The 72089-nt window shown below is 34.6% G+C and overlaps 1 long non-coding RNA gene and 1 pseudogene across 1 annotated transcript; both read left to right on the top strand.

Moving 5' to 3' along the window:
• The first annotated feature begins 36978 nt into the window (after positions 1 to 36978).
• LOC147823423 (uncharacterized) lies at positions 36979 to 44364 on the top strand. The gene is made up of 2 exons (XR_015443918.1): positions 36979 to 37393; positions 42654 to 44364. It is a non-coding gene; the product is annotated as an uncharacterized LOC147823423 (long non-coding RNA).
• Positions 44365 to 52024: 7660 nt separating this feature from the next.
• On the top strand, positions 52025 to 54678 carry LOC101699490 (MIT domain-containing protein 1-like; annotated as a pseudogene).
• Positions 54679 to 72089: the final 17411 nt, after the last annotated feature.

The following is a 72089-nucleotide window of genomic DNA, read 5'->3' as shown; positions in this document are numbered from 1 at the left end:
AAAAAAAGGAAAGATGTCTATGTAAATAGGGAAGGGTGGAGGGGGTGAAGGGAGCAAAGGTAATGGGTAAAAAATAAGAACCAAGATATATCATATACAGGTACAAACACTGAAGGATAAATGTAAATGTATTGTATACCTGAAATGTACCAATAGAAGAACTTAAAAATTAAAAAAAAAACATAGAATGACTATTTGAAAGATCTTGAGAGTTTTTTTTAATTCAGTAGTGTCATTTAATATTTCACTCATATGATTTTTTCCTTGTTTATATTTTAAGTGTATCTTTGTTATTTTTTCCAATGAATAACTTTAATCTTTAGCTTTTGTGTATTCTGCCAGTCAATTTTTTTATTTCAAAATAAGCTTTATATAACTAAAGTACTAACACATATAATACCTTGTTTTATATTTTATTCTAATTAACATATTTTCCTTCTCATAGTAACTATCTTAGATTATGTAATATTAGTAATTTTCAAAGATTAATTTTGCCAATTTAAAGTGTTTTCAAGCTATTGAGTTTTCTCAAATAATCAATGAAGTTTTAAAAATGGAGAAATTTGATAAAATTTGAAAGTTAGTCTCATTTCTTAGTTCAAATAAGAATACCAAATTTGGGGGTAAAGGAAGTGAGCCAATCCCAGTGCCCAGGAGGAGGGTCCCCTGCTGCCATTCCACCACTCTTAGGGCAGAGGAGGTGAGCCAGTCCCAGCACTCAGGAGAAGGCTACCCCCCATGGAAATGAAAAGACACATGAAAAAGACTCAAAAACAGAATTCCAGATCACCTAGAGCAACCGAAATAGGAAATGAGATGGAACAATCTGATACTCAACAACCTGGACTCCCTGAACTGGCAACAAAAGAGGATCTGGAAAAAATGAAATCAGAAATAATTTTTCAGATAACAGCAAAGATTGTGCCCATAGTGTAAGACATGATTAATAACAGGACACAGATAAAAAAAATAGAGGAGCTGAGGAACATGATGGAATCCTACCATAGGAAACAAATGGAATCCATAAAACAGATGCAAACAGATTTCCAGGAGATTAAAAACTCCATTGAAAGTCTACACAGCAGAATGAACCAATGTGAGGACAGAATTTCAAATATAGAAGATAAAATTTCAATTAGTGACCAGGAAAATAAAAATTGCTTTAAAATTGTGAGGGACCATGAGAAAGCAATCCACCAGCTCCTAGACGATGGAAAGAAGAATAACATAAGGGAGATTGGAGTCAATGAAGAAACAGGAGAGCATGCAGATGACATAAAAAAACTATTCACAGAAGTGGTAGCAGAAAACTTCCCAAGCAGGGGAAAAGAATTTGACATACATATAAGTGAGGCATATAGGACTCCAACTAGCCTTGATCAAAAAAAAAATCTACATATAGGCATATAATATTTAGGATTCCAGAAATACAACAGAAGAACAAAATTCTATAGGCAGTGAGAGAAAAGAAACAAATCACATACAAAGGAAAGCCCATCAGAATCACAGCAGACTTCTCAATGCAAACTCTCAAGGAAAGAAGACCTTGGAGTGATGTAGTTCAAGCCCTAAAGGAAAACAGCATCCAACCCAGACTGATGTAGCCTGCAAAACTATCTTTCAAAATTGATGGAGAAACAAGATACTTTCATGATAAAGAGAACCTTAGGAATTTCATGAATACCAAACCAACACTCCAAAAAGTTTTAGACAGTGTCTTGGGAAAAGACAATGAGGATCACAACCCCAGGAAGCCCAACAGAATGAATCCATTGGTTGTGACAAATTAAATGCAAAGGGGGAGAATCCAACAAAAAGAAAAAATCATGACAAGGCTATTAAAACTTTTAACTTCATCTCCCTAAGAAGTGTATAATTCAATCTTGTTATTGTACTGTTAAGTATTTTTCTGATTCTAGTGTTGCACACCTTTCCTTGTGCTGTACTGGTTATTTATCATCATCTTGTGTCTACTTTTTAATTGGGTTGTCTATTAATGACCTGTAAGAGTTCTTTATATATTCTGGTCATAGGTTATATGCATTGTAAATATCATCTGCTTAAGGACTACTTTTTATTTTAACAATGTCATTTAAAGTTATAAATTTTGTTGGAACCTCATTTATCAATTTTTTTTCTTTTATACATCATGTTGTTTTTGTATCCTAGGAAGTTCTTGCCTACTCTAACTTCTTAAACATTTTCCCTTATAATTTCTTCTTCAAATTTTATACTTTTAGACTTTCATATTTAGGTTCATAGATCCTTTCAAGTTTTTTTTATGTATGGAAATAAAGGGTTGAGGTTATTTTTTTAATATACAGATACCAGGTGTTCTAGTGCCATTTGCTGAAAACACTATCTTTTCCTTGGCTCTTGAATTGAGTTGATATTCTATAAAATGTTAATGTTAAATAATCTTTCAAAACCCAGTGGACCATATATATGTGGTTCTATTTGTAGAGTCTCTGTTTTATTCCCATGATCTATATGTCTTTCCTTACACCAACACTGCCTTGATTATTGTACCTTTAGAGGAAGTCTTAAAATTAGGTACTAAATGTCTTCCAACAATGATTTTTTTCTTTTTCTTTTTACTTTTCTAGGTCCTTTGTACTCGTACATAACTTTTAAATTTCAATGTCCAATTCTTCATTTATAGCAAGTCTACATAGACATGAATTTTTATATATTCCTTGTGTTTTCTAATCCTACAAAATTCAAATACAAGTTCTAGGGGCTCCTAGCGATTTCTTAGTATTTTCTATGTAGATGATCATTTCCTCTACATATAAAGATTTTGCTTCTATCTTGCCAATCCCATCCTAAATGTGTCATTTTATTGCCAGACTATTTTGGTTTAGGCCTATGTTTCAAAGTTTAATGGGTAGATGAAGAGTGGGCATATCTGCTCTTGTTCCCTGCCTTAGGGACAAAGCATTGGATCTTCTCCATTCATATAAGACTTTTTTTGCTGAAAGTATGGAGTACATGTCTTTAATTTGTTGAGAAGGTTCTGTTCTACTTCTAGTCTCCTGATAGCTTTTACTATGAAAAGCTACAGAATTTAGTCCAATACTTTTTCTCCAACTAGTGACAAGATCGTATGACTTTTTCCTTTCCTCTGTTAAAATGATGACTTTTGGGGGTGAATCTTCCAGTGCTGAACCAACACTGCCATCCCTATAATGAAACCACTTTCTACATACTGCCAGATCTGACTTCTAATAGTTCCTTCTGTTAACAAATTTCTATCTATATTCATACATTTTATTCTATTATCTTTATCCAGTTTTAGAATTAGCACAATGTTGATTTCCTAAAATGATGGGAGAAGTGTTCCTTTTTCTTTTTGCTTTAACTGTTTGATATAATTTATCAGTTAAAATGTATATGAGCCTGCTGTTGTCTTATAGGTAGGTTTTCAAGCTAGGAATATACTTTCTTTAATAGGTGCTATTCAAATTTTATATTTCCTCCAGAGTTAGTTTCATTAATTTGTCTTCCAAAGTACTTCTTAGAATTTGTTAAATTTATTTAAAAATATTTTTGTAACGTGCTTTCTATATCCTTTTAAATTCTGTAAAATCTGTGGTAATGTCTCCTATATCTTGATATTGTAATTTTAAAAATGTATAATTGATATTGTGTAGTAGGAAGTAAAGGTGTAAAGGAGCAGGGGAAGTGGGAGGGGTAAGGGAAAGGAAAGAAGGGAAAAGAGAAAATATGAGAAAAGGGAAAAACTAGAAACAAAGTCTTTGCAAATAGGGAAGTGTGGAGGAGTTGAAGAGAGGGCAGGGGAAGGGGAAAAAAATAAGAACCAAGATACTCATGTAATGGTACAAGATGCCAATGATATATGTAACTGTATTTTATACCTAAAATGTACCAATAAACTTAATGGGCAGGGGAAGAATACCAGATTTCATGACAGGTGTTGTTAAATGTGATTTAGACAATTTGTTTCTACTCTGTGTATGTGCTAGGGTGACTACGAAGAATTCAAATCTTAGAATAGGACCCAATTTTGATACTTTGGTCCATGTTAGAAATATGTAGTGTCAACATTCACTTCAGCTATGAAATTCCCATACAAGAGAAGTCTATCTAATATTTCATTCCAGTCTGTTTTTCATTTTGAAATCTACTACTCAAAAATGTGAAGAAATGCTCAGTAGTTTTTTATGTCTTATGAATAATTTTCTGCTATAAAATTTCATACTTCCTCTTGCCTTGAATTTCTTACTTTGGGGCAAATTTTCTAAACTTTAGTAGTGCGGCAATTTGGGATCAGACAATTCTTTCTTGTGAATGAATGTCATGGACAGTGCAGAATGTTTAGTAGTATTTCTTTTTTCTCTCTTGATGCTAACAATATCCTACACCCCCACATGAATATTAACTTATTAGAACCAAAAATATTTAGACATTGCAGTTGTCTTTAATGACAAAATCACCTTGGTTGAAAAGCATCGCTTGAGGCTTATAGGGGAATGTTTTTGCTCATGAAATACAGGTTTTGTGTCAAGAACTTGACATTTTATGGTTATAGGTATTTTTCCTGTATTTTTGTGTCACAGTTTATGACTCTAGTAGTATAGAGGATGAAAATGATTACTTAGGGATAGACTTGGGCTGAACACTGCCAGCCCCAGAGGGCTGTCTAAACAGAGCAGCCAGCAATAGGGGACACTCACAGTAGTAGTACCAAAGCCAAGAACTTCCTGGCTTTTATTTATAACATCAATGCCATAGAAAAAAGTAGAAGAAAAGCACTTTGGGCAAGGAATTGTCTCAAGGTGAGGCAGTTTGTTGAAAAGGGAAGGACAAAAGCCAGAACAGACATGCCTCACTAATCGAAACTTTGTGTTGCTTAGCCATTCACTCCTAACAGACCCTGTGTGCTTTTGCCCCACAGTTTGACCATTCACTCCTCAGTCAAGTCTTGTACTTTTTTGTATTGTTATTTTGTTCTCAGGAAATGTAGCCATATCCCACTGTTAAGAAGGACTGTCCTAGAGATTTCCAATTATCTTTTGTCTTATCTTACCTCTTATTTTATAGAATTGCCCACTTATACCTTTTGATATCTTTTTCTTTCTTTGAGTTCTAGACACTAGCAGCACATTCTGTCTTATTTCTTCTGTTTCATTTCTTCTTTGCCCTTCAATGTGTGTTCCAATACTAGAGAGCCTTCCTTTAATCACTAGTATGATTTTGCTTCTTATCTGCCACCCTGTGTCTACATACTGAGTATCCGTTCAGAGTGAAACCACTTGGATGAAAATGGATGTCTTTAAACAATTTGAAAGCTGTTGAAGGCTCATTTTCCATCTATAAGTTGAAAGATAATCATATATATCTTGAGTAGAATTTTCTATATGATGAGAGATAGTCTAGTTTAATTCTTCTACATGTGAATGTGAAGTTTTTCCAGTATGTTTTATTTAATGACTATTCTTTACCCACATTATGTTCTTAGTACATTTGTAAAAAAAAAAAATCGATAGGATATAAATGCTTAGATTAATTCTCATGTTCTTTATTCTGCCATATCTGTACTTAGGTCTATTTTAATACAAGTGCCATCCTGTTTGGTAGATATACCTCTATAATATCTTTTAAATATAGATAGTGTAAATCCCCCAGGATTGTTTAATCTACTTTCTATTTTTTGAAATAAAATTCTTTGAAATGACAGTACTTTTCATACCATACAAATATGAAGATATTTTTTCCAGTATGTCATTGGTTTTTAATAGGACTTGTAGATCATTTTAATATCAATAGTTTTAATATTTCTAATAACAATAAACAATACTAGTTTCTCTAATTCATAAGCACAAGCTGTATTTCCATTTCTTTAGGTACTCTTGTCTTCAGTGTTTTTTCATCAATACTTTTGTTTTGTTCAAAATTATATCTAGGGTTTTTTGGAGGTAGATTTTTATTTGGGATTATGTTTTCTATTTTATATAATTCACTATAATAACACTGATAATTTTGTATTTTGGAACTACATTTTGAAATTTATGGAACTGTTGTATTAGATTTATCAATATTTTTAGCAGATTCTCTAGGATTTCCTACATACAAAATCATACCTCCTTCAAAGAGAAACAACTAGATTGCCTCTTTTCAAATTGGTTTATTCTTTATTTTTTTCTACTGCTTAATTGCTCTGGCAGGCACATCCAGTAGTACTCTATATAAAAGTCATGAAAATGGGCATTCTTGCCTTGCTCCATATCTGAGAAGAAAAGCTTTCAAGTTTCCAAGTTCATTGTGTTATTAACTGTGGGTTTGTCATATATGGCCTTTACCATGTTGAGGTATGTTGCTGCTGCACTGCTGCACCTAATTTGTGAGAGTTTTTATCATGAAGGGCTATTGAATTATATCGTGTTTTTCCATACTTGTTGAGATGATCCCATGATTAGTGTCTATGATTCTGTTAATGTGATGTATCACATTTATTAATTTGCATATATTCAATTGCACTTGCATCCATGAGATCAATCCTGTTTGTAAATTGTGAATGATCTTTTTAATGCACCATTGAGTTTGTTTTTAGTATTTTTCACAGTGAATGAACATATTATTTGAAGTATTCAAAAATTTAATACAATGGAAAACAAAATTGTTAATTATTGAAGTTGAAAAATAAATATTTTGAATATAATTAGAATTAATTTTATTTCTATTTTAGTCACCAATCAAAACCATAAATTAATTATATTAAAAACACAAAACAAACAAAATAAATGAATGTTATATAAACTCTCAAACAGATGCTGTTTACTTAAAAATATTTTCTTCAGGATTTTCATTAAAATAGGTCTGTCAAGATAATTTTTCTTGAAATATAATCATAGTTTTTCAAGAATCAAAGTTAAAAATGATCACTGTTTATCTTTATTCATTTAGCTATTACTGAACTCCATGAAGGTTTTAATGTGGTTTGGCATAATAATTGTAGCAAAATATGTAAAAAGAAATAATGAGGTAGTGTCTAAATATATGAAAATAAAACATGGTGGACAAAAGACTGAAGATTGAGGAGAAAACATGAAATTCACTTCTGAGGCTTGCAAAATGTAAAGCTGAACAATAATTATTCTCATTTTCCAAAATGTTAAAGTAAAATATGAATCACAATTATATGATTAACATTAAACTTAGTGAAAAATCTTACTGAATGTCCATAAAAGCCCCTCAAAGCATCTTTAATCTACACATCATATTTTTCATTTTCTTCTTTCACATGAGCACAAGTCACCAAAATCTTGCATGTGTACTTTGGAAATAGCTTTATAACTGGTTTCCTCCTTCAATATTTAAGTTTTCTTCCACATAACATAAGGTCTTCTACACCAAAGAGTCATATTTTACAAACAAGCATATATTGTGTTACTTATTCCCAGAAAAATCACTAAAGAAAAACCCTTAGAACAAAGGGCCTGGGTTTAATCCCCATCATTGACCAAAACAATAAAGGATATGTAAGCCTCTTATGCTGAATTGTATATCACCATTCTGGGTTACCTGGCCATTGACCATGACCGTGACTCATTTCATGCTTCTGTCTTTTCTTCATCCCAGGCAGCCTGGCCACTCTGCCATTCTCAGAACATCTCACAAAAAAGCTGCATCAGGTAGGATCCGACATATGCTTTGTCAGAAACATGAAGCAGTCTCCACTCTCATATTTGAATATCTTGCTCTCATTTCATGTCTGAAAGGTCAGAAATCTTTTTTGAATATAAAATAGAAACCTCAGTCTCTCTCTAAGTCTATTCCTTTTCTCTAGTTAATTTTTCTACATAGACTCTAATACTAGCATTTTGTATATTTATTGATTTTATGTCACCCGTTTGGAATTAAACTGTAAAATAAGGAACTTAATTTATCTGTTTCAGTGGATTTACTGAATACAATATGGTAACCAACACACATTGGGAACTCAATAATATTTTAGTCAATAAGAGAAATAATTAATAACAGAAACAAAATAAAGTTTTCCTTGCACTTAAGACAGAGAATTTCTTCAAAGGATTCTCATTTAGGGGAATGAAATTTTTTTTTTTTTTTTTTTTTTTTTTGTACTGGGGATCGAACTCGGGTCCTTGTGCTTGCACAGCAGGCAGCGAAACCACTGAGCTAAATCTCCAGCCCAAGGGGAATGAAATGTTAATCAATATCTGCAATAATGTACTTAAACAACTGAATAAAAGATTTTGTACTATTACTCATGTTCAATACAGGTAACCCAAGTGATAATTATAAAGCATAACTCTGGAGAAGTGATGTTTTGGGGATGAGAATGAAGTAAGGGCATGCAAAAGAACATAATCTCAATTGCAGCTTTGTCAAATTCTAGCTTGGTCCTTGCATAATAATTAAAATAGAAAAATAGGCAGTGATGACCTTCCTTCCCCGTCCATAGATTTTTCTTAATAAGGTTTATGATCAAAGTGAGGCAGAAAAAAAATGAAAAAAAAATCTGAGGTTAGACATAGTAGATGGATTCAGGAGTTTTAAATATAGAATTAAATCCACACCAAGAAGTAAATGAATTATAAATCACATAAATATATATTATTTAAACTATTCCCATAGTTTTGAAGTTTGAAATTCAAATTTAAAATGACTGGTACTTTTTAAGTTGTCTACTAAGGTTGAGTTCAGTGTCTGTAGATCTTAGCTGATTTTTTAATTGGAAAGACAACTGTCCTTGAAAGACTAATGTCACAAATCATGTAGAAAACTAGAGCCACTTTAGACATGCTTTTCTTCCAAGTTGGAGATGTTTGTGAATTTTAATTTAGTCTTAAAAGTATCCCAATCCCAAAGTGGAATTTCTATATATATTAGTCTAGATATGTTTTCTAAATTTAAATTTGACAGCAGAAAAATAAATAAAAATTTAAAATATACAGATTGTCTGAAAATAAGATTAGTTTATTTACTTTTGCCCTTAATACTTTTATTCCTAATTCTTTTTCATATTAAAGTCTTTAACGGTCAACATCAACAGTAAGAACAAGCTTATGCATATTGTAGGGAGTAAAGAAAGAATGGTCCTTTAAAAAACATCAAAGTACTGGGCCAGGATTTAGCTCAGTGGTTTCACCACCTGCCTTCCAAGCGCAAGGACCCGAATTCGATCCCCAGTACCAAAAAATAAATAAATAAAAAATATCAAAGTACTGATGGTGGATTGGTTGAAGTTGAGAAGATAAGGCATTTGGAATTTATTTAGACTATTGAAATGATTATACTTTTATATCTACATTTGATAGAAAATGCAAAGTTTTTCCTTAAGTGGGTTACTTCTCTTCTCTGGAAAATAATATCCCATTGATATTCAATGATAGATACTAAAAAATTGATAGAGTAAACTTATGGTAAGAGATGCTGTAATATTATGAACAATTGATTACTCATTTTATTCAGTAGTAACTTGACATTCTGTATTACTTGCTACCTTCAAGTATTTGTTACCTTTAAGTATTACTATTTTTACAATTAACAAAAATATTGAAATGACTATATCGCCAATATTTTATGTTTTGAAGATTTCATTGTTTGTTATAACAGTCAGTTCCATAAGATGTGTCACAAAAAAGCAGCAATTCTCTTTAAAAGTGGTAATTGATATATTTTTTATTTCTGTACTCACGTATACTTTAGAATAATCTCCTCAGAAATTGTACAGATGAAACAACATTCAAAAGAACATAAAGATTTCATCGAAGTCACCTTCACTGGAATGCAAAACAGGACATAAAGAATCTTTCTCTTACATATAAAAATTAATATACACATGGCTATGCATATGTCCATGTAACAAGCTTATTCCCACTCTTGGGAGGATACCTACACAGGGAACAGCTGGTTCAAATGGAAATTCTGTTTTTAGTTTTTTGGGGAATCTACATATTGATTTCCATAGTGCTTATACTAGTTTACATTCTCACCACAATTTATTTTTTTTATTTATGTATTTTTTCTTACCAGGGATCCAAATCAGGACCTTGTGCTTTCAAGGCAGGGAGTGGCACCATTGAGCTAAATCCCCAGCCCCAACCAGCATGATGTACAATAGCTAAATCTTGGAAACAGTGTATTTGTCCATCAGAAGTATGAATCAGAAAAATAAGTATTTATGCTCTACCAGAAAGATAGAATTGAGGGATTTGTGGGTAAATGAATGCAACTTGAGAACGTAATGTTAAATAAATGAGTCAGATATGCACAATTAAATATGGCATGGTTCTCTTATGAGACAAATAGGATGTAGGGAGGAGTTCAAATAATTCCTTAAATTACTTATTCTGTTGCTTCAAAAAAGTTTCAACATACATAATTTGTTTTACTAGATTCTCTTAGTTCCTTGAATAGAAAAGTTTGTACTAGTATCTATTTGTTTCTTCCTTATAAGAGAGAAACACTTTTGCCTATGTCTTGTACTCTGAGTAACTATTTTGAAGATGATATAGTGTATTAACTATTGGTATTCTCTTATTCTTTTGTTATAAAATTTTGTTTTATTTCTTCAAAAAAAAACAAGGATTACACAGACATTTTCTATAGTGCCTACTTTCACAAACAAAATCCAAATAATATTGCATTCTAATAAATCATATGTTGATAATATACAGCTAGGAGTCAGAACAGCTTCATTTTAAAGAAGGTTTTATATCCACTATAATCATTCTTTATGAGGCCATTAGAATACACATATCAATGCTGTCCCTGGTGGCACATGCCTGTAATCCCAGCACTGGAAAGGCTAAGGGAGGAGGATCCCTGAGAGTTTGAGGTCGCCTCAGGCTACATAGCAAGTTAAGGGCAGTCTGAATTGCCTAGTGATACTGTCTCAAAAAACCTCCCAAAAGGGCTGGGGATTTAGCTCAGTGGTTCTGCCTCCTGCCCCCGCAAGTGCAAGGACCTGGGTTCGATCCCCGGTACCAAAAAAAATAAAAAAATAAAAAAAATAACATATTGCTTCAGCTTTCTCACAAGTCTGCCAGGTAGAGGACCTGAGAATTGAGGCTCCTGTTAATTCATTTCTCCAAGAACTCCAAACTCATCATGGAGGAGTTTGTATGGTTGACAGAACACTTTTACTTTTACATATTGCAATATATTTTCTCATATATCTCATGTAAAATACATTTTTCAAACTGAGAAAATAGAAAACTAGGAGCCACTGAATCATTCAGGTTACTCTTTCTCATGGTCTCTCTCACACTTTTCACAAGAATCAAATTTCTAAAGCAAAAAATAAGACAATTTTACTCATTTTTATATGCTAAACTATAAAACATGAAATTAAACATTTTACCTTGTTTTCAATTGCATAGCTCACAGGCAATAAGTTCATCATATTTTTGTGTACACAACACCATTATGGATGTCCAGAACTTTTCCATCATCCCAAACTAAAATTTTTTGCTCATTAAATCATACCCTATTCCTTTTTCCTCCAGCCTCAGGAAATCACTGTTACATTTTTTGACTCTGAAATTACCTCTTGTATGTAATTAATATGAGTGGAATCATACAATATTTGTTCTTTTGAGTCTGGCTTATTTCACTTGGTACATACATGTGACATTCCTCAATTCCTTTTTTAATCTCCTCCTTTCCCATCTGTCATCCTCTCTGTACCTCTTGGACCCCTTCATATGTATGTGTGTATATATATATATATATATATATATATATATATATATACACACACACACACACACACACACTATATATATATACATTATATATATATTATATATAATAAATATATATTTTATACATGATTGTAATACATGATGATCACATTCCTCACAGGGATTTACACAGTACTTGACAATCACCCCCTTTTTTGCTAGTCTCCTTTCCCTCTCTTCCCTCCCTGCTCCCTCCATCTTTCAGTTCCCTTGCCAGATGCCAAAGACCCATCTCACTATTTCTACTCTCCAGGCTTTCTTTTCACTTTAGTTATATATGGGGATTTTAATATAAGAGAAACCATGAAATAGTTAAGCTTGAATGTCTGTTTTACTTCACAACATTATGGTCTCAAGGTGTATCCTATCCATTTTCCTACAGATGACTCAACTTTATCCCTCCGTATGGTAAAATAGTACTCCATTGTGTATAAATATGACATTTCAGTTTGTTTATCCATTTATTTGCTAATGGTCAGGTAGGCAGTTATTAAGATTCAGCTATTATGAATCATGCTGCTATAAACATGCATATGCGTAGATCACTGGTATATGATGTCTTTAATTCTTTTGGGATGATACTTATTGGAGGAATAGCTGGGTCAAATGCAATTTCTATTTTTAGTTTATTGAGTAAATTCCATACTAATTTCTGTGGTGTACAAGTTTACAATCCCACCAACAAAGCAGAAACATTATTTTTTCTCCAAAGCCTCTCCAAAATTTGTTATTATTTGAATTCTTGACTAAAGCAATTTATTCTGGAGTCATATGAAAACTCGGTGTTGTTTTAATTTGCAATTTATCAAATGGCCAACAATGTTGAACATTTTTTCATATACTTGCCGGCCATTTGTACTTCTTCTAAGAAGGGTCTATTCATTTCAGATGCCCATTTTTTGACTGGGTCTCTAAATTTGGGACATCTAAATTTTTTGAGTTCTTCATATATTGTAGATATTCATCCTTTGAAGAGTAGCTGGCAATTTTTTTTCCATTCTGTGGGTTGTCTCTTTGCATTTGTGGTCTCCTTTACTGTGCAGTTTTTGAACTTGATTTGATTTCATTTGTTGATTTGAGATATTATTTCTTGCATGAGCAGGGTTCTGTTCTATTATTTGCCTGCTTCTATGTCTTCAAGAGTTTTACTGATATTGTCCTCCAAAAGATTATTTCTGTTTTAATATTTAGATATGTGATCCACTTGATTTTAATTTAGTGTGTGATAAGATTCAATCTTTGGCATGTGTTTAGCTGGATTTCCCCGAACCATTTGTTAATGAAGAGAACTCCAGCAAAAAATGTTGGCCCCTTTGTCAAAGATAAGATATCTGAGCATACCTTAAATTATTTGTGTGTCCTGTATCCTGTTACATAGATCCATACATCTGTTTTATTGCCAATACCATGCTGTTTTCAGTGTAACTTAAAGTCTTGTAGTTTTGAGGTACATTTAAAGTCTGAAACTGTAATGCCTCTTGTCATTCCCTTGTTGCCCAGAATTACTTTTGCTATTCTAGATCTCTTCTGATTCCATATGAATTTTAGGATTGTTTTATCTAGTTCTATGCAGAATGCTATTAGTATTTTGATTGAGGTTGTGTTAAATCTGTTTAAAAGTTTTGGAAGTATTGTTATTTTTAATACATTGGCTCAACATATCAGGGAACAGGGGATATTTTTCCAGTTTCTGATAGGAATAGCTAAGGGTTGGTGTGTTTTGTTTAATTTCAACAAACCATCCCTTTGATTCATTGATTCTTTGTATCTTTGCTCAATTTCATCTATGTCTGGTCTAATGTTATGATTTCCTTCCTTGTTCTACCTTTGGGTTTGGATTTCTCTTGGTTTTGTAGGACTTTAATGTGCATCAAAATGTTATGTACTTGAGCTTACTCTGTTTTTCTGATGTACATTCACAGTTGTAAAATTCTCTCTTTAGGAATGTTTTAACTTTGTCCTATATGTTCTGGTATGCTGTGTTGGGACAAGGAATAATTCTAGGAATTGTCTAATTTCTCCTTAATTTTTCTGAGACCCATTCAAGAGGGTATTATTTAATTGCCATGTGTTTGCAGAATTTCTGTGGTTTCTTTTGCCTTTGATTGCTAGATTCACTGTACTATAGTTTAGATGCTTTTGTATTTGCTTATCCATGATTTATTGGCTATTATGTCATCCAGTTTGGAGAAAGTCCTAAACCACTATATCTTTGAACCATTTGTTAAAATGTTTGGTTCATTTCTGATATTTATTTGATGACTATTTAACTAGTTGATCTGTCTCTTTGTGACATGGAATATTGATGTCCCATATTGCAATTGTGTTGGTGTTTATATTTTTTTTCTTCATGTCCAGTAGTGTTTGTATAATGAAGTTGTGTGTGCTGGTGTTCAGTGCATAAATTTTTATAATTGTTATCTCGCTTGTTGAATTGTTCCCTTACCCAATATGTGGTGACCTTCTTTTTCTCTTCTGATCAATTTTGGCTTGAAATACATTTTGTCTGAAATTAGGACTGCTACTCATACTTTCTTTTCATTTTCCTGCTGCATGGAATATTGTTTTCTATCCTTTGATTTTTAATATATGAATTTTTCTGTGGGTTAATTTTGTTTCTTTTATGCTGTTAATTATTGGGTTTTGTTTCTTGATCTATTTATCCCATATGTTCTTTAGTTGTGGAGTTGATACCATTCACAATTGAGAGTCATTGGAAAGATATTCACTTATTCTTGCCATTGTATTGTTTTCCTTTTGCTGATTTTAATTTTTATTTCCTGAGGTTGAGTTGCTTATCCTGTCAAGTGTACTAGTTTTTCTTTTTGAGTTATTGGAATTGTTGGCTTCATGTTCTCTTTCTAAGATAGCCTTGAGAATTTTTATAATACTGGTTTGGTGTTCATTAATTTCTTGAGGTGCTCCTTGCCATGGAAATAACTTATTTCTCAACCAATTTTAAAGGAAGCTTTTGCAATGTACATAAGTAGGTTTGGAAGTTGTTACCTTTTAAGACTTGAAACATTTCTCTCTAAGGCCTTCTGGAATTTAAAGTTTGTGGTGAGAGTTCTGCTGTTTACCTTTATATATGATTTGTTGCAATTCTCTAACAGCTTTTAATATTTTGTTCCCATAATGAACTGCTAGTACTTTGAGTATTTTGTGGGCCCAAAGAAGTACTCTTTTGTTTAGGGCTATTTGGAATTCTGTATGCCTCTTTTATCTGTATGTTTATTTCTGTATATTTGAGAAATGTTCTGCCATTATTTTTTTAACAGATTCTCTATGCCATTTCTTGTGTCTTCTGATTTTTCATTTATTCCTATTACTCTTATATTAGCCTTCTTTAGATCAACTAACAACTACTGGATCTATTTTGCATGTTCTCTTGTTGCCTTCAAGGTGTCTGATTAGTTGGTCTTTAAAGGCATCATTGTCTCTAGCTCTGAAATTCAGTCCTCACCTTTGTTATTTCTCCCAACCATATTTTCAATATAATTTGAAACTCCAGTATTTCTTTCACATTGAAAACATTTCATGGATTATAATTCATGCTAAACTGGTCATTCATGCTTTGTATCACTTTGTTAGCTCATCTAGCTTTTAATTAGTGTTTAGCTTTTCAATCATTTTGCTTGTTACTTCCATTAACTATTCTGTTATATCTTTCTTCCATCCCACTCAATAATTCTTTGATCTGTTTTCTCCCCTCTCCCATTAGTCTTTTAAATAATTCAAGAGTGTGGCTTATGCTACCCCCATCTATGTCCCCTGGATTAGTTTTCGGGCAGATAGGTTTGGGAGACATTTTGTTGGTTTATTTGCTCAACTTTCTTTTTTAAATCTGATTACTTTATTTTGTTTTGGCTGAGGTTTGTAGATGCTTATAGTGTAAAAACTGCGTTTCTATTGTAGAGATCTCTTTAGTTAGTTGCTTTTCAGTGATGTACTTTGCATGAGGCTAACTGTGGACCTTTGTCTCTGACCCAAGATCCAATAAGTTTGGGAGGTGACGATGCAGTGTTACTTAGTCCAACACTGAGTTCTCAGGGAATGTACCCTATGGTACATTGCTAATGTCAGACATTCAATCAGGTGTTGGTTTATAGGCAAACAACTTTAATAGCAGCAATTATTACACAAATATCAAGCAAACCAGCTACAGTAGTACTATTGAAGGCAAGTTGGATATTTATCTACCATGAGAACCACATATGTATCACACTTAACTCTAGAGAAGAAATCCACAATTACAGTATAAATATCAAGTCAACCCAGGTTGATCCACAGCTGATATGCACTAAGTGCTACAGTTACATCTCCTCTAATGGTAGAAAAAGAATTAAACACTAATTTTACAGAGTCAGCTATCCAACAACAAATAAAGCTATAGTCTTACTATTAAAAATATAGGGGTTGAGGATAGGGGAATGCAAGAAGAAAAAATTGAAACCTTAGACTGTATGACATGAGAAGGAGAAATATCCTAATGAGGTCAGAGGGACGTTTCTATAATTAGGTTATGGTAACAGGAAAGAAAATGATGAGAAATAGGTAATAAAAATGAAGAAAAGAAGAAATTATATGATAAAAATATAAGACAAAAAATTAAAGGGAAATAAAAGGAGAGGAAAGAAAAAATAAGGACACAATAAAAGAGGAAGCAGAAAGAAAGAAGAAGAGAAAAGGAAAGAAAGAAAAAACTCCACACAATTCTCCCCACAAAAAAAAAAAAAAAGAAAAGGAAGGAAGAAAGAGGCCAAAAGGAAGAAAATTCTTTATTAATTTGTAAGCATGGCTTTCCTTCACATCTAGAAATTTCAGATTGTATCCAAGTCACAATGTGTAGATAACAAAGCCAGTCTGACCCCAGATTCGTGCTGAATGCAGTCATCAGAGGACATTCAGTCAAAGGTGCACAACTGAGTTCAAATCCCTAGCAGAGATTTGGCCAGGGAGCTAGGTCTGTGTCTTTTAGCTCAGACTCCTCTTGGGTTCTCTTGCCAGTGTCCTTTCTTTTTTTTGTTTTTTAATTTTATTGATACATTTTAACTATACAATATAATGGCATTCATCATTGGGAATTTGAACCTTTACATAATCTCTCTTGGTTCTTATTTTTTCCCCCTTCCACTGCCCTCCCTTCAACCCCTTCATCTCTCCCTATTTACAAAGACTTTGCTTCCATTTTTTTCATTTTCTCATATTAATTCCATTCTCTTCTTTCCTTTACAATACCCCTCCCATGTCCCCAACCCTTTGCCCCTTTTATTCCTATTTCATATTGTCTATTATAACTTTTGGTCCTTATTTAAACTTTCAGTTTCTCACTCTAGGGAAACTATTTGGTATTTACACATATGTGTCATATTTATTTCACTTAAGAGTATTGCCTCGATGTGCATCCATTTAGATATAAATGCCTCTAATTTCTCATTTTTGATAGATGAGTAGTATTCCATTTTATAAAAAAAAAAAAGCACATTTTCTTTATCCAGTCTCCAATTGATGGGGATTTGGGCTGTTTCCAAGTTTTAGGTATCACAAACTGTGCTGCTATGAACATGGGCACACATATATCACTGTGGTATGATTCTTTTAATCCTTTGGGGAAGATCCCCAGCAGTGGAAAAGCTGTGTCAAATGAGACTTCCAGTCCTAGATCTTTGAGGTATCTCCATACTGATTTCCACAGTGGTTGCACCAGTCGACACTTCCACCAGCATTGGAGCAGGGATCCTCTTTCCCCACAACCCTGCTAGCATTTTTATTGGTTGACTTCATGATAGCAGCTCTTCTTTCTGGGGTACGGGGGGGATCTCAGTGTTCTTTTCATTTGCATCTCTAATAACCAGGGAGGTTGAACATTTTTTCGTATGTTTATTTGCTGCTTTTACTTCTTTGAATGAGAAATATCTGTTCATTTCAGATGCTCATTTTTGGATTGGGTCTTTAAATTTGGGAAGTCTGATTTTTTTTTAAGTTCTGTATAGATTCTAGATAGTAGACCTTTGTCTGAGGGACAGCCGGTGAAAATTTTTTCCCACATTGTAGGTTGTCTCTTCACCTGGTTGGTGGTTTCTCTTGTTGTGCAGAAACTTTTTAGTAAGAAGAGATACCACTTGTTGATTGTTTGTTTTAGTTCACGAGCAACTGAGGTTTTGTTCATAAAATCTTTTCCTACACCAATATCTTCAATAGTTCTTCCTAAACTCTCTTCCAGTTGGTTTAATCTTTCTGCTTTAATATTTAGATCTTTAATCCATTTCAATTTTAGTTTACTGCACTGTGAGAGATATAGGAGTAGTTTTAATCTTTGGCAAGTTGAAACCAAATTTTTCCAGCACCATTTATTAAAGAGGCTATCTTTCCTCCAGTGAGGGTGTTTGGCTCCTTTGTCAAAGATGAGGTCACTGAGTGTGTCTAGAGTTGTTTCTGTATCTTCCAATCTGTTCCACTGGTACTCAGGTCTGTTTTTTTGCCAGTATCATGCTGTTTCTATTACAGTAGCTTTGTAGTATAGTTTCAAGTTGGGGGTTGTAATAGCCCCTACCATGTCTCTCTGTTCCCTAGAATTGCATTTGGTATTCTCAGTCTCTTCTTGTTTCAAATGAATTTTTGGATTGTTTTCACAAGGTCAATGAAGTATGCTGCTGGGATTTCAATTGAGATTGCATTGAATCTATATGGCAGTTTTGGAAGTATGGCCAATTTTACTATGTTGATCCTTCCTACCCAGGAACAAGGGATGTCTTTCCATTTTCTACTATCATATTCAATCTCTCTTTTCAGGTGCTATAGTTTTCAAAGAAGAGGTCTTTGATTTCTTTTGTTAGGTTGATTCCTAGGTATTTCAGTTTTTTGGATGCTATTGTGAAAGGAATCATTTGCCCTGTTTCTCTCTCAGTGAGTTTGTAGAGCAAAGCTATGGATTTTTGTGTTGACCTTGTATCCAGCTACTTTACTGAATTTGGTTATTAAGTCTAGAAGACATTTGGTGGAGTTCTTGGGATCTTCTATATAGAATATCATGTCATCTGCAAATAATGACAATTTGACTTCTTCTTTTCCTATCTTTATTCCTTTTATTTCTATCTCTTGTTTAATTGCCATGGCTAATGTTTCCAAATCTATATTGAACAAGAGTGGTGACAGTGGACATCCTTGTCTTGTTCCTGATTTTAGTGTGAAGGATTTCAGTTTTTGACCATTTAATATGATATTGGCTCTTGGTTTCTCATATATGGCTTTTATCAGATTGAGGTAGACACAGTCTATTCCATTTTTTGTAGTATTTTTATCATAAATGAATGTTGGATTTTGTCAAATACTTTTTCTGCTTCTATTGAGATCTTCTGGTTTTTGTCCTTGGCTCTATTGATATAGTGTATTACATTGATTGTTTTGGGTATGTTGAACCATCCCTGCATACCTGGGATGAATCCCACTTGATCAGGTTGTATGTTCTTCTTGATGATCTTCTGCATTCTATTTGCCAGTATCTTATTAAGGAGTTTTCCATCTATGTTCATTAGTGAGTTTCGCCTATAGTTCTTGGTTTTATTTGGGTCTTACTCTGCTTTGGGGATCAAGGTGATGCTTGCTTCCAGGAATGAACTTGGGAGTATTGTTTCCCTTTCTATTTCATTGAAGAGATTAAACAATAGTGGCAGTAGTTCCTCTCTAAATATCTTGTAGAATTCAGCAGTGAAGCCATCAGGACCTGGGATTTTCTTAATTGATAAGTTTTTAATTACATTTTCAATTTCATTGATTGACATTGGATTGTTTAGAATATTTAGGTCTTCTTTGTTCAACTTTGGTAATTCATACATATCTAGGAATCTGTCCATTTCTTCTGGGTTTACAATCTTATTGGAGTATAGGTTCTCAAAGTGGGTATTGATAATCCTTTGGATTTCTGCTCAGTCCTTTGTAATGTCATCCTTTTCATTCCTAACAGCATGGATTTGGGCCTTTTCTTTCCTTTTTCTGATAAGGTTGGCTAAGGGTTTGTCAATTTTGTTGATTCTTTTGAAGAACCAACTCTTGGATTCATTGATTTTTTTGTATCATTCTCTTAGTCTCCATTGCATTGATTTCTGCTGTGATCTTTACAATTTCCTCCCTTGTATGAGTTTTGGGATTCTCCTGCTCTTTTTTTTCTAGAAGCTTGAGGTTCACTATCAGGTTGTTTAATTGGGCTCATTCTGTTTTCCTAATGTGAGTATTCACTGCTATGAATTTCCCACATAAGACTGCTTTAATTGTGTCTCATAGATTCCAATATGTTGTATTGTCATTGTCATTCAATTGAAGGAACTGTCTGATTTCTTCTTTAATTTCCTCTGTGACCCATTGGTTATTCAGAAGTGTGTTGTTCAATTTCCATGCGTTCATGAAATTTTTTCAGTTTCTTTTTCTCTTGACCTCCAATTTCTTCACACTATGGTCTGATAATATACAGGGGATAACTTTAATTCCTTTGCACTTATCTAAATATGTTCTATGAGTGACTATGTGGTCTATTTTGGAGAATGACCCATGTGCAGCTGAAAAGTCTGTGTATTCTGATTTTGTAGGTGGAACACTCTGTAAACATCTGTTGAGTTCATTTGTTCAAGAGATTGATTGAGTTCTAGTATTTCGTTACTTGTTTTTGTGTCTAGTTGATCTATCTATTTGTGACAATGGGGTGTTGAGGTCCCCCACTACAACTGTATTAGTGCATATATGACTTTTCATGTCCATTAGTATTTGTTTTATATAGTTGGGTGCACTAGTGTTTGGTGCATAGATATTTATGATTGTCATCTCTTCCTCTTGGATTCTTCCCTTTACAAGGATGTAGTGTCCTTCTTCATCTCTCTTAATCAGTGTTGGTTTGAAATCTACTTGATCTGCCAAGAGGATAGCTACTCCTGCTTTTTTGGGGGGTTCCTGTCGCATGCACTATTGTTTTCCACCCTTTAACTTTCAGCCTATGAGTTTCCTTTTGAATTAAGTGTGTTTCTTGTATGCAGAATATTGTTGGATTTTGCTTCTTGACCCATTCTGCCAGTCTATTTCTTTTGTTTGGTGAATTGAGACCATTAACATTGATGGTTATAAGAGATACGTATTGACTTATCATTGTCATGACTTTTTGTCTTTGTTGGATTATCCCCCTTTGCTTTTAATTTCTTGTCATGCCCGATGAATTCATTCTGCTGGCTTTCTGTGGTTGTGATCTTCATTACCTTTTTCTAGGATATTGTCTAAAATTTTTTGGAGTGCTGGTTTGGTATTCATGAAGTTCCTAAGGTGCTCTTTTCATGAAAGTATATCATTTCTCCATCAATTTTGAAAGATAGCTTTACAGGTTACATCAGTCTGGGTTGGAGGCTACTTTCCTTTAGGGCTTGCGATATGTCACTCCTAGCTCTTCTTGCCTTGATGGTTTGCATTGAGAAGTCTGCTATGATTTTGATGGGCTTTCCTTTTTATGTGATTTGTTTCTTTTCTCTAACTGCTTGTAGAACTTTTTTCTTCTGTTGTGTTTCCAAAATCTTAACAATTATATGCCTATATGTACATTTTTTTGTTGTTGTTCAAGGCTAGTTGGAGTCCTGTATCCTTCATTTTTCTGTACGTCAAGTTCTTTTCCCCTCCTTAGGAAGTTTTCTGCCATCACTTCTGTGAACAGTGTTTTTATGTTGTCTGCCCTCTGTCCAGTTACTTCATTGACTCCAGTCAGTCTTATGTTATTCTTTGCATCGTCTAGTAGCTGCTTGGTAAATTTCTTGTGGTCCCTTACTATGTTAAAGAAATTTTTCTTTTCCTGGTCACTAATTCCAATCTTTTGTTCTATATTTGAGATTCTGCCCTCACATTAGCTCATTTTGCTCTGTAGACTTTAAATGGATTTTTAATCCCCTGGAAATCTGTTTGCATCTGTTTTATAAATACTATTTGTTTCCTATATTGGGATTCAATCATGTTCCTCAGCTCCTCTATTTTTTTTTATCTGTGTCTTCTCTAGATTTATTAATCATGTCTTGCTCTATTGGCACAGTCTCTGTTTGTATGCGAGAAATTATTTCTGACTTTATTTTTTCCAGATCCTCCTCTTTTGTTGCTAGTTCAGGTAGTCCAGGTGGTTGTATATCAGAGTGTTGCATCTCATTTCCCTCTGACGTTGCTGTAGGAGATGTGGAATCTGGTTTTGAGGCTTGTTTATGTGTCTTCTCAATTCAAGTGATGGTGGGGGGCTGCTGCCAGCACCTGCTCAGGTCACCTCCTCTGTGTTGGGAGCAGTGGTAGGTTTGTGTGGATGCATCCTCCTCTGGCCTGGGATCTGTGGCACATCGACCCAGAAGTCTCCTGTCTGCTGGGAGTGGTGGTAGGTTGTCCTGGAAGTCTTCTACTCTGCACTGGGAGCTGTGACATGTCAACCTGGAAGTCTTCCAGTCTGCTTTCTAAATGCCAGCTATCTCCTTTGGCTGTCTTCACCCAGGTCCTTTGGGAACATAACATTTGGAGCCCTGGAATGGATTCCAGTAGCTACTCTGCATCCTGAGTTCAATCACCCTTCCCAGAATGGCATCCACACAAGCACTCTCTCCAGGGGTGTGTTGTGTGTTTGTATTACAATCACTCACCAGTTGTTGCCCATAGAAGAACACATTGGTAGTAGAGTCCTGAGTTCTCTTGCAAATCAGAACCATCACTGGTCTGATTTGTTTCACTACAGCATTTGAAAAGAAAAACTTTTCATTTCACACTCCCTCTTGAGCACTGGCAAGCTCTTTGTAGATTTGCAATCTGTGAAGAAAGAGCAGAGGATCCCTTCCCTTCTCGGCATTGGTTTCTGTTTCTTCAGTTTCTCTGTACCTTTCAATAATGTTATTTTTTCTTTGGTCTGCTCCCTCCTGGTTCTAGGGCAGCTACTTCTCCTTTTGTTTGTCTCCAAGTTGTTTTCCTGGATATTCTTGGAGAGGATACTTTGGAATCTTTGGATATCTTGGAGAGATTGAGATATTGTCACTCACCACTCTGCCATCTTCCCAAGAATACAAAAATGTTAAGATTCTCCCATGTTGTATAGGTGTCACAATTCCATTCTCTTTAAGAGTTTTAATAATATTACACTATATATATACAACATTTTTATCCATTTGTTTATCCAATAATCTAAACATGAACATTGAATTTTTTTCGACATTTTGGTTATTGTGAATAGTGATACCTACATGCACAAATTCAGTATCTTATCAAGTCCCTTCTTTCTATTTTTTTGGTAAATACACAGAAATGTAATTAATTGATCATATGAATCTTATATTTAATTTTTTAATGAACATAAATATTGTTTTTCACTGCTGATCTTTTATTGAAAATTCCTTCCAAAAACAGTTTTTATTTTCTCTAGAGTCTTACCAACGTTTGGTATTATTGATCTTTTTTTATTACAATCTTCTTAACAGGCACAAGTGATATGTCTTTGTTACTTGTTTTTCTTTTCTCTAATTATTTGGTAAGTTGAGCATGCTTCATATACTTTCTGGACATTTTTATATCATCTTTCGAGAAATGTCTATTCAAATCTTTTCCCTATTTTTATCTAGGTTCTTTGAAGGTTTTCTTTTTATTGAGCTGTAAGAGATATTTTCCAATGATAACACATTTCTTCCCTTTTCTTGGTTACTCTATTCACCCTATTGATAAGTGTACTAATGTGCAAAATATTAATTTTGATGCAGTATATTTTATCTATTTTCCTTTTGTGTCTACGCTTTTGGTGTTATATCAATAAATCATTGACAGAGATAATGTCACAAGCTTTCCTTTTTGTTTCCCAAGTGTTTTTATAGTTCTATGCTCTTATCTTCAACTCATTAGTCCATTTTAGTCCAATTTTCTACCTTCTTGTAAAACACAGAAAGTAAGCATTCAGTATCAGTTTTGGAAGACAGAGTAAACTCATACAGAAAGTAAAAGATATTAGTACCAAACTCAGTAATGTGGGGAGGGACAGCAGACTGTGTAATGTGAGCTATTTCTGCCACAGGAGGCAAATGAGGGCACTTGTGCCATTGCAAAAGGCAGTAGAGTTCCAGTAATGAGTCCAGAGAAAAATCAATTTAATACATAAAACAGGGTCATCAAATAAAATAACACAGTGACTTGCAAATTTGATACAGCTGGAAGCTGAATAAGTTTCTTGGATCCACAGCAGACAAATTCTCTTGCATGAATAAAGAAGAGATTAACACAATAAGCAAAATGACGAAAAGCAAAGGCCACATCAACATGATCCAATGACTACATATTATAAATTTCAAATAGAAAGCACAGAGTAGATAGAAGAAAGTAATAATCAAAGTAAAATACAAACTAATGATTTTGTAGGAAAATAAGCCCCACAAACATACAAAATATTTGCATACTAATTATAAAATAGTGAAAAATAGTAACATCCTCTCCAGGATAAACACACAAACACAGAGGCCCCTCTAGGATGGACTGGTAATTTGTTTGTTGTAAGTTTAAGAATAAGAGAAAAAAAATTCATGTGTCAAAAACATGCATGTTTTGATTTTCTTGATCTATACTGCCTATTAGAGATGTATTTTACATGTAGTCATGTCTCTATGATAACAATCCATCTATGTTTACATTTATACTAACATTTATATCTACATTTCCTTCCCTCCTCATATTTATCTCACCACCCAGAAATAATTACTGGAAGCATAAGATAAAAATAATTCCATGAATAGAGAAAAACATCTTCTTTGTTTTCATATACTTCTATCAATTTTCTATAGTTAAATTATAACTTTATCATTCATACAAAAACAATTGTCAGTATTATTAAAAAAGATTTGTGCCTTAATAATCCAGAAACAAGGTAATGTATGTGAAACAGGAAGAGATAATTTTAGAAGGGAATAACATTCACAACAAAAGTATGACTGGTAATGTAATGTGTAAATATAATAATAAATACAGAAAAGTATAAAAATAAATCTTTCAATTCTTTCTAAAACCTGTTTCTCAGACAATTAGAGGCTAAAATTTCTAATAAAGATACAAATTTTTCAGAGGTCAAAAACCTAAATTTAAAAAATAAACTAAGAAAACTTAAAAACCATCAATGTGCTACTCAAAAAACTCAGTCAATTAATGATTCAAGGACAAATTTTTTTGATTTTTAAAGTATACATAAATCCCACAATTATAGTGTTACAATGTAAACTCATAAGACAAAGAAGGAAATAAAGGTTTTTTTTAAATTTTAAAGTGGTATAATTCTAAAATTTTCAGACAGAGAAAATGTAGAGAGAAAGAGACAGATAGAAAGAAAGACAGGAAAGATTTCCTTAAAAAAATTAAAAAGTAGTGACCATATAATATTTTGGTAGTTTAGTATTAATTTTTGCATAGATTGTTAGTTCAAGAAAAACAGCACATGATCATCTAGGAAGCTCCTCTTAGATACTGTCATTTGTCCTTCTGTATAAAGTTTCCTACGAGTTGGCATTGGTGTTGGTTTCCATGCAGATGTTAGTGGAAATTTCATTGTATGGAATTTTCAGGTGGGTGTGCATAGAGACATTTTGTGATAACTGAATAAAATTATTTTTCTACATTTTAAAAATCATAAGTTTAGAGTAAGGTATCAGATTCTAAATTAACAGTGATCTAAATTAACCAGTTGAACATATTAGCTAATGATAATCTGATGTTATATATCACAGTGATTGATTTTCACTTTGGCATGATGTTCCTCTGTGTTACTAAATCGGAAATCATTTATCCTTTGTGGTGGTCATGCAGATTCTGGTATTTTCATTTATAACTTCTGTGAATGATACACTTTAAATATTTCAGTATAACTCTCTTGCTTTACATAAGATATTACTAGTTCAAGATAGATATGTGAATAGACAGATGCATACATACATACTTACACACATACATACATACATGTATGTTCACATTAGTAGAGAGCAGTGAAATATTCTCCAGTTATTTACACTCCTGCTATCTTTGTATAGAAGTTATCATTACTTGTTACCTTTGTTACTGTTTAGTGTTCCAAATTTTTAAATTAGATTTTCAGGTGTAAGTGAAGCTCCATCTCTTTGTGGTTAATTTTATTTTCTCAACAATGTGGTTGAGCAGCATTAAAGTATGTTTGATGGCACTTGAATATCCTCATTTGAGAGCTGCTTGTTCATATTTTTTCTCCAATTATCCATTTGGTATGTTTTCTGCTCTATTGAATCTAAGTATTAGTCCTGATGTTTGCAATTTATTTAGATTATAAAGTTTTACTTTTATTTATGTTTAAAAACATCTTCTAAAAATGTAGATTTCAATTTCACTCTGTTAAAGTCTTATACTTTACTCAGCATTCAATTGCCACTTTTATAACATAAAATACAATTTTTCCTGTATGTTCATTGTTTTTTTTTACGAAGATTATCACAATATAAAATTAGAACACTTATATCTCCTAATAAGAAACCTTCAAACCATTAAAATCACTCCTTTTCACCTACTGTGATAGCCTCAGAAATTAAAAAAAAAGAAACTGATCTGCTTTATCTCTCTACAGATTGGCTTTTTGGTATATTTTATATAAATGGACTCATAAATGGAGGGTTTTTTGTGATTAACTTCTTTCCCTAAGCATATAATTTTCAGGGCTCATTTAAACCTTAAAAATATATCTGGGCTTCATTCCTTTTCTCTTACCAAATAATATTTCATCACATGGACATAAACAGTTTATTCATTCACCAGTTGTTGGATATTTAGGTGGCTGTAACTTTTTGGATATTATAAATAATTCTATTGTGTGCTTTTTTGTGCAACTTATTGTATGTACACATTTTTATTTATTTGGGAAGTATACCTAGGAGTGGATTACTAGATCACAGGGTAATTCTATGTTTTCCTTTTTGAGAAATGGCCAAACTTCTGCAAAAGTCATTGCATGATTTTTGCATTCTTACCAGCAATGTACGGTTCCACTTGTTCTACATGCCTGCCCACAATGCTCATGTTTCCACTATGGAATTCTTTGTAGAAAGAATTAATTTCTCCTTGTAGATTTAATTTTCCTTGCCCTTCTGACTAGTGAAGAAGAACAACTTTTAATGTGTATGCTGCATGACTTACTTGAAGAACTGTCCATTCAGACCCTTTTACCATATTGGATTGAGATCATTTATTTACTTTTGTCACTGAGTCATAAGGTTCTTTATATATGCTGGGCATGAGTCATTTACCAGATAATACAATTTGCAAATATGTTCTCTCATTCTAATGGGTTGTCTTCTGAATTGCACCGTTTCCAACATGAAATGTTTTAATTTTGGTAAAATTTAACTTGTATATTTATTTAAAATGTTATTGCTTCTGCTTTTGGGGTTCTTTCCATATTCCTATATTTTGAGGTTTTAAAGATTTAGCTTTTATATTTTGTTTTATGATTTATCTTTGTTTAATTTTTTGTATCATGTAAGCTAGTGGGCCAAATTCATTCTTTTTCATGTAAATGTCCATTTGTTTCCCAACCATTTGTTATAAAGACTACTTTTCCATAATTGAACTGTTTTAGAACATTGTTCAATATTAATTGACCCCAAATGTAGCAAATTCTGAACTCTCAATTCTAGTAAGTTAATGAATGTGTCTGTCCTTGTACTTTCATGGCACAGTTGTAAATAATGTAGATATTTTTACATCGAAAAATTTCCAGTTTTTTTCAGAATTGCTTCTGGCATCTCTTTAATTGTTACATGAATTTTCATGTCTGAAAGTCAATTTCTGCAAAATACCTATGTGGTGGATAATACGTTAGACTTTTTAGCTATTTTGGGAGTATTACAACTTAAAAATTTAAGCCTTTGAACCATAAATATTTGGTTCAAATATTAAAGGCACCTATTTAAGTCTTTAAATTTCTAATAATGCTTCATAAATTCCAGTGTATTCACATTGAACTGCTGTTAAATTTATTCCTAAATGTTTCAGTTCTGATGCTCTTGGCGATAAAGTTGTTATCTAAATTTAATTTTAGGATTGTTAATTGGATTGATTAATTGCATTTGGTATATCCCTCATATATTCTGCAAGTGCTTTTATCCTTCCTTAAGATCAAGAATTCCATATCACCAAATCTGGACATCCTATCCCAAGGTTGTTTCTAATAAACTGTACTTGGTATTAGAATTAATTTGTGTTGAATAAATTACTTTCTCATAACTTATTACAAATATGTCTGCAGATAAAAGATGCCATTGAAAAGAGAAAATGACTATAAAATGGGAGAAGTAAAACATGAACTACCTGACAAGTTGACTTAAGAAATACAGGTCTTACACATCCACATAATTAATACCTGATCCCCTTCTTTCATTCTCAGCATTCAGAAATCCATTGAATAAAATTGGATCTGTAGGGTAAATAGAATAAAAATAAGAATTAATTTTTTCTCAAATTTATTAAATAATCAGGTCAAAGGGTATCACAGAAATAGACAACCTATGTTTTAGAACTTTTCAGTTCTTTAAAGGTCAATTTCCTCTATGTATTTTTGGGAAAAATCAGTGCAATTATCTTCCCCTCTTGATTTGTCCAGTGAAGTGGGTCCACATTGACTCTATACTAACTCTGACAATTGCTCCTTATATCATTATTGATAAAGTCTTGAACACTAGAGTAAAACTCCTTGATAAAATGTTCTGGTTTTTTGCACAATACAGCAGCACATAACTGAATATGTGAAGGCCCATTATTACAGTATTGTTTGGTTTTCTTACTCACATAAAATTAGTACTCAAGAATATTGGGGCATAAAATGTTTTATTTAAAGTTCATGTGAATACATAGATTATCAAGGGAGACTATTTTAATAGCCAAGTTTGAACAATGTACTCCACCAATTTTTCCAAAGAATCCAAGGGAAAAATGTACCTACAAAGTTATCTCTTTTTTTTGTAGAAAACAATATTTCCTAGTTTGGCTCTCTTAAATTTCACAAGCAATGTGGCAGATGGTCTTCCTTTAAATTGTACTGTGGCAGATTTTGACCATGGTATTTAACTTCTATGTAAAAACTGACCACATCTTAAAATCTCTTCTCTCGTTTTTGAGTCTGAGTTATTTAGTATGGATTAAATGCTCAAGAAGATCAAATGAAATAATACATTGGGTACTCCAGTTTCTCATAATAGGGCAGGTGTGGTAATTCATGTTCCCTTCAATATATACTCAAGATAGTATGGAGAAGAAAGGGCCCACATGAGGTCTATTTTCCTAGCCAGGATTTTGGGAAAACAGTTGAGTTTAATTAGGGTTACTGACACACATAGTGATGGTATTTGCAAAAAGTAGTGGCCACCTGAGTAACATATTTTTATCTGGTTACCATCATGCTTTCTTCTGGATATCAAATGGGAATTTATGAATTTATGGAGCATTCAGGATGAAGCTGGTCACATAGGTTGTGAAATTTATGGAGAATAAACTGAATATATTCTGAAAATAAAATTTGCTGCCTTTAAAATTGGTGTTTCAAAATTCAACAAATATGTCTGATTTTCTTTAAGTCAAAAAAGCAGACGAAAAAGGACAGCTGCTTTTGAGTGCTACAGCGTACAGTTTATGGACTCCAGCAGGGAAGGTCTCCTCCTGTGTGCATGATGTGTGTCTATGAACTTTGTGTCATAAATTAATGAATGATAAAGTCTATAATTATTGTGAGCCCTTCACAATTGAACCCCTTTTTCTTCCTAACACAGAGATGCATTTCCCCTCATCCATATTTCTAAGAGCTAGCTTTAAATCATGCATGCAGGTATAACCCCTGTTAAGAGAAACATATAGTTTTACTAGTAATTTAAATCCACTAAGACAAACAGAAAAGAGAGTCTTTGTAAAAATAAACATGAGTAAATGCATGCACACATTTATGAAGTTAGCTGAGAAATTATGGTAATCAACAAAGGAAGATGATAATAACAGCAGCAGTAATGGTGGTAGTCGCAGTAAATACATATTTATTTTATTAATAAAGGCAGATTGTAAATTTTATAAACTGATCTGGAAGCAAACCTAGGGGACATCATTAATCTGCTACAACCTGTGGTGTCTCAGATGGTAAGTTGCTAGTAAATTAAATTAACACCACAAGATTACTTAAATATAATAGAGATTCTGATTATTGATATTTTAATCAGTGTAAAAATTTGGAATTGTTTAAACAGTAAAATTCAATATAAATCAGTACACAAAGTGCATTTTAATGATTGAAGTATCATCAACTAGATATATTTATAAGAGAATTTCAGAATCCATGAGTGCATCAGGCCCACATAGCATGGTGGCTGTTACCATCTATAAAAATTCTGAACATACCATCAACCAGTAGGCATATTTTCCCACTTTTCTGCTGATTTTTCTGTTTTCCTTGTGTAATGTAAAACTTTCTACAAACATTTCCATTGACTGTGAGACATTTACAGCAATAACAAAATTAAGTTAGACACCTTGGGAGTTTCGAGGGAGAAACCATTGTTTTTATCTAGTTCCTGACAATTTTTTTTCAAAAAGTAACAATAATATTTAAAAAAATTATTACTAAGGCAAGATAAATGTATTTTACACAAGCCACTCTTGTTAGCTGTCATTATACATGTTGCATAGTTTCATAAAATATTTACTTATAAAGGCATTTTGATTTCTGTTGATAATTATAAAAATCTCACCCCAGTTATAGCACATTATCACTATAAATCATGGTAAGAACTTACACATGGCTCGAGAAGTAGTTGGATTTCATATTCTATCTGAATAATTATGATATTACAAATATAAGAATATATGTTTAATATATAATTAATAGAAATTTCATTTTTTTTCTACCTAATGGAATATTCAGCTTACTACTCAATAGCGATTTCAGTTATTTTTGTTATTTAGCATTGACACAATTTATATCTGTACCTTTTTTCTTCCCTGGTGAGCCATGGTGGGGGTACAGATTTATAGTATGTTTCTATAAAGATAGATTTCTTTTCAGGTGACTGAAAGACAATTGTCTACTTGTTAGAATGGGCATCGTTTATGCAAATCTCTGCCTAAGAAATTACACTGAATCACAAAGGTTTGATGTACACAAATTAGTTTTGGATTATTTTTCTTGTACTACAATAATTTTGCAATGCATAGAATAAAGGTTAAAAGCATTTTTGCATCTCTTAAATTTATATTTATCTAATCATCCACTTAGAATCAGAATTTACAATTTATATTCCCACTCATAAATTAAAACACTGGCCTGAGTATACTTGTTTAAAAATTAATATTTTAGCACTTTTCAACTTTCAACTTGTTTCTATGCTGGCCTTTCTATGGAAGCCTTTCTTTCTTTCTTTCTTTCTTTCTTTCTTTCTTTCTTTCTTTCTTTCCTTCCATCCTTCCTTTCTTCCTTCCTTCTCTCTCTCCTCACTCTCTCTCTCTCTCTCTCTCTCTCTCTCTCTCTCTCTGTCTCTCTCTCTCGACTGTCTTGCTATATACCCCAGGATGGCTTGAAACTGAGGTTGATCCTCATACCTCTGCTTCCCAAATTCTGGGATTACATGTATGTCCTACCATGTCCAGCTTAAGACTTCTTTTCTCATTATGATATTTGCACATAATTTAAAAGTCTCAATTATATCCTATACAATAGAGTTAATTTGTACAATTTATTATGATTACATAGAATCATCAGTTGTAAATTCTTTAGTTTGAAGCAATGTATCATCATGTAAACATTATAGACTAGATCTAGGAGTATAGATGATTTTAAAAAGTCACATAGGTCAAATGCTACTTTCAGTTTGTGATGAAAAAGATTCTATATCCATATTGGCAACATCATCAACATTAGCCGATAACACTGAGGATTGGAAGAAAAGATATTTTATGATAATTTGTGTTAATATAAAATTAATGCAATTTGAAAGGAAGTCAATGAAAATTATTTTAATATAATTTACAAAAATATTTTTCAGAAATTTGAAAGAATTTTTAGAAATTTAAAATAGTAATAAACTCTCCAAATCTACTTATCTTTTTACTAACTAATCTAAAATCTGCTGGGACTAAATATTAGGAATAGTTAATATTGTTTGTTTTTGTTTTGTTTGTACATGCCAGGTACTGTTCAAATAGCACTTTACATTCCATTTCTTCTTCAAATCAAGAGATTGTTACTAGTAGAGCTTCATTTTATTTAACAGAAAATTGAACAAGAGAGAAGAGAAATGCTTCTCTCAAATCACGTGTTATGACAATATTGGCATCTTTTAATCCAGAGACATTCTCCTTTGAATGTAGTTCTAATTGCTACACACTACTGTTTACATAGAAAACTTCTTTATTACGTTTTGTATGTTGATGTCCACCTAAAATCTCATGCATGAATAAGTAGGGCTTTTGGGAGGTGACTGGATTGTGGGAGTGTGGTTTATAGCTCAATGTGGTGTTGGTAAGTGAAGGCTGGTCAGAGGCCATGTGGGCTGAGAGGGTCTGTCATCCTTTACTGCTCCTCTTTTTGCACTTTCTCTATTTGATCCCATGCCATGAGCAGTTCTCCTTTGCCAAGTATTTCTGTCATGATGTCCTGCCTTGGAACCTGACAAATATGGACCAAAACAGGAGCCAAAATGAAACTATTCTTAATTAAATTGTTCATGTTGGTTATTGCATCTTAGTGAGGAGAAAGTAACTAAGACAATCCCCAAGTATTTCTCAGCTCAGTGATCCCACCATCCTGCCAAAATGTCTCCTTTGATTCATCACTTGTTCTGCCTGCTGACAGCATTTTTGCCTACAGTTCTGCTCTTCCAAACATTTCTGCCCACAATTTACCTATCTCCATGTCCCATTTTCTTTTTTTTTTTATCCCTCATAAGAGAGGGGTTTCTTTCCCATTAAGTTTATTGATACATTTTAGGTATAAAATACAGTTTCATTCATCATTGGGATCTTACACCATTACATGAGTATCTTGGTTCTTTTTTTTTCCCCTTCCCCTGCCCTCCCTTCACCCCCTCTACCCTTCCCTATTTGCAAAGACTTTGTTTCCATTTATTTCCTTTTCTTGTATTTTTTCTTTTCCCTTTTTTCCTTTCCCCTACCTCTCCCACTTCCCCTGCACCTTTAGACCTTTTCTTCCTGCTACACAATATCAATTATACACTTTTAAAATTACAATATCAAGATCTAGGAGACATTACCACAGGTTTTACAGAATTTAAAAGGATATAGAAGGCATATTAGAAAAATCTGTTTTGAGATAAATTTGACAACTTCTAGAAGTACCTTGGAAGACAAATTAATGAAACTAACTCTGGAGGAAATATAAAATTTGAATAGCACCTATTAAAGAAAGTATATTCCTAGCTTGAAAACCTACCTATAAGACAACAGCAGGCTCATATACATTTTAACTGATAAATTATATCAAACAATTAAAGCAGAAAAAAGAAGGAACACTTCTCTCCTCATTTTAGGAACTCAACATTGTGCTAATCCTAAAACCGGATAAAGATAATAGAAGAAAAAAGTATGAAAATAGATAGAAATTTGTTTAACAAAACAAACTATTAGAAGTCAGATCTGGCAGTATGTAGAAAGTGGTTTTGTTATAGGGATGCCAGTGTTAGTTCAGCATTGGAAGATCTACCCCCAAAAGTCATCATTTTAAATTTTGATGGAATCTCATTTATCAATTTTTTTCTTTTATACATCATGTCTTTTGTATCCTAGGTAGTTCTTGCTTACCCTGAATTCATAAACATTTTCCCTTATAATTCCTTCTTAAAGTTTTATACTTTTAGGCTTTCATATTTAGGTTCATAGATCCCTTCAAGTTATTTTCATGTATGGAAATAAAGGGTTGAAGTTAATTTTTATATACAGATACCAGGTGTTCTAGTGCTGTTTGCTGAAAACACTATCTCTTCCTTGGCTCTTGAATTGAGTTTATATTCTATAAAATGCTAATGTTAAATAATCTTTCAAAACTCAGTGGACCATATATATGTGGTTCTATTTCTAGATTCTCTGTTTTATTCCAATGATCTATATGTCTTTCCTTACACCAACACTGCCTTGATTATTGTAGCTTTAGAAGAAGTCTTAAAATTAGGTACTAAACGTCTTCCAACACTGTTTTTGTTTTAACTTTTCTAGGTCCTTTGTACTCGTACATAACTTTTAAATTTCAATATCCAATTCTTCATTTATAGCAAGTATACACAGACCTGAATTTTTATATATACCTTGTGTTTTCTAATCCTGCTAAATGCAAATACAAGTTCTAGGGGCTCCTAGAGATTTCTTAGTATTTTCTATGTCGATGATCATTTCCTCTACATATAAAGATTTTGCTTCTACCTTGCCAATCCTATCCTAATTGTGTCATTTTATTGCCAGACTATTTTGGTGGGGCCTAAATTTCAAAGTTTAATGGACAGATAAAGAGTAAGGATATCTGCCCTTGTTCCCCACCTTAAGGAGAAAGCATTGTATCTTCTCCATTCATATAAGGCTTTTTTGCTGGAAGTATGGAGTACATGTCTTTAATCTGTTGAGAAGGTTCTGTTCTGCTTCGAGGCTCCTGATAGTTTTTACCATGAACAGCTGTGGAATTTAGTCCAATACTTTTTCTCCAACTAGTGACAGGATCGTATGGCTTTTTCCTTTCCTCTGTTAAAAAAATCCATATCCTATTTTCTTAATTTTTTTCTGATCAATTATAATTGGTTAGGGAAAAAGTGTCAATAAAATACAGTGAGGTTTGTTGGAGAGAGAATTAATCTTCCAATTACAATGCTGTAGAAAACTGTGGTTCTCTGCTAAATCTTGTAGTGACTAATGTGAGTCATTTCATGCATGTCAGCAGGCTTGAGTCAGGTGATCTAAACAATGTACATGTTCCCATTCTCAGGGAACTCTTCGTGACCTTTTGAGAACTAGGTTCTTTCCAAGCCATTGGTCACAATACTGGAAATAATCAAGTCATCTTCGTAATTGAAGCATCATTTCTGCTTTGTCCTGACTGTTGAAAATGAAGATGTAAAGATATTTACTACTGCTGTCATCATACCCACGGTAAATGGTACACATCACTTCTACAAAGTTCCACAGATAATTAGTTACTTGTTCATAACTGAGGAACCTGGTACAAAAAGTGTGCAGAAATAGGCCTGGTCATAACACTATTTTGACAAAGAATAAAAGATAAGATTTGAGTGGCAAGTTAGCCATTCAGCTGACTAACTAAAATGATGTTTCTTCTTTCTCTAGTTATATAATTTCCTTCATTTTCCTAAGGGCCTAAATAAATATTTCCAAGTCTAATAGTGAAACCACACTCTCCTAAAAATGACAATTATTAAAAATACTGTTCTAATTACCTAAACTTTATATTGTTTTCAAGAGGAGAGTATTTGTAAACCAAAACTAGGCTTATTCCTTTTATCCTCATTGTCTATCACTTCTTTCTTCCTGAATCAGTGTTTCAATGCTTGGAATAAGGGGGTTATTGCCAAGAAAAGGAAGGGCTCAAGAGACAATGGATAAATATTGTCAGTCTTTCCAAAACTTTGTCTTGCTGTATCAGTCCAACCTTCCAGAGATTAGAGTTTGTCATCTGTTCAACAATTAAACCAGTAGTACGGAAAGATTTAAAAATTGCAGGTAAGATCCTCCCCACCCATAATCCTCAACCTATTTCTCTGCAAAACAGAGACTATTACATTGTCATTTCTGCTGTCTATTGATTTATCTTTAGTTCAACTGTATTTACACAGAAGAAATCCTCATTAGTATGACATTATGTTAATAAGCCATAAAAAGAATTAACTGCAAATACCTGTGCTCCATGATTAGAAATTCATTAATTTAGACATTCTTGCTGTTTAAGAACATGTACCACTGATTAAAAGTATTTGAGTTAACTACTAAGTAAAACCATGAAGATTCTTCAGCTAAGCACTCATTTTAAAGTTTAAGATACTATAGGACAGAATTGTTAAATTGTTTGCAGAATATCACATTATTAATTTCAGGTTAGTACTGGAACTTAAATCTGCTGATTCATCTGAATATTCTGTTACTTCTCACTAAATTTCCCTCCTCTTTTTGTTCTCTTGTTCCATATAACTGTGCTTAGCAGCTGCATTCTAACTACTTGAAATTTCAATTAAGATTTTTAACGTCAAAGCCTGTAAGCTGAGTAGTATTTGACTTTGTATGTGTGTGTGTGTATGTGTTTCATTTTGCATTTAAAGTGGTATTTCCCAAAATACATTCAGCTCAATCCTAATCTTTTAGAAAAGTTCACTGAATAATAGATTCTTGAGAAATTTCTTTGAAAAATGTTGTGCCTTTTTACATCAGTGAGATGTATAAGACAACAGAGCTGGGGCTGACTTGACCACACCCCTACACTGTTCCAAACATGAGTGCAGGCTGAGAGCCAATACTTGACTCCACCCCAGGGCTTGCCACAAGGTGGTGATGGTAAGGGAAACACCCCAAGCCCTAGGAGGAAAACTCCAAACATTCCAAATCATGAAACAAGCACACTAGAATTCCCTGTGTCCCCTAGAATAACCTTTCCTCGCCTGAAGCTCGTTGAAAGTTCATGCATATGGACTAATCTTATAGATACAGTTATAGAGTGAATTATTAGAAACCACATGCTCAATAGATGTAGTCCAGTGACTCAGCGCTTTGTCAATGGTATTGTCATTCAGGCTCTGGAGGATGCCAATGGGAGGCACCTTAAGGCAGGGGAGATATTTAAACCCTAGGTCCTCTGTCATTTCACTTTAACAAATATTGCCACTATTTCCTAGCTGCCATGTGGTATGTCCAATTCTTTATTCCATGTGCACAAGAACCTAAGGACCCATCCCCAGGGCCTATAACCCATGAAAACACATAGTATTTAAACATTAAATACTCTATGCAAGAAATTCTTCTGGGTAGCAAATTGTTTGATTTTGCTTAAGCCTAATTTTCCAAATTTACCTTAAATTTTCTTTTCCCTTTATATTAAAATGGTTTCACTGCTTTATGCAGATTTTGGAAAAGATGTCTCAGATTTACATAGCATCATTCTTAGCATGTCTCTGAGATGGAAGGAATAATCAATCTGAAAATATATTTATAATTACAAATAAAACCTGTGGGGGGCCTTGCCCCCCCGCTAGAACTCTTGAGTGCCTTTTACGGACATATCCGGGCCTGCTGCAAATCTACCCGGCAACAAGGAAGTAGCCCCAGTACCCTCCTCTTGCTCCTCCCCTCTAGCCCTACGGTATATATGTTGTAACAGCTTCTGCAATAAACGAGACTTGATCAGAAACCTGTCTTGTCTCCATCTCTCATGTCCCCTGTCCCCTCTCATCCTCGCTCCCCCTCTAGGGTCTCCGTTGACTTACCCGCGGGCCGGGACAAGTGGCGCCCAACGTGCGGCCAGAGAACGGGGGATCCAGTGAAGGACGCTGCTCAGGGGCCCTAAGATTAAGATTGAGGAACAAAGAGCACACTCGACACGGGAGAGGCTTGCAATTGACGTGGACCTGCCGTCTTTTTGCACCTCGGTAAGTTGAGCAGCGATTATGGGACAGGGCATTAGTCAGCACGAATTGTTTGTGCAAGGTCTCAAGAAGACATTACAGGCACGAGGGGTAAAGGTTACAGTCAAACAGTTGTTAAGATTTTTTGATTATATTAAAGATCTCTGTCCCTGGTTCCCTGCTGAGGGAACCATTGACGAACAGAGATGGAAAAAGGTGGGGGAAGCTCTCCAGGATTATTATGCCACTTGCGGACCCGGGAAGGTCCCTATTGCGGCGTTCTCATATTGGAATTTGATTAATGATATTATTTCTCATAAAGCGAGGGATCCACTGGTGGCGCAGGCTATACAGGCTGGGGAGGTAGCTCTCCGAGATGGTAAGGGGCTGACACCCGCCAGTGATTCTGACGCAGTCTCCCGGGCCAATATGGCGCCGGGGCCCAGGCCCGTTGAGACCACGACTTCTTTGTCAGACAAAGAAGAGGACTTGATGTCCTTTGACAGTGACGACGATCCCGCCCCCGACGGACATGACGTCCCTTCGGACCAACCCCAAACGGCCACGAACCCTGCCAAGCCCTGTAGGGCAGGGCCTCCCGAACCCCTGCTTCCTTGCTTTCCGCCACCGCCTCTAGGACAGCCCCACCCTCGCGGAAGGTTCCGCCCCTATATCCCTCCCTTCAAGCCTATCGTGGCCCGCCTCTGCCCCCAGATCCGCCCCAAGAGGGCTCCGGGTCGGAGGAGCCCGCGGGGGGAGCATTGTGGGGCGACTCCGGATATCCCCCTCCTTATATCTCTTCAGGCCCCGACACTCCCACTCTGGCATGTCCTGTTGTTGATCCCCAAAAGGAACTCCGGGACAAAATAGAATTTCTAAAAGAACAGATAAGGTTAGAAAAGGAACACCAAGAACTTATTACCCAGCTTGAAGGCTTAAGAACAGGCAAAGCCCATAAAAATGTCCGTAGAGAAGACAAACTTAAGCCACGACCCCCCGTTAGAGGGGCGGCCCCTAGGGTGCCATCCGGGTCGGGAGTATCCCTGAAACTTAAAAATGCGGAAGCCTTTCCCGTAACTAAAACTACTGACGCACAGAGACAGGCGTGAAGACACCACAGTGGTTTTGATTTTAAGGTCATTAAAAAATTTAAAACGGCTGCAGCTCAATATGGGGCCACTGCACCTTACACCATGGCTATTTTAGAATCGGTGGCAGAAAATTGGCTCACCCCAATTGATTGGCAGACTCTGGCCCGCGCCACCCTTACAGGAGGTGATTATTTATTATGGAAATCTAAATATGTTAAAAATTGCCGAGAAACTGCTAGGCGCAATGCTCAGGTGGGGAATGGATGGGTGCTTGACATGCTCCTTGGGGAGGGGGCCTACGCCGCCAACGATCAACAAATACAATTTGATGCGGGGTTATATGCCCAGATTCAGACCGCCGCCACTAGGGCCTGGAAAAAGCTCCCCTCCAAAGGAGACGTGAGTGCCTCCCTCACTAACATTCGGCAGGGCCCAGACGAGCCATTTGCGGACTTTGTCCACCGCCTTCTCACAGCGGCAGGCCGGATTTTTGGGAGCGCGGAGACAGGGACAGATTTTGTTAAACAGCTTGCTTTTGAGAACGCCAATGCCGCCTGTCAGGCCGCTATCCGCCCCTATAAAAAGAAAACTGACCTTTCCGGCTACATTCGCCTTTGTTCTGAGATTGGGGCCGCCTACCAACAGGGCCTTGCCATGGCGGCCGCCATGCAAGGCTTCACAGTCAAACAATTTTTGCAACGCCACGTCGGCAATAAGTGTTTCCGGTGTGGGGCCACCGGCCATTTTGCTAGAGAATGCCCGACCACTAAAATGCAGGGCCCCAATGCTCCGCCCCCCGGGCCCTGCCCCCGATGTAATCGGGGGAGGCATTGGGCGAGTGAGTGCCGATCCAAAACTGATGCCCAGGGCCGACCCCTTCCCCCTCTTAAGGATTCGAATTCGGGAAACGGGAAAGGGGGCCAGCCCCAGGCCCCCAACTCCAAACAAATTTACGGGGCGCTCAATTTTGCTCCAATAAACAGCAATCCATTTCAGACCTCATCAGAGCCACAAAAGGAAGTGCCGGATTGGACCTCAGTGCCACCACCCACACAGTATTGACCCCAGAAATGGGAGTCCAGGCCCTCGCCACAGGAGTCTTTGGACCCTTACCTAGAGAGACTTTTGGCCTCGTAATAGGCCGAAGCAGTAGTACCATAAATGGGCTGTTGGTTTACCCAGGAGTGATAGATAATGACTACTCTGGGGAAATTAAAGTTATGGTTTCTTCTCCCAAAGTTATTAATACCATTCAATCAGGCCAAAGATTTGCTCAATTGCTACTCCTTCCCCTTCTCTCTACCTCTAATAAGGCTCTAAACAACGCCCGAGGCAGCCAGGGATTCGGCTCATCTGATGTTTACTGGTCAGAGATACTTTCAGCACAAAAGCCTCTCGTGACCTTGTGGTTAGATGGGAGACAATTTTCTGGGCTGGTTGACACTGGTGCCGATGTAACTATCATAAAGGGAGAGGATTGGCCTCAGGCATGGCCATTAAAAGACACCCTCACCCATCTCGGGGGTATAGGTCAGAGTGAAAATCCTAAACAAAGTGCCAAAGATCTGACCTGGAGAGACCAAGATGGTAATCAGGGCACCATTCAACCTTATATCATTTCAGGGTTACCTATTAATCTATGGGGAAGAGACTTACTATCACAAATGGGGATAATTATTTCCAGCCCCAATGAAATTGTCACTATGCAGATGTTTAAAAATGGGTACATTCCAGGAACGGGACTGGGGAAACACCCTACAAACCTTACTCACCCCATTGAGCCTGTCCCTCGGCCCCCTCGGGCAGGGCTAGGCCATTTTCCATAGGGGCCATTGACACTCCTGCGGCCCATGCTGAAAAGATTACCTGGCTCTCAGATGATCCAGTGTGGGTCGATCAGTGGCCCCTCTCTAAGGAGAAATTGTCAGCAGCTCAACAGTTGGTGCAGGAACAGCTTCATGCTGGCCATATTATTCCTAGCCACTCCCCTTGGAATACTCCCATTTTTGTCATTAAAAAACGGTCGGAAAAATGGAGACTCTTACAAGATCTTAGAGCAGTTAATAAAACCATGGTACTCATGGGAGCTTTACAACCTGGTCTCCCTTCGCCGGTAGCCATTCCCCTTGGGTATTACAAGATTATTATTGATTTAAAGGATTGCTTTTTCACCATTCCCTTACATCCTGCTGATCAAAAACGCTTCGCATTTAGCCTTCCAGCGACCAATTTCTGTACCCCAATGCAGCGCTTTCAGTGGCTGGTTCTGCCCCAAGGCATGGCCAATAGTCCCACCCTGTGCCAGTCATTTGTAGCCGCGGCACTCCAATCCACCCGAGACAATTGGCCTCAAATGTATATTATCCATTACATGGATGATATCCTTGTAGCGGGGCAATTAGGAAGTGAGGTTTTAGCTTGTTATGCTGACCTTCGACGGGCACTTGAATCTCATGGCCTCCAGATTGCCCCTGATAAGGTTCAACTAAAAGACCCTTATAACTACCTTGGATTTCAGATGAAGGGACGTCACATTTCCTCCCAAAAGCTTACCTTGCGACTGGACGGTCTTAAGACTTTAAATGACTTCCAAAAATTGCTAGGAGACATTAATTGGCTTATGCCCTATTTAAAGCTCACTAAACATGACCTGAAGCCTCTCTATGATACCCTACAAGGTGATAACCACCCTACTTCACCTCGACAGCTCACTGCCGAGGGGCGCAAAGCCATCAGTACAGTGGAACAAGCCATTCAAAATCAAACAATTAATTTTATGGATTATAACTCTCCTTTACAGTATATCATCTGCAAAACCTCCCTCTCTCCCACTGCTGTCTTTTGGCAAACCGCTCCCCTTTTGTGGGTTCATCTCCCAGTTTCCCCTAAGCGGGTCTTTTACCCCTATTATGTTGCAGTTGCAGACCTAGTTATCTTGGGCAGAGACCATGGAAAGATGTACTTTGGAAAAGAACCTGATGTCATTATCCAACCCTACCCTAAGGACCAGGTCGATTGGCTTATACAAACCACCGATTCCTGCCCAATTGCTCTTGCTTCTTATTCAGGGTTATTGGACAACCACTATCCTCCCAGCAAACTTATTGACTTTGCCAACAGACATGACTTCATTTTCCCGAAGATCACTTCTTGCTTTCCTCTGCCAGAGGCTCTACCCGTTTTTACAGACGGTTCTTCCACTGGAATGGCTGCCTATGTGTGGGATGATAACATTGTCCAGTTCCAAACCGCCCACTCTTCGGCCCAGTTAACCGAGCTCCAGGCAGTCATAGCGGTCTTTACCGCATTTCCTGCCTGAGCTTTTAATCTCTTTACTGACAGTGCTTACATTGCCCAATCTGTTCCCTTATTAGAAACATGTGGACTGATCAAACTTGCCTCTCAGACTGGTGGTCTTTTCCTCCAATTACAAGATCTAATCAGAAAACGATCCAAATCCTTTTTCATTGGGCACCTTCGAGCCCACTCTAACCTACCCGGCCCACTTGCAGAGGGCAACCGCTTAGCAGACCTAGCCACAAGACCTCAGGCTTTTGCCTATTCAATAAATACTGATGCCCCCAGTCCGATTGACCAAGCACAGAAGGCACACCAATTCCATCATCTTAATGCTCACACGCTTCGCCTTATGTATAAGCTTACTAGAGAACAAGCTAGACAAATTGTTAAGGCCTGCCCTACGTGCACTCTGCACCTTCCTACACCTCATCTGGGAGTTAATCCTCGTGGCTTGATTCCAAATGCCCTATGGCAAATGGACATCACACATTACCCTAAATTTGGAAATCTTAAATATATACATGTCAACATTAATACATATAGTGGATTCATATTTGCCACCCTGCAATCTGGGGAAGCTACTAAACACGTCATTGCTCATCTCCTCACTGCCTTCTCAGTGCTTGGCTGCCCACAACAAATTAAAACAGATAATGGTCCTGGCTATATCAGCTCTGGCTTCTCCAAATTTTACAAACAATTTACAATAACACATATAACGGGAATCCCATATAATCCACAGGGACAAGGCATTATAGAAAGGGCTAATCTCACACTTAAAATTACTTTAGACAAAATAAAAAAGGGGGAATGGTATCCTACTAAGGGGTCTCCTAGAAATCTGATATCACATGCACTATTTATTCTTAACTTCTTAAATTTGGATGCCAAAGGTTTATCTGCAGCCAATCGTTTCTGGCAACCAGAGACGCAACGACAATTTGCCTCGGTGATGTGGAAAGACCCCCTGGACCACTCATGGCACGGGCCGGATCCTGTACTTATCTGGGGCTGAGGATCGGTGTGTATTTACTCCAAGGAAATGAAGTCAGCCAGGTGGCTCCCAGAACGCCTAGTAAAACAAGTTGATAGGTGTGCTGATGATGCCGATGACCTGACATTGTCCAATCTTAACCAGTTAACAATGGTACCTACAATTACAATCTAATAATCATCAAGAGTATAGTATAATTCAATTTGGCTAGTTATATTTGGGTGCACCCTAATTTTACACACTGTCTTATATGTTTGTCTATTGTCTGTTGTTTGTGTTTGTACAGTTGAGCTCAATATGTTCCTTCCTCTTCAAAGGATATTCGCCTATTGTTAAATTGACTTATAGATAATATTATTAAACTAAAGACATGCTTTTCTTCCCAGGTTGTTAATTGATCAAAGTACCACTGAAATTTATTTTATGAAAGTGACGTGCATTGTTACCCACACGCAACAATCAAATTACAATTAACAGTTATAAAATAAAAAGATATATATTCTTAATTGTTTGTCAAAACGATTATAGATGGGAACTCCCTTTGATGAATATAGAAGTGGCCACCCAGAGAATGATTATTCTGGTCTTAATTCATTAAAGGGACCCCCTAGTAAATTTTATATTATATAATCTTATGGGAGACATATCACAATGAATATTATCTAAATATGTTATAAATTGATTGTATTGGTTGTCCTTGATATTTAAGCACTAAATATGTTGTTACAAAACGTTCATATTGGTTAAGTTCTGAATATGTTATTGTAGCATGTCCACATTGGTTATCTTCAAAAGCTTAATCAGGGTAGCTTAACTCTCTTATTCACAGTCTAGCCTTAAATGAACATTGCTGTTTTTATGCCAACAAATCTGGGATCGTCAGGGGAAAAATTCGCGAACTTCAGGAAGATTTAAACAGATGACGACAAAAATTCACTCAAAATCCCCTCTGGACTGGCCTCAATGGTTTCCTCCCTTATCTCCTCCCTTTGCTGGGACCCTTATTGGGTCTACTCTTGCTCATTTCTTTAGGGCCCGTACTTTATAACAAAATCATGGCCTTTCTTAGAGCCCAGATAGAGGCAATAAAAACAGCGCCCATACAGGTCTACTATAATAGATTGGCAATGGCTGACCAGGACGAATGTCGGACCATCGATTAGGTCCTTGCCGTGGCGAAGTGTTCTCGCCCCACCTGGTGAGTGGGCTGGCAAGCCAATGACGGGCAACTGAGCAAGCGTGCCATGCAATGAGAGAGCCCTCGTGTGCCGCCTAAGACAGGTGCCAGAGCCTTGATTCTCTGGTTAACCGATGACGGGTAAGGTGCACGGTGCAGACACGTGTGTTGCTCTGACCCAAGACAGGCTCAGCCCCCGCAGGCTTGGCTCTCCTGACGCCTTTCTAAAATTATAATTTTAAAGGGAGGACCTGTGGGGGGCCTTGCCCCCCCGCTAGAACTCTTGAGTGCCTTTTACGGACATATCCGGGCCTGCTGCAAATCTACCCGGCAACAAGGAAGTAGCCCCAGTACCCTCCTCTTGCTCCTCCCCTCTAGCCCTACGGTATATATGTTGTAACAGCTTCTGCAATAAACGAGACTTGATCAGAAACCTGTCTTGTCTCCATCTCTCGTGTCCCCTGTCCCCTCTCATCCTCGCTCCCCCTCTAGGGTCTCCGTTGACTTACCCGCGGGCCGGGACAAAAACCTATTGTCAGAATTAAGGTGTCTATCAAAGACACCAATCTTCAATATTTTTAATAAATCAGAATGATCAATATTATTAAAATTTCATATTATATTGTCAGTATGTTCACTGAAGGTGTTAACATTTTATATAGACACTTTGCAATATATACATTCCAAATTGGCTGTTACTTGTCATATATTGCATATATCATTTGTAAAATAAATATAAGTATATTTAAGATGAATATTAACCTAATTAAAAGATGAAAATGAAGAGGTAGAGAAGATGAGGTAAACACAAATATTTGGATTTTATGATCATATGCCTAATTTTCAGGTCCAAAATGAAAGATTTTAATAGACAATATTTCACAGGAAAAAAACAATTAAAAACAAACAGGTCTATGTTGTTGCTTATATTTGTCTTATATACTTATCTCTCTATATACAATATTTATCATCTTTATATATACCTGTATAGTCAATTTAAGTGTCACCTTAGGAATAAAACAAAGCCAAATACATATTTAGTTATACTTACTAACAAACTTTAGCATTAAAAGCTTTGTTTTGGTTTTTAAAATGTGAACATATACTTTGAGCTTTGAAATATAAAATTATAAAAATAAACTTATTTTCCAATTCTTTTATATTTCATTAGTATTTTTTGATGAGAGGATAGAGAATAAAATGATTAGGATACCTTGAGCTTGACTGGACAAGTTACATACTTAAGTCAAATAAAATTAATAAATAAATATACTAAAGAAAAACCTACAGGTTAATGTATTAATTCTCCAGAAAGGACAAGCTATCCTTCATTTAAAAAAAAAAACTTTAAAATTTCAGTGACTTACACATTATATACCTGACTTCCAAGAATTAAATTTTCAAATTTTTTTTTTTGTTTTCATTCCTAGAACAATACCCTAACCACTTGCCTAACTTACTACTTAGGATTTGTGCTCTGAGCTATACTGTAGTATGTATCTGTCTTTGGACATTTTCTGAATCTGTCATGTGTAACAGTATTATTGAAATTTTGAAAGGAAACATAAAATAAGACTCTTAAAATTTACTTATGGCCTCAATGTGCATCCACTTAGCTATAAATGTCTCCATTTTCTCGTTCTTTATGGCTGAGTAGTACTCCATTTCATAAAAACAAAAAAACAAAAAAAAACACATCTTCTTTATCCAGTCTCCAGTTGATGGACACACATGTGTAAACACTGAATAGTTTCTCTGGGGTGAAAAACTAAAAGTGTAAGTAAGGATCAAAATGTATAATTGATATTGTGAAATAGGAAGAAGAGGTCTAAAGGAGTAGGGGAAGTGTGAGGGGTTGAGGAAAGGGAAGAAGGGAAAAGAAAAAATATGAGAAAAAGAAAAAAATGAAAACAAAGTCTTTTTAAATAGGGAAGAGCAGAGAGGGTGAAGGGAGGGCAGGGGAATGGTGAAAAAATAAGAACTAAGGTACATCATGTAAAGGTACAAGATCACAATGATGAATGTAACTGTATTGTATACCTAAAATGTAGCGATAAATAATGTAAAAAATTTACTTATATTTATCTATTTTTAGTGAAAAGTGAAACAAAATTTCATAACAAAATAATAAGAGAATAAAACTAGTACTCAGTATATCATTGTCTTCATAGTAGTCAGAGTGCAAGACATAGACAAAATATAGTCTCACAAAATTAAAAAAAGATACAGCAAAATCTTTCAAATATATACAAATAAAGGCAAAAATGGAAGATAGATAAATAAGAACTAGAAAGTTCGAATAATTCCCCAATTACTTATCCCATTGTTTCAAAAATAATATATGTGTTTTTTCAATTATACTACTAATTTCCCTTAGAATATTTTAAAGTATCTCATTATCTCCAATCTCAATCTCCCCAGACTTTGAAATGTGTACATTCATGGAGTGTTTTCTCTTTCATTGCCTTTTTACTTATTTTTTCTAAAAAAGAAATATAATTCCTCTAGTTCACATCCATTCTATTTAAATACTAGATTGCTGATAAGTAGGTCTTTTCCTGAATTCTTCATCCTATTCTTCAATTCAGCAATTTGATCATATAAAACGATTTTCAGCTTTTCAGAAGAAATGGTCTCTTTTACTCTGATAGATTCTAGTTTTCATACTTAATTTATTGAGAACTGATAGTGAATTAAATCTCATTCTTTTATATGATATACAAATATATATATTTGCATGTATATTTTAAAGATAAGCCAACAAAACATAAAGTGAAATAACTTATATGTAAACTTGTATGTAAATTTATTTTAAACATTAGCAAGTTTAAATGTGCATAGATTGCTATCAGTGTTGAAAAGTTCATGGTGATATCAGAATGAATCAGGTGTTTTATGTTTTAAATTTTTATATTTCAAATTTGGAAATATTGTAATAAGATAATTTTATTTTCCTTCAGGCATTTTCTGTTGATTTATCTGGCTATGCTAAAAAGTGCATTTGAAATAAGAACTGTTGATTCAGTGTATGCTCAATAAAATTTTAACCACACATATCTCTTTTTCCTTAGAGCACCTATCATATAAGCAATATATGAGATAAACTTACATAAAAGATTAAATAAAACAATAAATATTAATGTTTTGTTGTTTCTATTTAGAAATTTTATTTAAAAGTAGATCAAATAGAATTAATATTGTTCAGGCACAAAGGTAATTATAACAGAAAGTATGAAGCTAATGACTGCTTTTTATGTTCTTTAGGAGGAAACAATTTTCATGGTGTATGTTTGAATATTCACTGAGTCTTTCAAGGAAAATATCAAGGTTAACATCCTGAAGCATGTGTAGTGTTTCACACCTTGGCGGGTATTTTTTAAAAGTAACAAAATTTAATGAAAATTATTTGGTTTAATCAAATGCTGCTTCAGAGTGCAAATAGATCTAAAATTATGAAAATGGCTGTCAAAGTATTTTTAGCTGGACACGTTTTAAAGTCAAAGAATGATTAGAATGAAGCTTCATGCACAAACATTAAATTATCTGAGGAGCTTTTGTTCATCACTATTTTCATTTCAAAACAAATCTGTCACTGCTGAGTCATAGTCATAATATCCACTCTCCTCTTCATTTCAAAAGACCTCAGAAATGAAATATAAAAACATATTTTCAAAATTAGGCATGATTCAAAAAGGAGTTCTCATTGAAATATATAACAAATACATAGAAATTCTTACCAAGACTGTTTCTGAAAGCTTAATTTTAATCTAAATTTTGAACTACATTTCAAATTAAATGCAAGTCTGAATTTCACTCTCCTCTTCAAAATAAATTTAAAAATCAATATTTTTATAAACTGATAGATTCAACTAATTTTTATCTCCTTGATGTACTTTTCTGTTTCAGCCGTTATTGGATTGCCTGCCTTTTAATTCTCACAATCAGTATTTTATATTTTGTATTAATCAAAGTCCAACTTTAAAAATATCTTACTATCTCATGTGTGTATTCTATTATCTTCATCTATCAAAAACAGATTTTTTTTTTGGTACTGAGGATCAAACTCGGGACCTTGAGCTTGCGAGGCAGGCGGTAGCACCACTGAGCTAAATCCCCAACATCCAAAAGAGATTTTAATGACAGGGATCTTGTCTCCTATTCCTTCTCAAAACTTAGTGCTACATAACAGGGCTAAATAACTGTCAGGAATGCTTACTGTAAGAATAAGTAGCAAATATATTTATGGACAACATCTGAAAAAATACTGGTTGCTTATCTATAGTCTATTATATTCATTGAGATTCTCAATGCTTTTTTTCTTTCCTTTACTCTTTTCTATTTACTTTCATTTTGCCTGTGAATTATGTATGCAATTTGGACTAATATATACATTCATTTTTCATCAATACCATTCAAGGCCAAATACATTTTAAAGATTTAATGTACTTGAAATTTGATAAATGTATCAATGAAAATATTTATATCATTTATTTCACAGTGCAAATGTCAGTATCAGTAAGAGATACAAAATGGCCATTGGAAATAGTTATTTGTAATCACTTTTTTGGCTTTTTTTCCCCAAAAGCTATCATATTATAAAATTAATGTCTATCATGGCAAATTTATTAAGAAATATTCAACTTTTGTTTGTTATTGTGTGTTACCACTCTGAATCAATGTACATTTAGACCAGAGAAAAATGAAGTGACATTTACTCAGTGTCAACTTGACAATATATGATGTCTGTCAAGGCCAATAAAATATTGTACATCATTCATAGATCTATTATATTTGGACAGTTATAAGAATTCACTTACCACAGAATTGGAAGTCAGTCTGTAATCTTCATAGGAGTTTTAAGTTTTCTTTGCTTTTGTTTTAATACATGTTATGATCTAATTTAGCTGCACTTTATAGCTATCACCTGAAAAAATATATGTATATCTTCACAATCTCCACATAGTTCAAATAAATAACATATTTGTGCATTTGAAATTTACAGAATTTAACGACACAGAATATTCAAACTTGAGTGAGTGCCAATAAAATTTTCTTTTTTCCAGGAGTTTTGTAAATAATAGACTTCATTCTGTATAATGAAATAGATTTTTGAAAATGAATGCTTTTTGAAGAACTTGGGGATGTAAATGTAAAAACCTAACTGAGCTTATGCTCATGAAGAAGTATATGTGCTTTTTACTCATTTTGCTTGCTGTAATGTCAGTGACACAGTTCATTCATGGGCTAAAATTGTTTCCTGTTGTGATTTGACTATTTCAGATGAATGTATAATCCTATTTGCCTACAATTTGACCAAGGCAGACCTGATTAAAACTTTTTACCAAGATAAAACTGTCTTCAGCCTCTAAAGATATGTTTTCCAGTCTAATATGTTTGTAACAGATAACACATTGAACTTGCATGACTAGGTGTAAATGGATTATTGAGTGCATTTAAAAGCATAGTCTCATAGCAGAGACAGTGGAAAAAGGAGAAGGAAGAAAAAGCATAGCAGGCCTGAGGGCATGAAGGACAGAATAAAGGAGACCTAGGAAAAGAAGTCCATAATTTTCAAGTAGTTAAGTTCACTAAAGATGCTTTATGCCATCTTTAAATGTTACCTTTGGTAGAGGAAATAATGCAGTGTAATTAAACTTTAGAGAAATAATAAAAATGATTTAAAACTTTCAGCAAACTGATAAAGTTAATAATCATTTTATTATTATTGTAGTTGACTTTTTTAGTGCTGGCTCTATGACAAATTTAAGCTATGTGCTTTGAATAAGTTATGCAATTAAATCCAGTGTCAACCTTTGCTACCAGGTCATACCATTATTTTTAATATATAGATGAACATATGGGATCTAAGAATTTTCAGTGAATTTATGTTAACTAGAATTTAGTAAATGACATAAATGGAATGCAAATGATGCCTGATTTCAAAGTTCATATTCTTAAGCAATCTACAAATGTGCACATTTTAATAGTTTTCATAGAGAAATTAGAAACAATATTTGGAAAACTTAATCAAAGGGAAGGTACAAAACCTTCATACAACCCTCACCAGGTAACAAAATTGAGAAAATAGGGCAACTAAATAGTCTTCTGGGGAACAACGAATATCATCAGTTTATTAATCCTTCAATAAGTCCCAAGTCACATGGCTATTAAATTTTTGGAAGCCAATTATGCATGGTCATGTATAGGGTTTTTGAGACAAGTTTTCCTATGTCCTGGTGATCTTCATGACAAAAGAGATAACAACTGCTGTCTTAGTTACTTTCTTCATTGCCCAGACTAAATACCTGACACCTAAAATTAAAAAAAAAAAGGTTTATTTAGCCAACAGTTTGTAGAGGTTTCAGTCCATAATCAGCTGGTTCCAAGGTAGGGTGGTATGGCAGACAGGCGTCACAGAGTAGAAACAGTTCATGGCAGGTAGAAGGTAGCAAAACAAGCAAGGGATAAGACAAGCCTCTTTCTGTACCTTATTTTGTATCCAGGCTATCAGAATTAGGGCGGTGGCAAACCAATCAGCGGACTGATTTAATAATCACACACACTTAATCCCAGCATCACACACTGTAGATTCAGCCACCTCTGCAAAAGCCCCACCTGTGACCACACAAGGCTTTTGGCAGACATCTGGACCCAAACCATAACAACTAACTCCTTGAGAGAAAATACATGCCTAGTTACCAGAGACTACGTATTTCTGTATTATGTATTATTTCTGTAAGGCATCCTATGTAGTTTCTCAACCAGAGAAAGTGTAAGTATAAATATTCTTTAAAAATAAAACCTAAAAGTACCAATAAACTTAATGAATAAAAAAAAGCAAAAGTGTGATTTTTTTGTTTTACTTTGGTGTGATTTTTAGGTAAGCTGGACTTATTAACTCATTTTCTATCTGAGGGAAAATATCAGCTACAGTACATTTCAAGCTTCAAGAAACCCTTCAATGTCACATTCCAGATGTTACTTTCTACCCTCAAAATAAAGCTATGGTTTCAGTGAAGTAATTTAACAGTCACAAAGTAGGCAGAATACAAGATAACTTGGATCTGTCTTTTTCCTCTGCCATTGTTAAAAACAAGTCGGCCTAGGGGTTTAGCTCAGTGGCACTGCGCCTGCCTCACAAGTGCAAGGTCCTGAGTTCAATCCTTGGTACTGCCAAAAAAAAAAAAAAAGTCTTTATATTTGCAATCATTTATATAAATTGGATTCCTTGATTTTTTACTTACTTTTTCATGGTGGGGGCACAATACTGATCGCCCACATCTTAAAAGAGAAGTTTATTTTGGCTCACATTTTTAGTCCATGATACATTGTCTCCAAGGCAGAAATACGATGGTGGAAGGGTTTGCAGAGGAAACTGCTCACATTATCATCACACCTTTAGCAACAGAAAAGGGAGGAACCAGAAAGGGAAATAGGCCATTTGAGTTCACAACCCCAGCGACTCACCTCTTCTGACCAGGCTACATCTTTGACAGCACTTTTAGCTATGGATTTATCAGTAGATTCAACTACTAACGAGTATAGTGTCCCGATGATTTAATCACCTTCCAAAAGCCTCATCGTTGAGCACAGGAGAGTGGGGGTGGGTATCTAGATCTAAATGTAACACTGAGGAAAGAGAATTTGAAACTGAAATTTGTATTATATTTAGAACATTTCTTGGAGGAGAAATTGAGGGCCAGTAGTCATGAGGAGTAAGGAAAGGGAAACTGTGGAGAGGGGTAATTGAATGTAAACTGAGATGTGAGTGTGAGCTGGATCCCACTCCAAAACTGAAATACGAGAGGGGGACTTGGTAAACCTGAAGGCAATATCTGTTAAATACAAGCCATAGAGTAGAAGGGTAAGGAGTAGCAATCTTAAATAAGGCAGTTTGCTATTCCTAACCTTAGAGAGGGAGGAGCTCTCAGGTGTGAGCTATCAATAGTGAAGTCTCTTCCCAGCACCTGAAGAAGGGGAATCTGGATGATTTACTTGAGTATTCTCAGTAGTGAAGAGCTATGGTGTATGTCTGGTTTGTGTGTGTGTTTGGCAGGAAGTGATGAAAACTTCCAATAATATCTGTTAGTATCATGGCTGTAACCAGGTGACCTGGGACATGTACCTGTACTCCCGGCTACTTGGGAGGCTGAGGCAGGAAGAGCTTGAGTTCAAAACCACACTGGGAAACATATTGAGATCTCCATTTCAAAAACTAACCCAAAAAAGCGAAGTAAAAGAAACAAATCCAGATTGTTGAATTGTGACATTAAACACACACACAGAAACACTCTGATTTTGTTATATTCAAGTTACCTTAGAATGAGAAGTTGACAATATTAACTTATTAACAATGCATATGGTGCCCTAAGGAGCACCAAAATCAAGCATCAATATAGTTTGTTGGGTATTGGCAAATATTGGAAGTGTGAATTATTTGTAATCAGAGATCCCTTGACTGTATTTACAGTTATAAATTCCCTAAGGTGAATTCTTCCCAAATCTGCTAAAGTTCATGTTGAGCAAAGTATGCTCATTACCCTGAGGCAAAGGGCGAAAAAGGTGAACTGAATATTACACTGTCCACAATATTCAGCTTCACTGCTTATCAGGCTCTGCTACAAGAGTGATGGAAACAGCAGTTGCTGATGCTCAGCAGTTAAACTGAAGAATCATCCCTGGTCTGATATATAGTAAATTTCCTTCTGGGAATTGGGTGGATAAGCTAATTAATGAGTGTTTTAAAGTACCTACACTGCTTTTCTGCCCCAAGGCTTTACACATCTTCAACTTACCTTCTCAGCAGTGTCTCTGGAATTAGTTTTATTCCAACTGCAAAAACGATATACCTACAACTGGCTCCAGACCAAAGGAAGTTTTCTTTGCTTATTCTTTTGATGTTTCTCACATGCATGCCTCACAGAAGACAAACAAATATAAATACACACATGATGTTTCTTTTCAGGAATGGATACCCTGTTGCAACTGCATGGATTCCCTACAGATCAAATAATACCATGCTATCAATAAAATCCAATGCCACAAGTGGTTTGGATTCCCATTTCTGCATGTTAGAATATTACATCCATTAATGCATAGCAAAAAGTACGACCCCTGATTCTTTGGTCACATACATTTCTCCCTAAAAATCCATGTTTGTAGGAGTAACCTGAATGCTTTGAACATAATAAATGCATAATGACTGTGGAACAAATAATATTAGATTAAAATTTTCTGGGGATAATAGCATAGATCATCCAATAAATTTTCCATACAAAGCACCAAGTTTTCCTGTCCAGTAAGTTAAGGGAAATAATTAGCGTTATTTATCTGTTAATGGAAAATGACCAAATATTTTACAATTTGTGAATGTTTTAAACTTATGGAAGGACATTAACAAGGAGCACTATGTTCTCTGTGTATATCTCCACCACTTAAAATCTATGGAGGTACAGAAGTTTCATTTAATACTGCAATGGGGATTTGTTAAGCCCATAGTAGCACTCACTGCTACTATTCTACATTTAATTTTCTTTCAGGAAGTTTTTGTGACAGCTTAAGGGCTTCCTAGCCTGTAAATCATTCCCAAAAGTTGACATTGCAGTGGAACCAACAATAACTTTTGTGATACATGGTCTTAGATAGCGGCATCCAGAAATAGCACACTATGCAAATAGATCAGCAGGAAGACACCAATACCTAAGGGGGACCAAATCAAAGGGACACAGGAGAAAGGAACTACTGGGGCCAATTATGTTGGTCAGAGAAGATCACAATACAGCAAATAGACAGCTAGACTGCATCATTGTCAATATATATATATCTGTATCTTGAGATTTCTTTTACTTAATATACTTTTATTATTTTAACAATTATTTGTGAAATATCTTAGAGTTGAAAGCAAGAACATTAAAATGTGAATTAAACTCACATTAACTGGGGCCAAGGTGGAGGGGAATTGTTTTAATTTTGGCCAAGTCCAAGGTTGGGGAGGATCCCAATAACAGAACTGCAAGCACTGTGCTGAAGCAGGTGGTGGAACTAGATTTGGAGTGCTGGTACCACCAAGCCCTAGTGAGTTAACAAGAAGGAATTGATCTGCTCATGCAGGTTTGGATAGGCACCCAGGATCATACTAAGAGATGTTATCTCAGAGAAAAAATTACTCATTATGTGGATAGAGCTAGAGTGGAAGACATAAAGAAATACTTGGATAAAGTAAAAGAAGATGGAAAATAAATAATTTAATTTAAATTTAATTTAAAATAAATTAATATAGAAGAGAATGCAACAGATTTTGATTATGAGCCACTTTTTAAAGAATACCTTAATGAGACAGTCACAGAAGTTTGGATAGAAGACCCTTACATTAGACACACTCATCAGCTATATAACTTGCTTTGATTTTGTGAGATGCTTATTAAGAAACCATGTAAAGTAAAAAATGGTTCATCTTCTCACCTCTCTGGATGAAGGGTTTGGGGCAGTACAGCAAAGTAGTAGCCTGGAAGAAATAATAGAGTCATTCAGGAATCATGGAGTGCTACTGGAAATAGAATATTCTTCTTCAATACATGACCGAGAAATTAGGTTCAACAATCGATGGATGATTAAGATCAGAAGAGGACTTGATTACTTTAAGAAATCACAGGGTCGTTTTTCCCTTGGATATTGTGATTTTGATTGAAGACCGTGTCATGAGGAAACAGTGGACATTTTTCATAACAAGCACACACAAAAAATATGATCATCAGTAGCCTAATTCGTACTTCATATTTCTAATTTAAATGCTGCCTTACTCCATTTTCTGTTGCTATAACAGAATACCACATATTGGCTAATATAAAGAAAAGAAGTTGATTTAGCTCATAGTTCTGGAAGCTGGAAGTCTTAGGAGGACAGTGTTGGCATCTGCTGCAGGCCTTCTTTCTTCATTGTACCTGACAGATGGCATCATGGGAGAGATGCAGGCTACCCAGAGAGAGCTCGATTTTATAACAAAGCCACTTCTGGGAGGCAGAGCCAGTCACATTTCAGAAGTCTCACCTCTTAAAATTGCTATATTGAGGACCAAGTTTCCAACACATGAATTTTTTTTATTCTTTCTTTCTTTTTTGGTACTGGTGATAGAACTTGGGACCTTGTGCCTGCAAGGAAGGTGCCAGAACCACTGAGCTATATCCCTGGCCCAAACACATGAAATTTTGAAGGACACATTCAAACCACAGAAGTGAATACTGGATTTTTTTTAAAATTCAAACATATTTTTATAATATATGAATCTAACAATTATCTTTTTACACTTCTAAAAAACATGCGAACTAAAATATTAGTCCTTAACTAGCTAAAATAAAGAGTTCAAGTATTTTGAGAACAGATAAACAAAAAAAATTATGAAGCACTTTTTATAATGATAACATTACAGTATCATTCCTAGTATGATTAAAATAATATTGGAAAGACTAATAAATAAGCTGTGCTAATTAAAAATAATGTTTGCTCTAGTATGTGTTAAAAAATTGCCATATTTTTTGACAGACCCAAGGCTTTTGACATGCTTTAACCTTCAGGATAAACATCATATATCTCATATTTTTTAATATTTGCTACAGTGTAAAAATCTATGAATTATGTATTTTGGTACAAAACTTTGGATGCTTACATGATACCAAATATTAAAAAATAATAAATAAATGTATGTTTTAAGTATTCAGCTATCTGGTGTCATGCAAGTAATTATATCCACATTTTCTGTATTTTTCAAAAGACAAAAATTTTCTAGTGCAAACACTGCCATTGAATGTCATTATATTATTGCCTTAAAGAAGTCATAGAATGAAAGGAAAGAAAATAGAAACATACACAATTTGCAGATTTGACTTCTCAAACTATGTTTTTAGAAAAAAATGATTCATTTTACATTCTTTTAATCTTTACCTAGGATGTGAATCCAGGATGCATATTAAATGCTAAAAAGACAAGCAAGGATTTGGAAAAATGTACAGATACATAGATTCAATTAATTATACCACTTCAAAAGTTTACAACACTACTTTTCTATTATCTTATAGAGAAAAGTAGTATTTGTCATATGCTGGAGTGAGCTACTGACAAAGGCTTCAATCATGCAGAAAGCTGTTTTCAAATTTGCTTTATAAAAAAGCAGGCACCATTTCCATGATAAATTACTCCTAGACAAGAATCTTAGCTGACTAGCCAAATGCTTGATTCTCTTATCACTGATTTGTCCTTTAGTCTTCAACAGAATGAAAATGAAGGACTTACTGCTAATTGTGCCTGGAAACCCAACTAATTTCCTTATGCTGTCAAAAAGGGGCGAGGGGGTATAAGCCATTAAATTTAAAAGCAAATAATATCATGAGAATAATGAAGTGTCATTAATGTCTTTATTGTCTTATACAGTGCCTTTAGTGTTATTCTTAAATAAGTGTGCTCCTCTAAAGTTCTATAGATTTTCCTCAAGAACAATGAGAAAAATAATTTTTAGTTAATAAAGAAGCCTAGTTTTCTGAAAGATATTAAAGTTTCAATTTTAATTTTCAAAACAAAAACTTAAGGGTACTGTATACTAGCGTGAATTTATGCTGTTCATTTGTAAATAGCAACTTAAACTTTTAACTAATAATCACTTTCATTCCACTTGTGCAACTTGATTAACAATCAGGGAAATGAAAACTAAATACCACAATGTAAAATCATAGTATAACTCCCAGAATGGAGCTGATTAAAAGTTCAGTATGAACAATGTGTTAGGAAATGTGAAACCTTAGAGTTTATCACACATTGCTAATAGGGACAGTCATTTTAAATGCTGACTTGATCCGTACACATTGTATACATCTATCAAATTTGTGTGCGGTACTCCAAAAATATGTGTGAATAAAATAATAATAATTGATAAAATAATTTTGTGCTAACCAAGGCAATTGAATATGACCCAACTATGATGACACTTCCAATAAGATGATCTTGATTACACCCTTCTTCATGTGCCAAAAGAGACTTTCAAAGATAATAGCACTAGTTTGTGGTTGAAATTGATCTGTTTCTACAGGGGCTTTTAGTTTTTTCTTTTCCTGTAAGACTGATGTGACAATTTTCATATTTGTTAATGTGTGTAATAGATTTGATGTGTGAAATTACACAGATCCTATCTTTCATAGTTATAAAAACCATTTTTTTCTCTAGAATCTTTGCAACTAGGTTAATGTATTCAAAGTGTTCTCTCCATGAAGCAACACACACAGAGACCTTTCATTCAGTTGTATTCCTGATTCTGACTTTCTTCTGATTTGACTGCTGTAGTCAGACACACAGCTACTCAGCAATGGCCAGGTAAAAGGCCAAATTTGAGTGACATTTCTCCTTTATATTATAATATGGTTCATATTACACAACTCTAAATTATGGCACTGCAGTATTAGAGAAAACAACAGAACCAAACAACAAAGCCTGCCTCTATTTCTTCTTGTGAAGCAGAACATAAACAATAGCTGACACTCCCTTGAAGTTGATTATGAAACCCTCACATCCAAAACTGTTTTTTCTATATAGTAGAAAAGGAATGCCCACCAAATGAAGACACAGAGGTACAGAGAAGATTCTCACCAAGCAAACATTGGTGTTTCCTAGAGCTTTTATCATTTCATATCACTTTCTGTCCAAACATTTTCCAATGACACCCATTTTCATCAAAATGAAATGCATAAAAGTATAGATTTTGCTTCTTTGTTTGAACCTCCCATGTCACATAAAATATATGTGGACTAAATTAGTTAATTTGTCCTTTGTTTTAGGGACCTCAGCTGAACCTTGTAATGGATATCAAAAAGATCTACTCTTTTCTACTACTATAATCCAGTAACTCCAAGTCTTCCCCTTTTATCTCCTGTTCAGGTTGACCCCATGCACATATTTATACTCTGTTGACATTTCATGTCCCTAGGAGGTGTGAGCACTGTCGAATCTCCTGAGAGCATTCAGGTGGAAGGAAATATATGTATTTGGAATATTACTCTCTAGTTTCTAACACATAATAGTGTATAAAAGCAATTTTCACCCTGTTATTTTCACTGGATGCTATACATCTGATAAACAGTAATGGATTTTTTCACTATTGGCAGTATTTTATTACTGAATTATTGTTTCTTTCAATACTCATTCACATTGCGTGGGTGTATGATCTTGTACATACATATTCAAAGCATTGCATTGAAGGATAATTGACATACACTATTCTGAACATATTTAATGTGTATATCTTGATGAGTTTGGAGTTAAGCACGTCCATGGAACCATCACCACAGTCTGTGTAGTAGACGTACAAAGCCCTTCCAAATCTTTCCTTGTTGTCATTAGTGATGATAACACTTTCTGATAACACAAGATGTACCATAAGAACAAAGCTTTACATGCAAGACACAGAATTGTTAGCAGTAGGCACTATGCAGCCCAGCAGATCTCTAGGGATTATCCATCTTGTACAACTAAAATTTCATACCCTTTGATTAATCCTTCCCAATATTACCTCTTGCCAGCCCCTAGTAACCACATTCCATTCCTCTTCTTTGAGTTTGACTATGTTAGATCCCTTGTGTAAATGGTAAAATGTAGTATTTGTTCTTCTGAGTTTGGCTCATTTCACTTCCCATAATGTGTCCAGGTCCATTTACATTGTTGCAATACTAAGATTTCCCTCTTCTTAAAAGTTGAATATCAATTCATTGTACGTAAATACCACATTTTCTTTATCTAGCCATCTGTTTGCAGTCTTTTCTATATTTTAATAGTGTTTAACCTTAATTATATTTCTATTGGATTCATTCTTTTTGTTAAGCTCTTCACATATTCCTTATAATAACACTGTGACTTACAGAAACTGAAAATACTTTTCTTGCTTTCTGTTTTAGATTTTAATTGGTGCTGCCTATTGTCTAGGATTAACTTGATTTCTTCATCTAATAAGATATTTCAACTATTGCTTTATAACTTCTTGAATTTCTTTCCTTGCTAAGGAAGAACTTAAATTTTCTAGGTGTGGTGGTAATGCTTACAATTTCAGCACTCAGGGAGGCTGTGGCAGGAAGCTTGCAAGTTTGAGGCCAGTTTGGATGACTTGGTGACTTAGTGAAATCCTGTATCAAAATAAAAGTAAAATAATAAAAGGGCTGAGAGAATACAGCTCAGTGTGAAGGCCCTGGGTTTAATCCTTGGTAAGAACAAGAAAAATCAATAACAAAAGAATATAATATATTTTAACTTTGATTTTGCATTTTCTCTAAAACAAATCACTCAGAATAGTGCCATGTTTATGGACCATAAAGTTATAATTTGAGATGCATCGAAATACATATAAATTTTTTCCTCATCTCTCAATTGCTTTCTTTTTTTTCTTAGACCTCTTGACATTATCCTGTTAAATTAAGCGTGGATTTTTTATTTTTAGCCGTACTAGAAGCTAACATGTATCTAAGCTAAACAAATTGGGTGTTCAAAAAGTTAAACCACTTTACTTTTAAAAGTAAATATAATGTATAAGCTTTTATAACATTTGCTACTTAAGAAAAGGGTTAATGGAGTACTTCTTGTATGGTGATTTGTGAAGACCTTAGGGCATAAAATGATTTGAAAATATGCCACAGGCTGCATATACTCTCATGGAACTCTGAGCCATGATAAACACAGGTCATTGTAATTTGTTCCCAGTAGTGAAGTCCTAATAAATTCTATAAACAATTTCTTCTCCAAACAGCCCTCATTACCATCATATGCAAGTGTGAATAATTCAAATCAGCTTTATTTTATATTCTGATTTTTAATAAATCCAGAAAAAAAGCTACAATAAGTATTTCAATGATATAATAGATCCTCGGGGCGTACAAAACAGGGAAGTTTTTAATTAATTACATATGTGGCAAAAGTCCTTAGTACTTTGACCAGTGATGCTCAAAGTTGTGTAGATATTTTCATTAGTTTTCTGGGTAAAATAATAAATAATCAGAATAGTAAAATAAATAATAATAAAATCTATAATATATTATATATAATAAAATAAATAATACAAAGTCATAATAATACAATAATCAGAATATGCCTCCCCCAAATTCATGTACTGAATCTTAATCACCAGTGTAATACCATTAAATAGTGGGACCTCTAAGAAGTCATCGATGTTCAGCTCAGAGCTCTCATTGGTGGAAGACCTGGAAGGAAGGGGCTCGGGCATTTCTGCTCTAAAATCACTTGAGGACACAGGGCTCATCCCTTTTATCCTGCCTCTCAGTGATGTGAAGTCACTGTAAGTAAGTCTGTAGCAGAAACCAATGACAATATTTTGATATTGGTTATTTCAGATTCCAACAATATAAGAAATGAATTTCTATTATTATTTTCTACCTGAGGCATTTTGTTATAACAGCACAGACTTAAAAAAAGCTATCTGTTTTGTTGGTGGTGTGTTTTTCTCCATTGCTCGACCCATTTCTTTACCCTGTATATTGAGGAATTAAAGAAGATAAAGTGGATTTTTTCTTGCAATACTTATCTGTATTGTACATTTTGCTATATTACTGAATAGCAACAAGGCATTTAGTTATGGATTTTTTCCTGATGTAAGGGTCTTGTTATTTCTCCATCCATGATTTTCCTTAGATTTTAAGCTACTGCCTACTAGAGAAGGAGGTAAATCTTTCCAGAATTTACAAATTAACATCCGTATCTTCCCATTTCATTTGTACTAAGTAATTGAACAAAATTTATGAGTAATCTATGCAAATACATAAATATATGCTAATCATTTCTATTTTTCTGTGATCTTCAGGCAATTTCACCAAATATTCATGAACAAATCTGTGGATCATGTATCAGTTAGAATTCACTAGATGATTTACTATATATATGATTTACAAGGTAAGCTGCTATATATATCTATATATGATCTAAAAGGTGGCTGCCTGCAGAGTCAGGTGTGGAAGAATACAAAAGGACCATCTGCTTGTTGAAGAGTGAGAGGAACCACTCAAAAGTCGAAGGCCTAGAACTCACAGCAGAGTCAGTATCTGGAAGCCAAAGGGTCACATTGGAAGGCCGAATAGTCTTCCTTGTAGACCTGGCAACACATGTTCACAGGTACTGGCAAAGTGTGGAGCTCCTCTGAAGAAACAAAAGTGAGACTTCCTTCTTCTTTCCCTTTTTATTCCACTCAGCCTACAGCCTATTTGTTGGTGTCACCCACAGCTAGAGTGGTTCTTCCCTCTTCAGTAAGTCAGGCATTCAGACACACCTGGAACTCCACTACACTAATTCACTAGGCATTTATTATTCAAGTTGGCACCACAATTAACTATGAAAGTTGTATAAATGTTTTCAGTTCTCTTGAAGATAGAACTAGAAGTAGAATTTCTTGATGGTATGGTAAAATTCTGTTTAACACAAAACTCTTAATTTTTTTCCAAACAGGCTACATTTCATGGGGTTTTTTTGTTTTTGTTTTTGTTTTGTATCAGGGATTGAACTTGGGACCTTGTGCTTATGAGGCAGGCGGAGGCACTGCTGAGCTAAATCCCTGGCCTCCAGGCTATATTTTAGATACTCAGGAACAATATAAGAACAGTCTAGGTTATCTATATATTTGTCTACATTTATTAACATCTTGTGTTTTAATCAAAGCCAGTCCATTTGGGAAGTAGAATCACATTAGGGTTGAACTGATTATGAAGGTTTTTCACATGCTTTGTCATCAGTAGCATGCCGTTTTTAATGAAATAATTTCTCCAAATTTCACAATTTATTTTTAGGCTATCTATTCTTGAGTTACATGATTTATTTCTATATTCCGAATATAAGTCCTTTATAGAATATTTGATTGAAAATATGTTCTGGCAGGGTTAGGCTTCCATCTTCACTTTTCAATATTGTCCTCTGAAAAACAAATTGTTTTATTTTTGATGCAGACTGACTTGTCAATTTGTCTATTTTTGCCATTTTCTTGTTGTGGGTAAAAATAAGTAAAATTCAAGAAGATTTCATCTAACACAAGAAAAAAGTATTTCAGAGTCTTACAGTTTTAACACTTACATTTAGGGACATGATAAACACTGATTTAATGTTTTTATATATTGTCAGGTAAGCAGAACAATTCATTGTCCTCCCACTGAATGTACAATTGCAGGAAGAGGATTTGTTTGGAAGACTATCTTCTCATAATTCAGTATTTTGGGCAGTTTTGTTGACAATCAATTGATGGTGCATGAAATAAATTATTTGAGAATTTTCAACTCTTTCTCATGGGTCCATACATCTTTCCTTACACTAAAACCATATTGTGTTCATTACTATAGGTTTCTACTAACTTTTGAAGATATGGAGTGTACTACTTTTTATTTGTAAAGATTGTTTTGGTTATTGAGTCTTTTGAACTTCCTTAAAATTCACAGATATTTATCAATTTCTGAAAAAAAGTGAGGAAAAAATTTGGACAAAAATTGACCTGAATCTACATATTAATCTGAAAATTATTATCATTCTAAAAATGTCAAATTTTTACAACTTTGTTAATAGAAGTCTACAGCTTAATTTATATTTGCTCCTGCTTAGATTTCTTTAAGTTTTAATGTTATTGAGGAAATGTAAAAAATACAAAAGCATTTCAGTGAAAATGTTTTTGATCTGGGTAGAATATGCTCTTCAATTCATTATTAATGTTTATAAAAAGCAGGCAGGTACAGCATTTTACAATATGGAAAAGACTAATAATATTTCAGAGTAGATGATACTTAAAGACATGCCCTAAAAGATGAATTAAAACAGTAAGTTCAGGCTGTTCATATGAGAGTGACTAGAAAAATAATATATGTAAGATGTAAGGTAATAACATTGCTTATTGTTTGTCATGAACAGTTACACATAAACATCACAAATCCCACCCCAAGTCTTGTCAGGTATCCACTGTATCTCTGAAAATTTCTTCATCTGTTTTACTTTCATAAATATTGTTACCAAATGCTTAATACCATCATCACATATTCTCTTTATTTCCCTACAGTGAATTAAAATATAAATAGTATTTGATTTTTGTAGGGAACAGGGAAAGGGGACATTACTAGAACCTCTGCAGTAAGTCTTAGTCTCTTGCAAGCCACAGAAGCACAAGGTGAATTAACTTATTATACAGGAAAGGTAGAAAAAATGAGACTTTGAGCAGAAGCTGAGCTTTGGGCCTGATCAGTGCTGCTCTGGGCAGCAAAGCAGAAAAGACAAAAGCCCCCAGCTTGCCCCACCTTTTATTCAGTACTTTGGGAGAAAGAAATGTAACAGATGACTGGGGTGCCGCGGAATTCCTAGATCAATGAGGAACTATGCAGATGAAGACATTGTTCCTCCCAGGATGTCTTCAGCTCGTATAATCTTGTCCTGGAGAATCACAGCATTACCGGATCATTGAAGTCTCAGTTGTGACCAGAGGCCAAAATGGAATTATGTGTCCAAATGCCATACCTGGCCTGTAGGCAGGAGAACTAGGCCTAATCAAGATGATTTTTTCCCAAAAATTATGTAGAATTTCTTCCAACAGATTAACAGGTTTTTTTAACCCAATACTATTTGCAATGGTATATCATAGAGGTAGAGATAATAGAGAAGTTAGAAATTAAAAAGTAACATGTCATATATTTCCAATTTCCAAAATTCTTTATCTTCAGCACATATGCTTGTTAGCAAAATAAATATTTATACATATAATTTATATATATGGACATGAGTAATTAAAACAGAAATGAAGAATTACAACAATATTAAAGCTGAAAAGAACAGATATTAAAAAGATAAACCATATTTATATGAATAATTAAATGAAGAGATTTATTATACGTATCTTATGTTCAACAAATATCTACATAGGAAAATGATAGCTTTACAGAAATAAACATATGGAAATAGAGCCATAAACTGCATTGGGTATTATAATAACACAGTCTATCAAAAACACACACACATACTTCAGGAAAAGAAAAGTGATAAATGTCTGGAAGCCAATGGCCGCCACTTTGAGCAACTCTTGTATTTATAGAGGTCAAAAGTAACTTGTATTAATCTCACAATATCTCAACAAATTTAGTATTAAAATATTTATACAAGTTTTTCTTTTCTTGAAATGTGTGTACATTTTAACAGAATATATATATATCAGAAATTAAATGTTTGATAGAGAAAGTATAATAAATTTCTAGTAATGCTGGAAAATATCTTCCTCACTTTTATCCACAATCCTGTAAACCAATGTAAACCACAAAAATCACAAGGTGCAGTCTAAAACTTATGCTGAGACTATATCCCACAGATGCATGCATTGTTTAGAAATCTTTTCATTTTGTTTAGATTTAGTATTCGAGATAAGATTAAACTATTTTTACAAAATTGTGGAAAATATTAATTTTTATTTTTAGGATCTTTTTTCTTTTGTCTATGCCAGGAAGCAAAAGTGAAGGAGCTACTAAGATTACGCTGTAACTATGCCATGACTTGATCTCTTGTGAATAGACTTCTCCAAAGCCAGGAGCTCCCAGCTGCTCACCCATTTGGCTCCTTTTAAAAGCAAGTAGGAAATCATATCTCAACCCTGCCAAAGAATGTCTGACTGCCAAAAATATGCAGCCAATGATGCTGAGGAAACATAAGGTGATGTTTGGAGAATGTAGTTTGAATATGTTCTTTCAACTTTCTGATTTGTATAGTGATATTTCACATAAGAGAAAATACTTGAGAAGGAGGTAAATGAAAGAATTAGCGTTTCCATGTAGAGTTTAATATCTAAAATTTTAGAATCACTTCTCGGTCTTTTGGCTAATAACAAGTGTAAAACTTTAGAAAATACATTATATTTAGTAGATTCCCAGAGGGAGTCATTTTGGATTCTAAGTGGAGAAAACGGATATAAACTATAGTACTTCAAGTTTTTAAAATATACATTAAAATATAATAATTTTAGAGAAAAACTTTTTAAAAATAAATATGACCAATAATATTGATTCAAATAACACTTGACAAAGACAGAAAACTAACTTTTCAGGAGCACCATGGTCAGCACAGTTTCAAAGCATTTTGCATATGACAATACATGAATTAAAATAACGCAAGCACTTCACCCAGTAAAAGCAATTGTTGTAAAGTACTGGTTTTATTTCATCTGAGAATCCTATTTACTTAAAATTTTTATAGTAACAATTTTCATACCTCAAGTTTAAGTAACAAGAAAGTAATTCTTTCAAAATTTGTATAGGAATTTCTAATAACAGGAAGAAGCACTGAAATCTGAATAGAAAATTGAGGGGAATGGATTTCAGCCAAGCCTTCATATACCACCTTCAATCTAGTGAAAGGCCAATCCAAGGATTCTTTGGGGTATTTTTTTTTTTTTTGGTACCGGGGATCAAACTCGGGACCTTGCATTTGCGCAGCAGGTGCTGGAAGCACTGAGCTAAATCCCCGGTTGTCCAAGGATTCTTTTGTGATCAATCTGTAAAGCAACACTGCTGAGAACAAGTTAAGAATATTAAGATCAGGAGCTGAGGTCATTAGAGGTATTAATGACTTGCTATTCTCTGCCTTGTTTCCTTCATGTCAGCCACACAGTACTTCTTTCTGTGTTGCACAAATACTCCAGGTATATTCCATTGCTTCGTTACGAAATTTCCCTTACCTGGAATGCTTTTCTTTGCTTACATTTTATTCATGCTTCAAGACCTTGCTTGCAACTCAGTTTTACAATGTAGTCTACACTGACTTCTTGGAAGAATACTGCAAACAATCCCACTTTCTAGTTCAGGTATTCCTGTTCAACTCACCCAACTCTTTTTCTCACTTTACATTTGTGATAAATTTATTATATAATTGTGTTTTCTCAATAATTTTTTAAAAATTCTTTCTATTGTTGACTCTATCTACTCCCTAGAATATAATCACGCTTATTTTTGCTGAAGTATACTACATAAAAGGATGCCTAGTAAATAATAAGCCTTTGATATTTATTTGTTGGGCAAAAAACTAACAAATCTATGAATTATTCTAAACAATACATTAATCAATCAGAAGTAAAATTTTAGTTACTATTTATTATTATTTAGTTACTATTTATGCAAGATTTGGTAAAAATTATATTCAGAAATAATTTTAATTTTATCCCAATTCTAAGAGAATACCTGTCCTTTCTTTCTCAGTTTTCTACTGCTATGATAACTTCTCATATGTCCATATCCCCAAATATTGTTATTTCCTTAATCTTATTTCAGGTTTTTTTCCTAAAAAGCCTGATTTTGATTAAGATATTTTTTATCAGCCAATAACATCAGTGGAGTTTTTATTACTTGGTTTCTTAATCCACTCTAATATGTGTAATTCCTGAAATAAAGAGTATTTTCAAACTTTAAAAAAGAAAAGAAAACATTCTGCTACATACTCACCTCCAAAAATTTGTGAGATGTGACATAAGGGTTTTAGGAATTTCTATGGCATTAGGAAGAACAAAGATAATGTATTTTAATTAACAGTTAAATAAATATTTGCCTTGATAATTCTTAGAGATCTTTAATCTTCTTTTCATACCCTCCATATTACAATGAAGATTAAACTTATTTGTTAAGTTGCCTGAACTAAGGGACATCTGGAGAGCTGATTGGGTCACGTGGGTACTATATTCATAAGTGAATTAACCCATTCATGTTCATGCTTGAATCTGGTCTTAGCACATGTGGCAGCTGCAGAAGATGGCTTATTGTGCCCATGACTTTGGAAGGTATAGGTCTTGTCCTGCACTTCCCTTTTTCCTTGCTAAAACAAACCGAGCAGCTTTTCTGCACCATAAACCTCCATCATGGAGTTTCTTTCTTCCAGATACCTGACCATTCTCCAAACTTTTGGAACAGTGAACAAAATAAAGTTACGAATGTCAGGTTTTTTTGTCCCAACAATGGAAAAACTCACCAATACAGAAAATTAGTAATAGAGAAATGCAGATATTGCTATGACTATACCTGGCCATGTGGCTCAGAAACATTTAGAACTAGTAAAAAGAGTAGCTTAGGAATATTTGGGGAAGTGGGCTAGAGAAGTCTTACAATCTTGTGATTCAATCTTGATAAGCAATTTTGGTTGGTACACAGCAGACCAGAATGCTAATAAGCATGAGGACAATAAAGGCCAGGCTCATGATATTTCAGTTGGAAATGAGGACTATACTGGAAACTAGATTACAGGCCATTTTTATTACATTTTTGCAAAGAATGTGCCTACATTTTGATCATGTGCTGTGACTCTTTAGAGACTAAGTTTAAATGCTATAGAGTAATTGCACTAGGTAGTGGAAATTTCATGGCAGCTTGATCATCAGGCTGTGGCATGGAAACTGTTGGATGGTTTCAGCTTGACTTATAGGATACAGAATAGGACATGAAGAAGAATAGAAAAATTTGAAAAACAAAAATTGTGGCCTGAAAACAATGACCCATAAAGTTGGAGTCCATAGTAGTGTAATTGTTGAGATTAGTTCCATTAAAAGAAACCAAGTACTTTGAAACTAGACAAGAAGAAAGAAACTTTAAGGGCATCTCAGGAATAAAGAAGATGCTACCCATCACAGGACTAAAGGTGCAAATTATAAACTTCTTTATTTCAGAAAACATTTTGGCCTCCTTCTGGAAAAGAGTCACCTATGGAATTGGTTTTCTGGGGCTCATTTCATTGAACTCAGTCATTTAGGCAGTAAAAGGCACCTGTAGCAGCCATTATCCAATGGGGGCTCAGCTAAGGCTTGAGCTGGCAGCAGTCCCCGGCATTTTCCACAGTGGTGGTGGTGCTTCAGACACACAGAATGCAAAAGTTGTGGGGTCTTGGAGACTTCCACCCAGATTTCAAAGGAAATTCTTGGGAGGCTAGGCACTATTTTCCTGATAGAGAGGAGTGTTTGAACCTACAAGGATGAAGCCAAAGATGCAATGGTGACTCCAGGAACAGCTGAGGAAACCAGCACAGCCAGTACAAGAGAGACTGTGTTTGAGCTGCATCCAGCAAAGCCTCAGGATTGGACTCACCTAAGGATTGGAATCACCTCTGGAACTCACTTGTCACCGTATGACATGGAAGTACAGGATTTATTGTTTGCCCAGGTGGCTTTCAATATTGCTTTCTATCTCTTTACTCCTCCTTTTTGAAAGAGAATATTTGCTCTGTATCATTGCATGCTGGAAGTATTTAATTGCTTTTTAAAGGATTCAAAGCTAAGGCTTTTTCTTGAGTCTCAGAGGAGGGTTTGGACTTGGACTTTTGAGCAGTGTTTGAAATGTTGAGATTCAGTGAAATAAATTAGTGCATTTTCAGTTTTATATAGGATAATCACACCATGGTACACCATAGGTGTGGGAATGACTGTGCTATTATTTATATTTGAAGATTAAGTTTGGTTTAAGAAGATGTGTTTTGGTGTCAAGTTGACAAGAGGTGGAATGTGACAGTTAATATTTTTTGTCAACCTTCCTGAAATAAGAGTCCTAATGAGATGATTTCATCATGGGAGTTGTACACTCATCAGTGGATTAATCCAATGATGTTTATAGCTGAATGTGTTTTTAGGAGATGGGACCCTGCTGTAGGAAGTGAGTCACTGTGAATATACATTTGGTGGTATATCTTTCTAGCCTATTTGCATGCTTTTCTGTGCTCTGCTTCCAGCCTTTCATAAAGTGAGCAGATTTGGCTCATCACATCATTTTGCTGTTATGTTCCTGCCTATAAACCAGCTGATCATGGATTGCAATTTCTGAAGCAGTGAGCCAAATAATTCTATCCTTCAAGTTATGGACACTGGGTACTTTGTAACAGCAATGGGAAAGCTTACTCATACAACTATTTACAAAATTAACCTTAGCTACCCTCTTTAAAACTCCTCCTTCTAGTTCATTGTCAGATATTAAAAACCAGAATACTGTTATTACTGAAACTTGAATGCAATCACTGTCATATGATATAAAGAGTTATTTTTGCTAGCATTTTTATGGATATAATGTGGTAAAACATAAATGCAAACTTTTAACTTCAATCTATTTTTTTTCTGGAGCTTAGTGGAAGCCACTTGTTAAAAAATTAACCTAGATCATCTTTAAAATCTTTCAATAATCTAGTATTCTTATAAAGATATGGACTAGGCTCTGGTCAATTTTATCTGTATATCCTCATTCAAACATTATTGGTTACCAGAATCCTGTAGGTGCTCCCTGAAAAATGTTTCTTCAAGACTTACACAAAACTCAGAAAACGTTTTTCTGAGACCACAGCATGCAAACATAGACACAAGTAAACGAATGCTCATCCAACTTCACTCAAATCAGACCTATGTTAAGAAGAGAGGCTCATCAAGGACTTTCATATCTACTTTTTTTTTACTATAACTTCTGAACTGAATTGATATGAAGATCCAAAAATCTAAATATCAAAATCAAGGCTTTTCATCACAAGCAGAAAGGGCCATACATAATGACAAATGAAGTGAAAGATTTACAAAAATTGGCACTACAAATAAAAATGAAGACAATAATTACTGAATCATTGAAATATAAAAATATATTGAAGACAAAATGGAGTATTGATTTTCAAAATGATAAATTAATAGTTATTATTTTATTTTGTGTGAAATTTACAATAGTCTATGTAACATAAGATCTCATGTTTAGGAATATTGTTATCCTCAAACAATTTATCATAATCCAATATTCAAAACAAAAATATAAAAATAATGTTAGCAAAATAACATAATATTAATGAATACCATGAACTTTTCTACTTTGGAGAAACTATGGTGTATATTTTATATATCCCAAAATCTATCATTCATTTTAATTTTTTGCAAAATCATTTAACAGTAAATCAAGTATTGGTTTTCTTTTACAGTTCCAAGATTTCCTCTTGCCCTAGAAAAAAAAAATTGGTGATATCTAAGTTCACAAGTTAATAGTAAATCAGTCATTGAGTTTGAACTCTAAGAGACAAAAGTGCCTGTAATTTGACATAGGAGAGTGTTGGATGGACTCAAGATCAGTGATGTTTCTTCAATCCATCCAAGAACTGAGGTTGCATGGCAAAGTGCCACTCTAGTATTTAGAGATATTAGGCACACAGAGAGAAATAGAGCAACCAGCATTTGCTTGCCTGGAGCCAGCACTGCTGTTTCTGATATAATTACCTGCATTAAAGTTGGCTGATATATCCTTCCTGACTGTAAATGCTACTTCACATCCACTGTCAAGTAAGAATATTAATCAACTCACCTTGCCATAAAAGGAACAGGGAAAGCTAATAAGCACTTGACTACAGGGTACACTTTCTGTATTGTCTCCTGATCAGCAAAATTTAACAGTAGTGAAAAATTTTACATTTTACATTAATGTCCTGAAACCTTATTTCATCTGTTTTTGAGCAAAAAGAGGAGAATTAATAGCCCAAAATGCAGCTGCAAAGAGACAGAGACTGGCCTTTATTTTGCTAGGAGCTGACCTTGGTCTTTTGGTAGCTTTGCCATGAGAAGGGAAGGATTGAAGTCATGCTGGGGACCATGAGTTACCTCTCACAAGAATGAATATCTGGGGCTGCCACAGAATCCATACATCACACAAAGGTAAGAGTTTCATGCAGATCCAATATATAATTGTTGCTGTGGTTGAAGCCAAAGTGCACTACTGAGGGAGCTTGCTATCTGAATTTTGTAGTTTTCCCACTATTCTGCCACTAGGATTTTTCTGGACACTCTTAACCTAAGCATTAGCTTAATAGTGGGCATTCATTATGGAGTAAGGATTAAAAAATGCCTCAGTCTAAAAATCTTTCAAACGATTCTGATTTTTTTTAGTATTCACTTGTTTGGGCTCAAAGAAGAAGAAGAAGAAATAAAACTTTATACATCTTATGAAAACTTGAAAGAAGGATGCAAATATATATTTATCATAAAATGATTCTGATACACAGACTACTATACTTTGACTAACAAATCAATAATAAATTAATCTTCAAATAACTTTTTAAAATTCATTACATTTGTTAGTACATTTTAGGTATACAATATGCTGACATTCATCATTGGGATTTTGTACCTTTACAGGATATACCTTGGTTCTTTTTATTTCCCCATTCTCCTGCCCTTCCTTCAACCCCTCCACCCCTACCTATTACAAATACTTTATTTCTGTTTTTCTTCTTTTCTTACATTTATTCCTTTCCCTTCTTTCCTTTCACCTATCCCCCCACTCCCCTTTCTCTTCCCCTTTGGACCTTCTCTCCCTATTTCACATCATCTGTTATATATTTTGATCCTCATTTTCACTCTCAATTTCTCACATCAGAGAAAGTATTTGGTATTTACACATAAGTGTCCTGCTTATTTCACTTAAGAATATGGTCTCAATGTGCATCCATTTGCTATAAATGTCTCTAGTTTCTCATTCTTTATGGCTGAGTCATACTTCATTTTATTTAAAAAAAAAAAACACATCTTCTTTATCCAAATCACCATTTGATGGGCAATTGGGCTGTTTCCAAGCTTTAGCTATTACAAATTGTGCCGCTATAAACATGGGTGTGCATAAATAACTGTGGTATGATTCTTTGAATTCTTTTGGGATGATGTCCAACAGATGATGCCCAACAGAGAATTAGTTGGGTGAAATGGAACCTCTAATCCTAGTTTTTTGAGGCATCTCCATACTGATTTCCACAGTGGCTGCACCAGTCTACATTCCGACCAATGGTGGAGAAGGGTTTCTTTTTCTGCACACCCCAACCATCATTTGTTATTGGTTGATTTGTTGATAGCAGCAATTCTTTCTGGTTTGAGGTGGAATCTCAATATTGTTTTCATTTGAATCTCTTGAATGACCAGTGATGTTGATCATTTTTTATATGTTTATTTGTTATTTCTAATTCTTTGAGAAATGTCTGTTCATTTCAGATGCCCATTTTTGAATTGAGTTGTTAAATTTGTGAGGTTTGATTTTTTAAGATCTTTATATATTCTAGATGTAGAACTTTGGGTCACAGAGGAAATTTAAAAACAAATTAGACAGGTTCTACAATTGAATGACAATGTCAGTACAACATATCAGA

This window comes from Heterocephalus glaber, unplaced genomic scaffold, assembly GCF_053883595.1.
Source record: "Heterocephalus glaber isolate CG9 unplaced genomic scaffold, H.glaber_assembly_v1.0 deba00001586, whole genome shotgun sequence".
NCBI classification, from domain to species: Eukaryota; Metazoa; Chordata; class Mammalia; order Rodentia; family Bathyergidae; genus Heterocephalus; species Heterocephalus glaber.
This window is presented reverse-complemented; position numbering and strand designations above follow the sequence as displayed.